This window comes from Paramormyrops kingsleyae, chromosome 14 (genome assembly GCF_048594095.1).
Source record: "Paramormyrops kingsleyae isolate MSU_618 chromosome 14, PKINGS_0.4, whole genome shotgun sequence".
Taxonomy (NCBI): domain Eukaryota; kingdom Metazoa; phylum Chordata; class Actinopteri; order Osteoglossiformes; family Mormyridae; genus Paramormyrops; species Paramormyrops kingsleyae.
Genome location: NC_132810.1, coordinates 14631156 through 14691922, shown reverse-complemented (window position 1 = coordinate 14691922; position 60767 = coordinate 14631156). Strand labels below are relative to the sequence as shown.

At 51.4% G+C, this 60767-nt stretch overlaps 3 protein-coding genes and 1 long non-coding RNA gene across 9 annotated transcripts; 3 read left to right on the top strand and 1 right to left on the bottom strand.

Moving 5' to 3' along the window:
* The first annotated feature begins 8915 nt into the window (after window positions 1–8915).
* On the top strand, window positions 8916–36045 carry luzp1 (leucine zipper protein 1). 2 transcript variants are annotated; one of them, XM_072699377.1, is made up of 5 exons: window positions 8916–9045; window positions 10270–10427; window positions 27147–30393; window positions 35019–35198; window positions 35466–36045. In XM_072699377.1, the coding sequence occupies exons 3-4, from the start codon at window positions 27424–27426 to the stop codon at window positions 35166–35168; spliced, it is 3120 nt and encodes a 1039-aa protein (XP_072555478.1). In that variant the 5' UTR covers window positions 8916–9045; window positions 10270–10427; window positions 27147–27423; the 3' UTR covers window positions 35169–35198; window positions 35466–36045. The 2 variants fall into 2 exon arrangements, with proteins under 2 accessions (XP_072555478.1, XP_072555477.1); XM_072699376.1 differs by lacking the exons at window positions 8916–9045; window positions 10270–10427 and adding an exon at window positions 12746–13228.
* A 1069-nt stretch (window positions 36046–37114) lies between these two features.
* On the top strand, window positions 37115–38360 carry LOC140578419 (uncharacterized). Its single transcript, XR_011982608.1, has 2 exons — window positions 37115–37383; window positions 37429–38360. It is a non-coding gene; the product is annotated as an uncharacterized lncRNA (long non-coding RNA).
* Window positions 38361–42386: 4026 nt separating this feature from the next.
* Window positions 42387–51260, bottom strand: kdm1a (lysine (K)-specific demethylase 1a). 3 transcript variants are annotated; one of them, XM_023832983.2, is made up of 21 exons: window positions 51153–51260; window positions 49616–49927; window positions 48961–49129; window positions 48737–48870; window positions 48441–48519; window positions 48222–48314; window positions 47962–48068; window positions 47678–47759; window positions 47300–47394; window positions 46785–46802; window positions 46134–46276; window positions 45949–46039; window positions 45715–45849; window positions 45547–45620; window positions 45314–45425; window positions 45071–45203; window positions 44773–44960; window positions 43813–43927; window positions 43585–43712; window positions 43343–43489; window positions 42387–43251 (listed from the first exon to the last, which is right to left on the bottom strand). In XM_023832983.2, exons 2-21 carry the CDS (start codon window positions 49901–49903, stop codon window positions 43066–43068), a joined length of 2517 nt encoding a protein of 838 aa, XP_023688751.1. In that variant the 5' UTR covers window positions 49904–49927; window positions 51153–51260; the 3' UTR covers window positions 42387–43065. The 3 variants fall into 3 exon arrangements, with proteins under 3 accessions (XP_023688751.1, XP_023688749.1, XP_023688750.1); XM_023832981.2 differs by lacking the exon at window positions 51153–51260 and adding an exon at window positions 50803–51126; XM_023832982.2 differs by lacking the exon at window positions 51153–51260 and adding an exon at window positions 50803–51126 and having other exon boundaries at window positions 48961–49126.
* A 111-nt stretch (window positions 51261–51371) lies between these two features.
* Window positions 51372–55569, top strand: tmem30b (transmembrane protein 30B). Of its 3 annotated transcripts, none has more exons than XM_023832994.2 (8): window positions 51372–51631; window positions 52391–52626; window positions 52818–52925; window positions 53015–53116; window positions 53192–53279; window positions 53372–53512; window positions 53731–53937; window positions 54589–55569. In XM_023832994.2, exons 2-8 carry the CDS (start codon window positions 52444–52446, stop codon window positions 54765–54767), a joined length of 1008 nt encoding a protein of 335 aa, XP_023688762.2. In that variant the 5' UTR covers window positions 51372–51631; window positions 52391–52443; the 3' UTR covers window positions 54768–55569. The 3 variants fall into 3 exon arrangements, with proteins under 3 accessions (XP_023688762.2, XP_023688761.2, XP_023688763.2); XM_023832993.2 differs by having other exon boundaries at window positions 51372–51636; XM_023832995.2 differs by lacking the exon at window positions 51372–51631 and adding an exon at window positions 51643–51796.
* Window positions 55570–60767: the final 5198 nt, after the last annotated feature.

The window sequence follows — 60767 nt, the reverse complement described above, 5'->3', positions numbered from 1 at the left end:
GTGGATTCAGGTGTGGGGGGTGGGGGTTCTGTATCCGTATGTTCAAAATGAGCCATGGGTGTTGTTCAGTTGACAGTGGTTGAAGTGATTAATGCATCTTATTACTGAAGGCCTAGAGTTTGTCTTCTGCTGAATTCTCATGCAGTTAGCAGTGTAGAACATACATCAATATGCATGTGAGATCCGCTATCCTTTACCAGTGGTGGGGTCCCGTGAGTGAGATCTGCTATCATTTACCAGAGCTGGGGTCCCCTGAGTGAGATCCGCTATCCTTCACCAGAGCTGGGGTCCCCTGAGTGAGATCCGCTATCCTTCACCAGTGGTGGGGTCCCCTGAGTGAGATCCGCTATCCTTCACCAGTGGTGGGGTCCCCTGAGTGAGATCCGCTATCCTTCACCAGTGGTGGGGTCCCCTGAGTGAGATCCGCTATCCTTCACCAGTGGTGGGGTCCCCTGAGTGAGATCCGCTATCCTTCACCAGTGGTGGGGTCCCCTGAGTGAGATCCGCTATCCTTCACCAGAGCTGGGGTCCCCTGAGTGAGATCCGCTATCCTTCACCAGAGCTGGGGTCCCCTGAGTGAGATCCGCTATCCTTCACCAGTGGTGGGGTCCCCTGAGTGAGATCCGCTATCCTTCACCAGTGGTGGGGTCCCCCGAGTGAGATCCGCTATCCTTCACCAGTGGTGGGGTCCCCCGAGTGAGATCCGCTATCCTTCACCAGAGCTGGGGTCCCCCGAGTGAGATCCGCTATCCTTCACCAGTGGTGGGGTCCCCCGAGTGAGATCCGCTATCCTTCACCAGTGGTGGGGTCCCCTGAGTGAGATCCGCTATCCTTCACCAGTGGTGGGGTCCCCTGAGTGAGATCCGCTATCCTTCACCAGTGGTGGGGTCCCCTGAGTGAGATCCGCTATCCTTCACCAGAGCTGGGGTCCCCTGAGTGAGATCCGCTATCCTTCACCAGAGCTGGGGTCCCCCGAGTGAGATCCGCTATCCTTCACCAGAGCTGGGGTCCCCCGAGTGAGATCCGCTATCCTTCACCAGAGCTGGGGTCCCCCGAGTGAGATCCGCTATCCTTCACCAGTGGTGGGGTCCCCCGAGTGAGATCCGCTATCCTTCACCAGTGGTGGGGTCCCCCGAGTGAGATCCGCTATCCTTCACCAGTGGTGGGGTCCCCCGAGTGAGATCCGCTATCCTTCACCAGTGGTGGGGTCCCCCGAGTGAGATCCGCTATCCTTCACCAGTGGTGGGGTCCCCCGAGTGAGATCCGCTATCCTTCACCAGAGCTGGGGTCCCCCGAGTGAGATCCGCTATCCTTCACCAGTGGTGGGGTCCCCCGAGTGAGATCCGCTATCCTTCACCAGAGCTGGGGTCCCCCGAGTGAGATCCGCTATCCTTCACCAGTGGTGGGGTCCCCCGAGTGAGATCCGCTATCCTTCACCAGTGGTGGGGTCCCCTAAGTGAGATCCGCTATCCTTCACCTGTGGTGGGGTCCCACGAGTGAGATCCGCTATCCTTCACCTGTGGTGGGGTCCCCCGAGTGAGATCCGTTGATCTTCACAAGCGCTGGGGTCACCAGCCAGCCCCTTTCCCAATATTGTCTTGGCAAGCTTTAACTGGTGTCTTTAAATTGCCTGTAATTGTCTGTATGTGTCCAGTGATGAACTGGCATCCTGTCCAAGGTGGACTCTAGCCTTGTGTCCTGTGCTGCCTGGGACAGACAATACAGGGGATATTATAGACAGTCCCTGGCATAACAATGTCCGACTTACAGACAATTCATACTTAAGAACGGACTATCATAAAGCCTATTACATTAAACATTTGGGTTAAATACAATGCTTCATAATAATGAACGGACGCACTACTTTCACAGGACGCACCCGTGAAAACACAGCTTCAGCGGATCATGGGCTCGAGGTGCGGTACAGCACTGTTTGTAGCCTGGGAGCTGCCTGTGCAGATATACTTCTGTGTCTGAGTAGCAGATACAGGGGCTATGATACACTGTGCACAGCAAACCACTGTGGTTCCTGGGTCCCAGGGTGGGTCATCATCATAAGCGGAATTTCAGCTCCGTAATCATGTTTCCACGGTAATCTGTCTGTCTCAGTCATCAGAAGTTCCTTAATGAAGCGTGGCAACTGCCATTTCCCCAAGCACTCGTGTGTGTTTGGCCTTCTGATGCCAATCGTCTTGTGTCACCAACGTCCCCCCCTCACCCTAAACAAACAAGCTTGGCTATTGAAGCTGAACACTCGTGCTGTTTTGACCCTTGTCACTGGGCATCACTGTCACATGGGCTGACGGGGGGGGGGGGGAGGGGGGCATCAGAGGATATGCACACTATCCTGCCTGGAAAAAGCAAAGCAGGAGGAGTACTGTGTATTTAACGCCCTACAAATGAAAAACAAAACAATATCTGCTTAGATGGAGGCAGCAGGGGGGCCGTAGTGTGACCCCGCCCCCACCTGCCCCCTTCTGGGCTCATTTTGGGGCCTGGGGTCCTTGAGAGGCTTTTTGAACCTTTATGTGATGCCTGCTGTCTTTTCAAGTAGTATGAGAGTCACTGAGCAACTAATCAAGTCATATTTTGACATAGATCACAGGGCAGCTCACCGATCTGCGGAGCACAGCCATTTGGAGTGAAGCTCAACCAGCATGTGTGTTTCTGCACACAGAGACCCCGAGGAAACCGCTACAGGACTCAATACTGGAGGTGAAGAATAACCTTGGAGCTTTGTGATCCACCTCACCTGCGATGTACGCTGACTGACCTTTGACCCCACACAAGTGCTACATGAAAAGAGTGGCAGAGTAAGGGAATAGAATTCTCTAGAAGCCCCACAGAGAAAAAACACAGGCAGCAGGGAGAGATTTACCATTATATTATCAGTGATCTGGTGTGTGGGCGGAGCTCACATGATATAGGATCCTGCGTGATCCACAGACCGGGGCTATTAGATCCATTCACTCCCTTTTGTTCAGGGTCTTTCAGATTCTTTCGTTTTGTTTGTTTTTTGTGTTATTGCCATTTGGCAGCGTTTCAGTGTGTGCGCGTCCTAAAATTAAGAAGAAAATCGGATTAGCTAACGCGCATCCTCAAAGTAGGCCAAGCGGATCTACGATCTACTTAGGAAGATGCAAGATGAAAGATGCCTGCTGTGATTTCCACTGGACAAACCAGGGTGACAATGGCAGCATAGTCAACCTTCTTCCAGCTTGTGATAAGATCATGCAGGAAGAGCTGAAAGTCACAGACCAACAGCAACATGGCACATAGCAAAGATGTAACCATGTGTGTGAGTGTGTATCTGACTGTGTTGTGTGTGTATGTGTGTGTGTGTATGCATCTGTGTATCTGTCTGTGTGCATTTCTGTGTCTGTATCTCTGTGTGAGTGTTTCTATGTGTTTCTGTTTGTGTATCTGCTTGTATGTCTGTGTTTCTATGTGACTGTGTATCTGTGTCTGCGTTTCGGTGTATATCTGAATGTTTGTGTGTCTGTGTGACTGAAAAGCCCTGCACTCAGTTTCCTGCTTACATATCCACTTCTTGTTTATGGCTTCCATTGCTGACTCACCCATGTGGTAAGGGAAATATGTAAACAGATAGTCAGGTGGCGGAGACTGGTTAAGTGGCTGGCCAGTCAGGTGGCGGAGACTGGTTAAGTGGGTGGCCAGTCAGGTGGCATCAGCTGAACGCCACCGTGACGGCGAGAAACACAGAAACCTGGGGGGGGGGGGGAGTTTGGTTGGAAGCTGGGATCTATGCCTGAGCGGAGTTCCTCACCCACCCCACTGAGCAGATGAAAGCGAATCACGGATGTGTGTGTCAATCACATAAAAAGAACAACTTGTGTATGATTTAATTACCCATGATCCTCCACAGCAGAGGATGTCAAATTACGTAGAGAAAATATAGATTATCTGCTATCTGCTTTACTGCAAAAATCATTGCACTGCAAATCAAATCTGATTCTGAAGGAAATGTCTGTGAAAGTTCTTTCAACCTACTTTCCTGGCTGGGTGCCGTTCCATCCAGCTACTGCCTGTTCTGATTATCCATTCGGGATGATCACTCAGGACCTCCTCTCTCCTCCTTCCTACTGCACGCAGAGGTGAAAACTCCACAGCTCACCTCCTGCTAGGTCAGTCTTACTTATTCATGACACTGGGGTCAGAGATGGAGGAAGCGAAGCCTGATACTTGGACTGGAGAAAATTGCCCTGGGCTGTCAGTCGCTGGTCTAGCTCACTTCTCACTGGTTTAAACCACACAGTGATTGACAGTGCAACACGATCCTGCCCAAGCCTTCCTGAAAAAGCTGGCACCCAAAATTATTTTAACGGTTTATGGTGTTTGGGCAGGAAATGACAACCTGTAAATTGACTGCTGTGCTGCAGAATTTTAAAAATATCCCAGAAGGTCGTTGTGATGATGCCCATCTCTGAAAATGACGCCGGTGTTTAACAGCTTTTAGAGATCTATCTCTTTTTGGATTTCAGGAAATTGCCCCTCAAAATCTCACCCCAGACCCCCTGCTGCCCTGATCCTGCATACCAGCTGTCATGGTTATTACGAGGCACCCCCAAGGCCAAGGGCAAATTGAAACCAAGCCCCCCCCCCCACCAGGCCCCCGGCCTTTCGGCCCCCGGCCCCCGCTGGCCCGGCTGATGGCCACTTCGCACTGGATTATTTATTTCTCTTCTTCATTTCCGCTGCAGGCAGCAGCTGATAAGGATGGACAGTCCTCTACCCTCAGGCGGTTATTACAGAATCAGTATGCCGCCGTCACTGGAGCGGGCCACAGTGGCACGCTGGGCACGATTGTGACGACTGGCCAGTATCACTCCTGAACACAGGCTGGATTTATCAAACAAAGAGAGAAGGCAGACAGGGCAGAAAGAGAGAGAGAGAGAGAGAGAGAGAGAGAGAGAAAGAAGGAGGAGAGACATAGACAGAGGGAGAGAGAGACAGGGGAAAAGAGAGAGACAGAAGTGGATAGGAAGAGACGGGTAGAGGGAGGAAGACAGGGAGATGGGGAGAAAGAGACGGAGCGAGATGGGGCAGAGAGAAATACAGGCAGACAGATACATGGGCAAAGAGAGAAAGACATGGAGAGACAGAGTGTGGAGAAAGAGAGACGGGAGAGAGAGAAAGATGGGGGGAGAGACAGATGGGAAGAGAGAGATGGGGATGAGAGAGAGAATGACAGAGAAAGAAAAAGAATTCACAAATTAGTATATGTCAGGTATGGTAATGGGGTGCTGTAGAAAAAACTATTTACAACTGAATTTACATTATCGATGGCACATTTACTGGTATACAAAAATAAGAGGTTCGCAAGAAGTTCACTCTATACAGTAGTTGTTGCCATACACTGGATTACCACTGCCGACATGTGGGACCACCCACTACCTGTTTATCAGCATTTTACAGTTTTAATTGCAGTAGATAGGACATTTTGCCTAACAGTATTAAATCTGACATTTAAAGGCAGGTATTTTTAGGTTATGAAAGAAAACTTCAAAATGTCTTTAGGGCACCATTGTCAATTAAACCAGTCTTTTTCACTTTTATTCTCTTCCGTCTCAGGTGCTGTCAAAAGTTTGTCCAAATAAGCACGTCAGCAGTCACATGATCAAACATCAGTCACATTATCAAACAGAGCAGTCACTTGAGAACTATCAGGGAGCATCTTGATGCCAGTGCCACATTCCGGACGTGTGAGGTGCATGGTCCCCGTGTCACCAGTGCCGAATAGCGTCACGGTCACACTGTCACAAAGCACAAACGCGGCATTCATCTCGACGCACAAACAGCTGCACAGGAGCAGTGACAGAGGCTGCCCCGTCCACTGCGCAGAATAACGAACATCTGCCACACCTTCATTCCGCTGCTGAATTAAAATCCTTGTCTTAACACTGAGAGCAAGAGAATGAAGGGAGACAAAAGCATTTACTGCAGTCTGCACTCCTTCCATACCCCAGGGTCTGAGGATGAGCTACATGCGGGACGTGGATCGTGGTTCATCAGGCATTCTCACGTGAGCAGTGAACTGGGAATCACTCCTGCGCCACACTGGTCACCAGTGGCCGGCCCACGGCGCAGTGCAAGAGTTTCCCTGAGCGCCACCCAGTGACCGACCAGACCAGAGAGAGGACTGAATCCCATCGGAGACCCGGCATTAACGTCTTACTTGAATGAACAAGGTAAAGGCAGAGCCAGTTTGAGTGGCGTGGCGATAAACGTATTTCTGTTGTGTGACAGCAGCAGGGGCGCCATAAGGGGGGGTGGGGGCTTAATTAGGACTATTCCAATAGCTGTAAAAAAAATGGAAAATAACTGGATTGGTCTGGACTGGGGGGCCCAATATATGATTTCATGGGGCCCAAAATCCTTAGCAGCGCCCCTGGACAGCAGCAGTACCTCACACCCCCATTCCCCAAGTACATCCCGCTAAATCGACCACTCGTAATTTAGTCTAGCATAGTTTCTTTCCATTGAAATACACTACCAGCCAAAAAAGTCACCGTTTGAATTTTTCGTTGGACCCCCTTTAACTCTGATTATGGCGCACATTTGTCATGGCATCGTTCTCACCCGTTATTTTCATCCAGATTTGCATTCATTTCTCACCAAGATCCCGTATTGACAAGTGAGTTGAACCACTCGATCCATAAAGCCTCCTTCAGCACATCCCAAATACCTTCAATGACGTTAAGGTCACAACTCTGTCACGCGTGAAAATGATTCCTCATGCTCACTGAACCACTCTTGGACAATTCGAACCCAATGAATCTTGGCATTCTTGTCCTGGAATATGCCCATGCCAACAGGGAAGAAAAACATGCATTGATGATGGATGGAGGTGTAACCTGGCCATTCAGTAGATTCAGGTACTCAACTGACTTCATTGCTGCATAATGTTGCTGAGCTGTAATAATGATCCAGTCATTGGCTCTTAAGTATTTAGGACTTTAAAGACTTTTTTTGGGCCAGGCAGTGTAGTCTCTATGTATAGTCCTATAACAATATCCAGTGTGCATCAGCAATAACAACTAGTGCAGTGTGCGTTATTGGATTATAATTTTCGGTTTGGGTGCAACGGTAAGTATTTAATTCAGCTGCGGGTAGCGGAGACCATAAGGAGGGGAACAAAAAGCGGATGGACGAGAGAAGCGAGTTAATGAGGCCGCCGCCGCTTCCACAAAAATGCCAGAAAGGCGCCGTCGGCGGGCTTGTGAGGATGGTCGGGGCTCGCCGGGACCGCAAGCCGACGCGACGGGCGCCGGGGAGCCTCCGCTACAAGGGCAGCGAGACCAGAGCGGAGCGGCGCTTTTCCTCCTCTTTAATGCACGCAAAACGGATATGTACTGCTGCTTTGTAATTTTCAGAGCGCAAAATATAAATTATCCGTAGTAGCCAGTTTTATTTTAATGTCCTTCCAGCGGAAAAAATGCGTTCCTTGAATAAATTTACCTGATAAAAGTATATGCCTGTAAAGTTGCTGTAGGATACTCGTATTTCGTTTTTACTTGCATGCCATATTAAAACCAGTACACCGACTGGCACGTAACCGTGTTATTAGAATAAATTAATAACTTTTGTTAATATGAATCCTCGTGGTCAGCTGCCCCAGCGCAGGCGCTTCGTGCCCGGCGGCGCGTTAATGTACATGCACGCCCGAATCGCGACCGCCGCGGACACGCGCGCCAGAGTGGTCGGTCCTCCGTTGTTCACGTGGCTTCTAGTCCGAGTTCTCCGATGATCAAGATCTGGACGCCAAACGGTCTTAATGATGGTTCAAGGAGATACGTCGCTGTTCATTTGGACTGTTCATGTCATAGATAGAAACGCAGGTACCCGCACAGGCGTCCCAGACAGGAGCCCATGCCATGGATCGTCAAACATGGTCAGAAACACATGAATTTTAACGTGTAGAATACGCATAGAGTGCACGTTAACAACACGTTAACAAGCGTGACCCGCTGGCCCATGGGGGGTGAGGTCCAGCATCCCAGCTGCAGCGTGAGGCGCTCTGCCTTACCCAGGTGATCCATGATGTTGACACAACAGAACACTGGCAAAGTGAAGTTTTCCTTGCCTGCTAGCTGCCGGGACGCGGCTCTGCATACACCTGCATACACACCGGCCCTTTGCGGATAAGATTGGGCACCCCTGCTGTAGATTAATGAAAGCCCTGTAAAGTGTGGCTGTGGGGAGGATGTCGACTTTATCACATTAGTACTTTAAGCTTCATTTCCCCCACACTCTCACGCTCACAAAGGCACTGATGTGGGTTATTTTTCATCTTTGCAACAAATCGATTGATTTACTGTCATTAAAGCCTGAAATGGGTGAATCCCAGTAGGATGTGAGAACTCCTGGACATGCATATGTAATCTGTGCCTGGAGCTCTTGTGACCGGCAGGATGTGTGATCCAGCAACCCCCCCCCCCCCCCCCATGTCTTCCGAGTAAGTTGCTTGGCGCTGCTGGAATCTGTACTAATAGGTAAAAGTCATTTGGCATGAAGGCGCACGTTAGTGGCCAGACCCCACTGATGCTCCTGGGCGGGGACGTGGTGGGCTGGGGTGGGGGGGGATGCAGTGCGTGGAGCAGACGCTGAGCAGAAATGTCTGCTGTGACCGTCTGGGAGACGTACCACCTTCATGGTCTGGCGAGGGGGCAGACTGAGGGTGGGTCACGGTCTGGCCCTACTGGACGGACCCCCCCCCCCACACCCCCGGCCATTTCCTTATCCTGCTGCCAGCTTCAGAGAAAATGAACAGGGCACAGGAAATTAATGATTATTATGATAAACACAGGTGTGGGGGGGTATTCATCATGACCGCCCAGTTTCGGACATTGATGTATGTTTCTGTTGGTTTCTAGACCTGAGTGCAGTCGCTTCCCACTCTGTAAGGACACTCTGCTCCAGACCTGGACACCATGTGACTGACTGTGCCTGTCCATGGTCCACAGGCTGTTGTCTCACTCTATTCACCATCTTGTTCCGGCAAAAGTCTGGATTCAGATTAGTCAGGTGAGACATAAGATACATAATCTAAGTACACGAAGACGAGAAATACCAAACAGCAGAAAAAAATATTATTATCATTGTTTTCTGACTGAGGCTACAAAGCAGCAACCCTCTGGTGGTGAGTGTATGGAACTGGCAGTAGTTGCTTTATTATCAAATAATACAATAGATCGATAGATATTTAATCAAATACTATTTGCAGTGTTAAAACAATAATGGCCCAATTATCAAAAAAGAATCATTCAGAATACAAAAACCAAACCCCTATATACTTTATGGTCCTGGCTGCCTCACATGTGCGGTATAACTTGGTGCCCATCTGGCAAAGTCATACCGGTTTTTTTTTTTTTTTTTTTTTTAAAGTTCTGTTCTTCTTTTAGCCACTGGGTGGTGCCAGAGCGTCATAGTTAATTTTTGCACCGAAAATCCCGCCATTATTGTGCTTTACAGCCGGAGATCATGGAGATTGTTCAGCAGATACAAACACAGACTTGTTGGCAAAACACTTACTTTTCAGTTGACAAAATCAAGATATTGGCAGAGGGCAATAAAATGGTTTCCTTTAGTGTGAAGTTGCTGCGACTGGTTTCTAAACAGCGGGAGATTACTGGAAGGTGAGAAAACATGCTGACTAAAGCTGCATTTTGGCAACTAGCGTGTAAAAACAGTGAAAATCTAGTTATTCTGGGATAAGTGTAATGTCAGTTTGGCTCAACTAACAAACATGCAAGATCACAAGAAAACAGACAAGTAGGCTAACTGGCATGCAAGAACTTATCCTAGATAAACACCCATTCACACACACACCCATTCATACACACACACACCCATTCATACACACACACCGACACAGATACAGACCAATTAAAAGTCACAGTGTGCTTGTGGTCTCGTGCTTAGCCAGGCTGTCCTTGCACAGCCCATTAATAGCCTTGGTTTGGTCTCTCATCTAAGGTCTCAGCTGACTTGTGGGAGGTTCTGTTTTCTGACCGGTTCCTGTCCGGTTTATCACGTTTGGGCTCTCCTGAAGGCAGTTGTGACAGTGCGTGTGACACAGGGGTGATTGATAGCGAAAGAATACAAATAAAATTCTGATGCTGAGTTTATCTTATGGTGAAAGAGGTGAAAATGTCAGCAATTACAGACAAGGTGGCTTCAGTTTCCTGATCTAGTGTTTGGAGTTTCCCTGGAGCAGGCGTCACTGAAACACCTGCCCATTCTCCACAGAAAAGCTTTTCATGCGCGACAGGATCTACGTCAGCACTTCATCCCGGAGCTCGTAACCTGAAATCCCAATGGAGGCCAGCTCTCGCACCCTTCTGCAGGATGTGCTGAAGGAAATCATCCCACAAAGAAGTTGGATCAAACACTCATATCATTCTCAGGTGTGTACCAGCCTTGGCGGGAGCCCAAGAGGCTTATGGGATAGCATGGGCGGGGGGGGCTGCATTCCAAAGAACGCCTTCCCGCAGAACACCTTTTTCCTGGAGTGGTTCCCATGGGACCGTTTCCTTGGGAGTGCCGAGCGGCGATACTTTATCTGGCCCAGCCTGGCAGGACGTACCAAGATACACAACAGGTACAGCACAGTAACTCCAAGGACCGGAGAGAAACACAGCATTCCTCGCCTCTGTCAGGCAGGCACACAGCAGCTGAGGTGCTGGTCGCCGTAAACACGGCCAGGAATTTGGAATGTGTCCAGGCAGTGTGTGTGTGTGTGTGTGGGGGGGGGGGGGCTTTTAACCTCACAGGTGCCGTGGTGTTTGTGTTCGCAGAGCGGGCCGATGACGGTTACAGTGGTCCTTGGTATACACAGTCACATGGTCTCTCTGGCCTGGGATTCCCCCAGAGACAGTCACCGTGTCTCTGACTGGGGGTCAGGATTAGAGGGCACCGTTTGTCCGTGTGTGACTGTGGGCTGGAGGTGTAAGGGGTGGCATCTATAGTAATGCGTGAAGTTTACCGAGACCCATCGCCACCCCGGAGACCCTACAGGAGGGAATCCTGAAGTACACATGGACAGCATATACTCACTGGCCAGGCCAGTGCTGGTTTTTTGTCACGTTTTAGCAGCTTACGTTCTAATTTTTTGGGTGGTTAATGTGCTGAAGTTACCATTTCTGCCACCAGAGGGCTGCTCTCCATCGAAGTCAGGGAAAAGCGTGACCCGCATCTGTTGGCCAGGCGGCTGGGCCAAACTTTATTCGTTTGCTCTGCTCTTCCCAGGCATGTTTGAGGATTTCTTCAGTCACTTCACTCGCAGCCACCCATGCAGAGAGAACAGGAAGAATCCTTTCATGTCAGTAGCCAGACGGGTGGGGCCAAGACTGGGTCCGCAGGAATGAGGGAGCTTGTTTGTTTATGTAAGATCCTGCAGGGGTATTGCACCATTTCCTTTTGCTACTCTCTGAGTTTGCCGAGACGTGTTTGTTGGAGCCCCCCCTATGGGATGGGAGTACTTACAGCATGCCGGAGCGAGCTGCTTCCTGCAGACACCTGGGTCAGGACAGAATCATTTAGCTCCACTTCCTGTTGCATGGCGGGTCTTGCAAGGTGCCGCCCGCTGCTTTCTGAGCAGGCCCTCACCACTCAGCACCCAGGCCTGCACTGGGCCACGTTACCTCACCACTCTGCCTGGGCTCACTGCATTGTCCATGAGTAAAACACGGACATCGTCACACATGTACGCCTTTAAAATGGCAGGCACAGGCACAGCTGTCTCGGTCTCTTCTTGTCATGGCAACCGAACAGGTCGCCATAAAGCGTTTCTTAATTGCGGTTGTAAAACCTGGCACTGAGGCCTATCTAAACTTTGCGTGCAGTTCCTGCCTGGTCACGATTCCTGCCTGGTCACACAGGCCTGCAGGTGACTAGCTGTGGGAGGCACCTCCAGGCTGCCGCCCTTTGACCCGGCTGCCCCATACCTGTGCTTTATGTTCCTTTCGCAGCTGTGATGACCTTGCTCCTCGGTCCTCGCTGACGGGAAGCAGTTCCCAGCTATCAGATATCGTTCATAAATTCAGTTACTTCCTGCACAGGGCATCCTAACACACACACCTGCCGAGAAAAAAATCTCGCAATGGACGTCTCTGGGGGAGGAGCTGCACAAAAAAATCAAATCAGTAATTGTTTCCTGGTCCCAAAGGAACTCCTTGCTTTCACACCTGGGACTTTTCTCATGCCTTACAGGACTGACGGGCTCAGCATGCAGGCATAGGCCTATGTTGTTTTCAGCCCGGAATACTGTGACTCAGTTACAGCCCCAAGCAGCCCAAAAATTACTCCTACCTGGATTTTTCCGGAACCCTCATTCAGGAATGTGGGCTGAGATGCTACTCAGTAACTTTTCAGATTGACATTGGATTATGTAATTTACCATTTATGGTATTATAGGGTAAAGTGTTTTCAAGCAGTTCATAAATACCACAGTAATTGGTGCGATGTGCTGTGGCATGCGATTTATACATCGGTGCTGGCTCACAGCTGACTATTTGCAATAAAATAATACTTTAAAACTTAGGTCATTTTAATTTGTATGAATTTAAGATAAAATACAATTCTTTAAAGCCAATTACAGGGCTCTGTGCATATAGTTCCAAAACTCCTTGGTTGTGGAGCATCCCTGTGTTGTTTGTAACTTCTGGGAACAAGAACTAGTTAAAAGTCACTAAACAGTTAAGTTGCGACGTCCCTGATGTTTTCCCACCCTCTTCCCGCGATCAGCCCTCTCTCTTCCTTCATGCCCCCCCCCTTCTTTTTTCACGAAACTCCGGTGAAATGCCGACTCCCTTCTTCGCCTTTTTTGGGCACCGCGCCTGACGGTCGCCGAACGAGCTGCTCGGGCACGGAAGACGCGCAGCCGGACCGGACTGGCGAGGCGAGGCGAGGCGCTGGCGGCAGGGGACGGTTATCTTCCGAGGCCTGTCCCACTTCTCTCCTTTGCTGTTCTCCTTTCTCCGTCTTTCCTGGACTCCGGGGAGGGCGGGGGCGGGTCCTGAGCGGCCGGGGAAAGCCCACCTTCCTCATTGTTAGGAGCCGGAGGAATGCGATGGTTCCGCCGCAGTGCGGGGAGGGAGAGCCGGGGGAAGGAAGAGCCGTGGCTGTTCGGGAAGAGAAGCGAAAGCCGAAGGATCTGCGTCCCTGCGCCGGAGTTGAGCTGAGAAAAGCGCTTTTCCCGTAAAGCGAGGTAAGCGGACGCCGAACGGAGCCGCCGGACGCGGGGGACGGGGGGGCTCATACCTCCGGACTGCGGGCGCCTTCACCCCTCCTCCCCCGGCGGCCGACGGCAGAACTGCGGCTCGGACCGGACGGCGGGCCGCTTTTGTTGTCTTTTGGAGCGTGTAACCTCGCTCCCAGCGACGGGGCTCCGTAAGAAGCCGCGTAACCGGCCGGTGCCGCCCGGGACTCGCCGGGCTTCCTGCGTGACACAGCGCCCCGTGTTTCCGGACCCCGCTGGCGGGGTGTCCTAACTTCCTAGCGGACACGAACCGAGCGTATCTCGGCTCTCTGGTGGGTCTGGTAATCGGACAGGAAAAGTTTTGCGTTTCGCCAGGAGAGGAGCGACTCTGTCCGCGGCACCGCCAGACCTCCGGAGAGCGCACTCTCCTGTTTCATAGCCTTCAGCTCCTTCTTCTTCCATATAAGTGCAAAGATGAACAAATTCTGCTCCTGGGGCATTTCTCCGTAACTCAATACCTTTGGCGGGCCGGGCCAGGCGTCTCTGCCCCGCTGCCCAGAGAGCGTCTCCGGCGGGACACGGTATGATTCGGCCCTTGCTGTGCACGAGTGCCGGTTTTGATCGTGCAGGCGAACACGCCGATAATGCAGATGTATGCGCTGCCTGCGCTGTGCACAGAAAGCGCTGCCTGCAGCTGCCCCATTCTGCTCAACGCGCCTCTGTCATTTTCCTGGCAGTTTTGATTATTCTGGCGCAGACCCTTCGCTTGTTAAACCGAATCCCTGTTCTGTCTGAGGAAGGCTACTGCAGCCCACGCAAAGACATCGATGTCAGCAAATATTTAGGGTCTTTTGTAGCATGCTGAGCCCAGTTTGCATCCCTGGGGGGCTGCACCTAATGTACCCCCCAACCCCCCCATCCCCCTTGGGGCTTATGTCAAGTTGTATATGTCACCCTGTGCTACGAGGGCCAGCTGCCCCCCCCCCCCAAGGTGCCTTTTCTGGCGGAGGCAGGCAGCATCAGTGACTGCTGACGGGAGTTAGACGCCGTATCCGGGAGCGCAGGCCCCAGGTGTGACGAGCGGAGATGTGCTGTGACCTGTCTGAGAGACGCGGGCTGGCGAGCCGCCCCCGCCCAGCCCAGAGGCGGCGCTGCCACGCAGGCACGGCTGGGCCAGGGTGGGGGCGCACAGCCGAGCCTCCTGATGCTGTCCTCCTCTGCCTACCTGGCTTGCCTCCATTTAGCTGCGAGTGGTCGTCGGTTTCTCTGCTATTGACGGCTGTCTGGCTGCTTTGGGCCCAACAGGCTGGGAGTTTCCCTTTTACCGGTGGTATGTGTCGGAGGGCCAGAGGCTGAGCATCATGGGAGTTCGGGGTTGGCGGCAGGGCCACCGGTCCAGAGTGTGAGGCGAGTCACTACCCCCCCCCCGCACCAGAAAGCACAGGTGGTGTCACATAGATCGACATCACCAGGCTGTTTATGGCTTGTTTACATAGTGCTGCCAGTTCAGTGGCCATGACAAGCGGGGGGGGGCAGCCTCGGGGACAGTCTGCAATAGCGGATCGGTTGGTGGTCTCGTAGGTGAGGTGAGGATATGGTGGTGTCCCTCCCTGTCTGCTCGCCGGGGGCCTGGGGGTGTTGCAGGACTCGTCCCGCTGTTTCTGTGAAGCGTTTCTCTCTCCTGGCCTTTTGTTCTGCTCCTGCGTCCGCTGAGTGACGGAGCGGCTGGATAATGGTGGCCCCACCCCGCCACGCCCGGCTGTCCCCCCCCCCCCCCCCTTGTTTTTGTTTTGCCATGTGAATGGCCAGCTTGCCCTCCAGCACCATGGCGCATACCTAGGTGAGGCTTGCGGCATTGAATGCTGGGTAGTCCCGCATTGTTACCCGTCTGCTGGAATTGGGAGGGGCGGGCCCTGTGTTATTCCTGTCACACTTGCTGCTTTCCTGCTTGCATCAGACCGGTCTGCTGCCTACACCGCAACGAGCATGGAAGAGGAGAGACACACACGCATGCAGACACATGCGCACACACGCATACATATATGCACATACACACATAAACACACTGCCATGCATGCACAGACACGTACACACAAACGCACACATTCACATACACACACAGATGCATGCATGCATGCCGTGTCACCTCTTGTGATTGGCTCGCCGTCGTCATGACACACTTGCCGTCTGCGGTGCAGGCAGGTGACGCAGCTGCAGAGCTGCTCGGTGATGGACGCTGTCCTGCTTTCATAGGAGCGGCTGCTGAAGGCCAGCAGCTCGTGTCGCTCGCTGCCGTCTCGTCCATCTGATGAGCGGGTCGGCACCGTTCTCCACTTCCCAAACCCCGCTGGTCGCCGCCATTGAAAGCTGTGTGCTTGTTTGTTCTGCGGTGTGATGTCACTCTGTCTGTAGAAGGTACAGGTACCCCCCTTGTCAGATGTATTGGCCGTATTTTCTGGAGCTATTTGGAGCTGGGGTAGTGGGGGGGGGCTCTGTGTTGTGAGGCGGCCTGGGTTTTGTGGAATCCGGCCCAGAGACATGGGTGAAAGTGGGCCGGTGAGCAGGTCTACTCACGCCGCTTCGTCGTCATGGTGATTAATGGCAGCGTGTCTCACGTCATGTGACACATGCCAAAGGAATATATGGGTCACTGCCGGGGGTGCACTGACCTGAGTGGGGGGCGGCTGCGTGCTCGGCCAGGCTGCGGGTTCGACAGCGACTACCTAATTTGGCCCTGGGTACGAATGCCCAGGATGCACGTTACAGCGGGTCGGTGGGGTTCCTGGGGACGGGTACTTGACAGAATGCACAGGCTTGGGGGGGCTGTAAAATAGACCTCGGAGATGATTTGCCCATATGGTGAGCTTGCCGTGTGCTTCTTGCTACGTTAGCTGCCCACCCCCATCTGTCTCTGATTTGGGCTGTAATGGGGGCTGGGGGGGTTTGGGGGGATGTGAGCGTGTCTGACAGACCCAGGGATGTGAGCGTGTCTGACAGACCCAGGGATGTGAGCGTGTCTGACAGACCCAGGGATGTGAGCGTGTCTGTCAGACCCAGGGATGTGAGCGTGTCTGTGTGATCTGTGTCACGCTGGCGGCACCATAGTGGTCCCCATCACAGCCCGGGCTGGGTGCTTCCTGGCGTGGGGTGGGGGCGTGGGGGGGTGGGGGGTGCTCGTGGTGGGCTTACAGGCTGCTGTCTGTCTGAGGGAGGAGGGGTCCCAGGTCAGGGCCTTTGCATGTCGTCAGTGGAACTTCAGCCCAGAAAGGACCAGAAGCTGGAAGCTGTCAGGACGGCTTTCTGTCTAAAAAGCAGAGTCTGGTGCCCTATTTTCAGTGAACGCTGTCACCCGCAATCCCACCCCCCCCCCCCCCGTACCGGGTGTCCGGTCCCCTGCTGGAGGGGGAGGGGGCTGGGTACCAAACACCTGTATCAACATCCTAAAATGGGCTTTCATAAATCGGCCCCTTTCCAGTCTTGCCGGAGGGGGAGGGGGGATGTGAAAGGACACCCCCCCATCCCAGCTCTGGCTGCATGGGCCCTCAGAATGAAGCTCACTCAGCACCCCAAGCTCACCCTAACTTTGTAAATGTCAAGTACACACAGAGCAGAGCTTCACAGGTAACACTCACCTTCCCCTCTCACCCTACCCTGCTCGCCCGCCCCTCTCTCCTTTCCCACTCGCCCGCCCCTCTCTCCATTCCCACTCGCCCGCCCCTCTCTCCTTTCCCACTCGCCCGCCCCTCTCTCCTTTCTCACTCGCCCGCCCCTCTCGCCTTTCCCACTCGCCCGCCCCTCTCGCCTTTCCCACTCGCCCCTCTCTCCTTTCCCACTCGCCCGCCCCTCTCTCCTTTCCCACTCGCCCGCCCCTCTCTCCTTTCCCACTCGCCCGCCCCTCTCTCCTTTCCCACTCGCCCCTCTCTCCTTTCTCACTCGCCCGCCCCTCTCGCCTTTCCCACTCGCCCGCCCCTCTCTCCTTTCCCACTCGCCCCTCTCTCCTTTCCCACTCGCCCCTCTCTCCTTTCCCACTCGCCCCTCTCTCCTTTCCCACTCGCCCCTCTCTCCTTTCCCACTCGCCCGCCCCTCTCTCCTTTCTCACTCGCCTGCCCCTCTCTCCTTTCCCACTCGCCCGCCCCCTTTCGCCTTCCCCGGTTGCTTGCCCCCCCCCCCCCCCCATCCTTTCCCGCTCGCCCGCCCCGCTCCCCTTTCCCCTGCTTGCTTGCACGCCCTGTTCTCTCTCTTTTCCCTGTTGCTTCTTTTTCCGCTGCTCAGGCATTCCCATTATAAATAGTCCCTGTTCTGTTTGATCCGGCACGGCGCTTGCGGGCCGGAATGTTGCTTTTGGCTTGGCCTGGCCAGTGCTGGAGCTCAGGGGTTCTGCAGACACACCGAAAGTGTGTGGCCCATTCCAGCGGACCCGTCTGTGATGTGGTGCCCCTGTGCCTGGCACAGAGCTGTCTCCAGCGAGCCCTGGCTGCTTTTAGGATCTGTCCTGACACGCCGGTGTGACGGCCGTCCTCGCAGACCCACGTCACACGGCCTGTTGTTCTGGCTGCGCCCCGAATTGTGCCTTTTGTCCATGGTAATGCAGCGAGGGGGGTGGGGCCAGTGCCCCAGACGGCCTTCTCAGGAATGACACACTTTCCCAGGCGTGTTTTGCTGTGACATTTATTTTAGTTAAGCTTTTTGCCCCCCCCTTGCCGACGTGCACAGTCACAGAGACGCAGACAGACACAGGCACGCTGCCTTAGCTGCTTTCTATACCTCAAGGTCTCTCCTGTTGGACTGGTGTACCCTGTGACGCCAAACCCCCCCCAGTCACAGCCCACAGCACGGGGGGTAGTCTTTGTGTCTGTGGGCTGTTCCCCTCCAAGCGTGTGGATGGTGTTTGAGGCCCTGATGTGGGGGGGGGGGGGGGTCCTAAGTGAGTGGTCGGCTCACCTCGTGTACTGCATGTTTCCTGCCCTCCCTCTCTCCCTTTAGTTTGCCCGCCCCTCGGCCCCAAAGACAAAACACCGGAGCCCCCCTCCTCCCCCCCAGCCCGCTAATCACGCACAGGAAGCTGCTTTCATGCGGAACAGTGCTGCCAGCATTTTTGGGTGTAGCTCTGGGGCTCTGAATCACTGTGCTAGGGAGGCCCTCCTCCGCTTCCCTTTACTTCTCCCCTCCTTTGCCTTCCTCTCCTCTTCCCTTTTTTCCTCCTCATCCTTTGCCCTCCTCTTCCCTTTATTCTCCTCCTTTGCCCTCTTCTCCTGGTCCCTTCATTCTTTTCCTCCTTTGCCCTCTTCTTCCCTCTATTCTCCTCCTCCTTTGCTCTCCTCTCCTGGTCCCTTCATTCTTTTCCTCCTTTGCCCTCCTCTTCCCTCTATTCTCCTCCTCCTTTGCTCTCCTATCCTGGTTCCTTTATTCTCCTCCTCCTTTGCTCTCCTATCCTGGTTCCTCTATTCTCCTCCTCCTTTGCTCTCCTTTCCTGGTTCCTCTATTCTCCTCCTCCTTTGCTCTCCTATCCTGGTTCCTCTGTTCTCCTCCTTTGCTCTCCTTCCGTCTCATATCCCATGGGATATGCTCGTGAGGACCTGACTACCCCCCAATTCCTTTACATGCTGCAGAGCCCCTGAATGCGGATGAAACCCGACACCCAGCCTGGTGCTGCTACCAGGATTCTGAGCTTGTCAGGGATCCCGTCCTGGAACCAATTACAGTCCGGGCAGCTATGGTGGGTGGAGCCAGGCTGTGCGGCCTGCATGCTGCTGCCGGGCCGCTGGCTGTATCCGCATGTGTGTGTTTGTGTCTGTGTGCTGTGACAGTCATGTTGCTGTGACGGTGTGGCTGGGGGGGGGGGGGTCCTCCACGTGTACTGAAAACAGAGCTTGGAGCGGGGAGTATGTAAGGGTGGACTCATGGGGGGGCAAGGGGAAGATTTTTATGTTCTTAAAGATGGAGGAGTTGAGCACGAGGGCAGGAGGAGGAGTGAGATCGCAGTATCACAGACGTCACAGGATTAAAGTCTCAGCATGTAACCCTGTGTCTCTAGGCATGTGTCTGCAGTTCTGAGCTTACAGTGCTGTGCCTGTGTCCCTGTGCCTGTGTCCCTGTGCCTGTGTCCCTGTGCCTGTATCCCTGTGCCTGTATCCCTGTGCCTGTATCCCTGTGCCTGTATCCCTGTGCCTGTGTTTGTGGCTCTGTGCCGGCAGCTCGTTGCTCAGCCTGTTATCCTGGCTAAAGCTTTGCTTCATTGTCACTTGTACTGATAAAGTCCTCAGTGTGACATTTGTCATTTTCTCAGCGCTGTTATATTTGCGCTTAGTGGCTGTAGCCCCCACACACCCCCCCCGCCCCACATGCATTGTGTGCCGCCCCCTCTGTTACCGTGACGCCCTTCATGGTCTCCCAGAAGCCCTTCGCTTAGGGCAAGCTGACTCGCGTGTGGAGGCTCTCCGCGGCCTGACCTGGTTCCAGCCCTTTCTGTTTGCTTAACGTTGTGTGCGTGTCATTGGCTCGCCGCAGAGGAGGGTCACATAGCACAGTATGCAAGAAGGAGGCCATCTCTGCACCAGCCACCGTCATGCGCCGGCACGCTGCCTGCGTTACCCCATGTCTATGTACTGCCTGGCTTCGATTGAGGGGATTAAGGGAACCACACATTAATTAGGGTTAAATAATTACTTCTTTAGTCATAATTTAGATTCTGTCCCCATTTGTGGCTGCTCCTCTCACTGCTTGCTTCACTCCTGAATCTTCACAGGTTTAAGCTTTGGGTAGAGGACCTTAGTGTCTGTGTCTCAGCCACCAGCTTTCCAGTAGCAGGCGCGCAGGGGAGCGTTTGGGGTGGAGAAGTAAGTGTGTGTGAGAGACAGGAAAGCTTGTTAGAATGTCCGGAAGGTTCTACATTCCGGGCTCTTGCTTCTAATCCTTTGGGTGTGGGGTCAGCATGTGTGCACACTCGTGTTCAGCCAGCGTGATGCTCAGTGTCGAGTGTGAGTGACCCCTTGTGGTTATGCTGACCTTCACAGTCACTGCATTCATCTTAAAGTGATGGTGGGAGCTGGTGTTCAGCTGAACAGAGTTGTGTTCAGTTGCTCTAGCCAGATCCGTGTCGTGTTCGATTGCTCTGGCCTGGTCCTGCTTCACACACCAATGGCCTTGCTGCTGATGCTGTTGTGTTCGATTGCTCTGGCCTGGTCCTGCCTCCCCTATTCCTTATTGTGCTGTGTTGGCTTTCGGCAGCGAGCTGATTGGTCGTCTTACTGGGTCGCCGGTGTGTAGCGCAGGTCCGCTGTCTCACTTTGCATTGCTGTATTTTTCCGTCCTCTGCCTCCCGGTGCCAGTCCCCCACCCCCCCAGGAAGATGCGTGTGGGTCCTCCCTCTCTCTGCTCGGTCTCAGTCCTGGTACACGGTGACGCGTGCCCCCCTCCCACTGCAGCGCACTGCGGCGAGTCAGCGCCCTGCTTAGTATTCCGGAGCCACTGTTCACGGTGCCGACGCGTCTTTGCCCTCGTCAGTCGTCCCACAATGCAACAGCGGGGGGGGGGGGGGGCTGCGTCATGTTGCTGTATGTTTGGGGTGCTCGCTCCTCCCCCCGCCTCCACACACATGCACACACCCCCAACCCCATCCTTAATTCCCTAGATCTCCCTTCACATTTGCTGCCTCAGTGTCCTTCTCGCTTACGCCACGTCTCTCCTGCTTCTCGGGTTTGTGTTTGCGGGAGTGGGGGCCTGATTTGGTTGTTGGAGGGCTTGTGTGTGTCTCTGTGTTCTGTGTAAGTCTGTATTCTGTCTGTGTGTCTGTATTCTGTCCGTGTGTCCCTCTGTGTCTTGTGTGTATCTGTGTTCAGCATGAAGGCTGTGCGGTGCCACAGACAGGCCTGAATGATAGCCCCCCCCCCCCCGCCCATAATCGCTGCTGCAGTGAGTGTCAAGAGAGGGGGGCAGGGTCTGTGGTCAGGCCCAAACTTGGGTAGGCTGTGTTGTTTGTCCTTGAACACAGGACAGAATCTGCGATTTTCCCAGCTGAACGGCGTAATGTGCTCGACGCCCGCACAGGTACTGCAAGGTGTTTTCAGGAGATTTGTGGGAATCGGCGTGATTAACTGCGGAGGTCTGACATCTGATATCAGTCGCAGCTGGAGGGGTGGTCTTGGGGACTCTGGTTCCTGGGAGGTCTCTCTCTGTCTCTGTCTGTCTGTCTGTCTGTCTGTCTTCCTTCTGGCTTCATCCTCGGGGGGTGAGGGGGTTAGTCCTTGGAACAGCCCCTATGCTTGTAGCAAACAGAGCGAGTCGAGTGCAGGTGATTGGCCAATGTCACAGGCCTGCGAGTCGAGTGCAGCTGATTGGCCATTGGCACAGGCCTGCGAGTCGAGTGCCGCTGATTGGCCAATGGCACAGGCCTGCGAGTCGAGTGCAGCTGATTGGCCATTGGCACAGGCCTGTGAGTCGAGTGCAGCTGATTGGCCAATGGCACAGGCCTGTGAGTCGAGTGCAGCTGATTGGCCATTGGCACAGGCCTGTGAGTCGAGTGCAGCTGATTGGCCAATGGCACAGGCCTGTGAGTCGAGTGCAGCTGATTGGCCATTGGCACAGGCCTGTGAGTCGAGTGCAGCTGATTGGCCAATGGCACAGGCCTGCGTGAAGGTAGGAGATAAGCAGCATGTTCAGGCTGCTGCTGCAGGGGAAGCAAACCGCTGCTCCTTCACCATTCCAGAGTGAAGCAACAAGCAGGTCCCGGCAGCGGGGGGGCGACTCCACATCTTCACCTTCATACCGCCCTGCCCATACTTACTGCCGTGTCCTGGTTTGTCCTCCTCAGCGTCAATGTTTGTTTTCATCTGCTTGCACTGCCAGACAGCCCCCCCATGCTCGTGACTGGCCTGAGGTCCCCCCCCCCCCCGACCCCCGGTGATTCATCCTGGGAGATTTTTGCAGAACTGAGAGTGAAATGTCGAAATGTGACCTTCCTCCTGAGAGTGGGCTAGGGGGTAAGGTGCTTTCTGACACCCGCCATGTCTGTGAGTTTGTCATGTTTGTAAGGGTCTGCAGGAGCAAACAAGCAGGACTCATCATAGACTACGCCTCCTAATGGTCGATGCGGGTCTATGCTGATTTGTTGTGGTTTGTTTAGAGATTGTGACACGACTGATGCATCGCCTTGTGGATGTAAACAGTGTGTGTGTCAGTGAGACTGTGTGTCTTCTGCTGCTGTGGCTTAGTTGCTTAAAGTACCTGCCTAGTAAACAGGAGATCCTGCGTTCAAATCCCAGCACTGCCTTGAATTTCACTGTAGGAAATGAGATGCTGTGAGGTTCTTTTTCTGGTGGGCAGTGGTGGCTTGATGGTTAAGGAAGCGCACTTGTAATTGAAAGATTGCAGGTTCGAATCCCCGACCAGCAAGGCACCGCTGAGGTACCCTGAGCAAGGTACTGCCCCCAAGCACTGCTCCCCGGGCGCTGAATTAGCTGCCCCCTGCTATGTCACGAAAGTCACATATGGGTTAAATGCAGAGGACACATTTCATTGTTGCGCACTGTGTGCTGTGGTGTGTTGACAATGACCACTGATCACCTAATTCTAAGAATGAATGAATGTTACATTTATGCAGCATTTATTTTTCAAGCCCACCTGGATGATGTGATGGCAGCCATTCTGCACCAGTATGCTCAGTACACAGTAGCTCTATAGTAGTGTATCTGTGCGTCTCTGTGTGGGTGAGTTGGGCAGTGCTGAGGCTGTGTGTGTGTGTGTGTGTCTCTGTGTGGGTGAGTTGGGCAGAGCTGAGGCTGTGTGTGTGTGTGTGTGTGTGTGTCTCTGTGTGGGTGAGTTGGGCAGAGCTGAGGCTGTGTGTGTGTGTGTGTGTGTGTGTCTCTGTGTGGGTGAGTTGGGCAGAGCTGAGGCTGTGTGTGTGTGTGTGTGTGTCTCTGTGTGGGTGAGTTGGGCAGTGCTGAGGCTGTGTGTGTCCGTCCCTGTGCACCGTGTTGCCTGCTCATTCCCACCCAGAGGCTGCTCAGTATTCCGGCCTCGCTCTGCCCCCCCAGCTCTCTCTCCGCATCCATCCTGCTCCCACCCGGCCGAGCCAAGCAGACACTGAATTCCAGACCTCCTTTTCAGCGCTTAAACATTTTCCAAAAACGGTCAAGAAGGGGGTAGAGGCAGACTCACACACACACATGCAGTAAATTAGCAGCAGGTTTGGATGCCTGTCTGCCTTCCTGACTGGGTGATTTTGACTGTTAGGCACACCCCCCGCACGCGGCCCGTGGCACGCTGGTGGCTCTGGGAAGCGCAGGGCCGTGGGCCGGCGTCTGATGGAATGTCAAGTGCAGGGAGCCTTGGTGCTGTCCTGGTTCTCAGAGGAACAGAATGTGCTAGGCGATGCTGCAGGAAGCGTGCGGTGCGGTGAGGGCAGTAATAACATGCTGTGTGATTGTAGCCTTGCTTGTGGAAGCTTCCACAGTGGGCTGTTGGCATGGGAATGGGCCCTGAGAGACTCACCCGCCCGCCTGCCCGCTTGCCCCCGCCCTGCCCCCGCTATAATTATGGGTCCTGCTGCTGGTTTTTCAGTCCCCCCCCCCCCCCCCCATCATGTTACTTGGGAGAGGCTCTCCAATTATCCCCCCCCCCAACTTCTTCCCAAGGGATACTTCTGCACTTTGCTTTTCATTGCACCCCCCCCCCCCCATTAAGAAGGTAGACTTCCCTCAGTGATGAGAATTAGCCTGAAAACAAAATGAGTAACTCGAGATTGACACCCCCAAGTAGAGGGTGTGGTGATGAGTAGTAGGTTAGGTAGACTCTCTCCATCGGGGGTGGTGGGTTCTGTCTCACCCACACAGAGACACACACACAGCCTCGGCACTGCCCAACTCACACACACCTGAGTCGGGTTTCGGTCTCCTGGCTCCTCCCCGCTCCGAGCATGAGCTCCAGTCTTTCTTCTGGCTGTTTGTTGTCTTGCCTTACTTTGCATGCCATGTTGAGAGACAAGAATCATCAGATGATGAGTTTAATATCAAGGAGGAGTGCTGAGCTTGAGCAGGCTGGTCTCTGGCCATGTGGCTTTGGCCCGATGGGTGACTGCGCCATGAACTGTGTGACCACACAGACCCCCCTCATCTACAGAAATGTCTGGCGGTACTGTGGGCCACCCCACGTTGACGTGTGTGGTACTGTGGGGCATCCTAAATTTGGGTCCTGCCCACCACATGGCCAGGTGCAGGCCTTTTCCAAAATAAGCAGTGTGTGTGTGTGTGTGTGTGTGTGTGTGTGTGTGTGTGCATATATATATATATATATATATAATTTATTTATTTATTTATTTATTTTTACCCCCCCTTACGCAAACCACCAACTAAGAGCCCTATAAGTGAATGCCCACCCCAACACTGACATCACCACAGCCACTACCTTTTGCTGCATCCTCCGTGTGTTTGAAGCTGGGGGGTGATGGCCAGTGATCATGTGACAGTGTGGTGGTGAGGGGGGGTGGCAGAACAGGGCAGGCAGCCCACAGGACTTCGCCCCAAGCCCTTGTCATTGACCATGAATATTTCATTAATTCAGGAAGCCTTAATGATGATTGCTACTAATCTGCAGTCTGGGTCGCCACGGCGATGTTGAACCACGGCGATCACCACTGAAAGGCCGACAGCCTGCAGAGATGTGCCCCTTGCGGCCAGACCTTCCTCGGGAGTGATTACAGCATTGTCGTTACCATGCCAACATCAGCAGGACTGTCTATCATTGAGCAGTGCTGCGATCGGCACAAAGTTGGCCAAGAGATCGATTATATTGGCTGAGGAAGGTCACCCAGAACGCAGGCCTCCCCGAACGGAACTCTGCTGTTCTCTGAGGCCTGAGGGACAAGCCCCCCCAGCTGGCTCTTATTTATCATTAACAGGAACACAGACGTCCCTTTATTGCTGCTCTGTCGTACTTATAAAATGTTTGCAAGTTATAAAGTGTATGTACTCCATGCTCTTTGATAGATGTGGCGTGTATTTGTGTGGGCGTGGGTGTGTAATGGAGGTTTATAATCACCAGAGGTTGGGGGGGGGGGGGGGGGTTTGCTGTAAAATGCCAGGAGTGCAGATGTGCCCCCCCCCCCCAGCAGCCTGTGTGTTGTGCCAGTGGGTGGTGCAGAAAATCTGCGGCTTGCTTCAAGTGGCTCTGACAGCTTGTCTGTTTATGGAGCCGCGGACTGAAGTGGCGAGCAACCGCCGTGCGAGCCAAGGTGGCGGCTCATTACAGCCTGGGCCAATCGTGCCTCCGCTCACAGGGGGCTTCCGCTTTTTACTTCTGGGGATATATATATATATATTTTTTAAATGCCCTCCATGCCCATAAATCATCAGTATTTTATGGCACTCGGTGCATCTGAAGCAGCCCCCTTTTAATGCAGAAGGGGCTCTCTCTGCCTCTCTCTACATCTGACACCACATTCTGAACTTTCAACACTGCCCCTGATCTTGACCCAATCCCACCCACAGCTATACACTGCACCCCCCCCCCCCCCCCCCCACTTCATAGTTCTTTACATATGCTGTAGATACATTGATACACTACAGAAAGTGTACTTTTTTACTGCAATCATAGATGCTATGTATACTCACACCATGTATACCACTGTGTAGATCTACATTTACTAATTATCACATGTATATATTGTACAGCTGTTAATAGCACTTTTGCACCATTTTGCACTTTCATATTGTGGCGTTTTTCCACTGGCACACAGGGACCGACCCATACCTGAGCCGTACCGTGAACAGACACTGGTTACAGCACTGTTCCAGCACACTTTGGTGTACCACTGCAGCAGGGTCAGCTCGATTAAAGGCATCGCTGGGTTTGGAGAGCAATAGTGATGTAAAACTGAACAGACTTTTATTTACTGTTCACACGGTCTACATCATGATTTACTATGTGCTGTTTTCCGCTAACAAGTCTGTACGAGTCGCCGTGTCATGTTAGCAACAAATTCCAGTGCAATTAGTATTTGCTTGCGTAAATTTGCATTACGAATCCATTCTGTTCAGCTATTACATATTTAAATTTGAAATTTTCAAGTTCCATGTTATCAGGAAGCATCAATACATTGTGATGTGTGATACTACTAATAATGAAAAATACATAGAATGATAAATCCTTCATATAGCCCCTGCATTTCGACGCAGATCACCTGTGTCTCCATGTATTTTGACCAGTCTGATAATGGTGACAGAAGCAGCTCAGTCTAGCCATGCTTTTGGCAGGGCCATATCAGCACAGGTACAGCTCAGTCTAGCCATGCTTTTGGCAGGGCCATATCAGCACAGGTACAGCTCAGTCTAGTCATGCTTTTGGCAGGGCCATATCAGCACAGGTACAGCTCAGTCTAGTCATGTTTTTGGCAGGGCCATATCAGCACAGGTACAGCTCAGTCTAGTCATGCTTTTGGCAGGGCCATATCAGCTCAGGTACAGCTCAGTCTAGTGATGCTTTTGGCAGGGCCATATCAACTCAGGTACAGCTCAGTCTAGCCATGCTTTTGGCAGGGCCATATCAGCACAGGTACAGCTCAGTCTAGCCATGCTTTTGGCAGGGCCATATCAGCACAGGTACAGCTCAGTCTAGCCATGCTTTTGGCAGGGCCATATCAGCACAGGTACAGCTCAGTCTAGCCATGCTTTTGGCAGGGCCATATCAGCACAGGTACAGCTCAGTCTAGCCATGCTTTTGGCAGGGCCATATCAGATCAGGTACAGCTCAGTCTAGCCATGCTTTTGGCAGGGCCATATCAGCACAGGTACAGCTCAGTCTAGTCATGCTTTTGGCAGGGCCATATCAGCTCAGGTACGGCTTGGTGGCGGTGGAAAAGTGCCATTAGATTCCAAACTGCATTTTACACCTGTACTTTGTGCAATTGACTCCAATCTAATCTTTTCCATTACAGGTCATTGCCCTTCATGCTGACTGGCACTCCTTGTGACAAACTGTGCTGCAGAAGTTTCACACAGCGACAGGAAGACTAGGTCGTCTGGGCGTCAGTGGAGAACCCTAAAGGGCCCAGGTGCCCTTGGATGGGGACGGTCCCCAACAGTGGAGCTTGGCGATAAAACGAGAGTGTGCTGACTAGTGAAACGGGGCCCAAGTAGATTGTCACATTGTTGTGCAAATGAAGACCCATCAGACGGCTTTAAAGTGCATCCATCTGAATTAAAGCCAACACGATGGCGGATTTCAAAGACACGACGAATCGGCACCTACGACATAAGCTGCAGAGCCTCAGCCGGCGTCTCGATGAGCTGGAGGAGGCAGCCAGCAAGCTCCAGAAGTCTGAGGATGAGCTGCTGGACCTGCAGGATAAGATCATTCAGTCTGAGGGCAGTAGCTCGGCCCTTCTGAATGACGTTGATGCTCTTCGCAAGCGGGTGCTGAAGATTGAGGGGAAGGATGAGGAGGTGCGCAAGGCCGAGGACCTCTGCCGACTTGTTGGTGAAAAGCTGGAAGCAGAGGAGAACCTCACCAAAAACCTCAAGTCTGAGACTGAGCAACTGCAGAGGCGAATGTCTGAGCTAGAGAAGCTCGAGGAGGCCTTCAGCAAGAGCAAATTGGACTGCACTCAACTCTGCCTCAGCCTCAATGAGGAGAAGAATCTGACTAAGAAGCTCTCCTCTGAGCTGGAGGCCCTCAAGGCACGAATAAAGGAGGTGGATTCTTCTGAGAGTCGCCTGGACAAGGCAGAACAAGCCCTCACTGTGGAGCTGGAGAAGCTCAAGACCCTTACTCAGGCCTTCGTGAGTGAGAGGAAGAGGTTGCTGGAGAAGCAGCGGGAGGATGAGAAATTGATCCTTGAGCTTACGGAGAAACTTGAGAACAACAACAGGGTCAACTCTGCCAACCAGAGCAGGAACACTTCCATTCTTCAGGAGCAGCCCACAGATACTGGTGACCCTCGCATTGAGGATGACCTGTCTCCAGGCTTGACTAGCAAACTTAGCCTTCAGAAGAAGAGCTTTGACTTGCTAAAACTCTCTGATGATGTTAGCCTGAGAAATAAATCAGAGAATGAGAAGAACAGTTCAGAGAACCAGGAAGATAATAAACTTAAAGATTTGTTGCAAGAAAATGAGAAGCTGAAAAACATTGATACTGAGAGGCTCCAGAAGTTAGAGGCACTACAGGAGGATCTTAAGAGGACTGAGTACAAAAATGAAGAACTACTGGAGAAGGTTCAGCAGGAGAAGAATCGTAGCAAGGCCCTGAATGACCAAGTGGAACAGCTGAAAATGCAGCTCAGTACATATGCTGGAGGTGTTGAAGACCGGGTGCTTGAAAATGGAAAGGCAGAGAATGAGGAGATCAACGTGCGGGGAGGGTTTAGGCAAGAAAAACCCAAATACAGGAGTCTAGCTGAGTCTTCAGTCTCTAGGCACAAAATCAGAGAAGTTTCACCACAGCAGAGAAAAGAGAAACCACTGAGGACCCAGGACTTGTTTGAGAGCTCCCCTAAAACCTCAAAGCGGGCCCTTAGTCCTGCACATAAGCTCAAGAAATCACAGAGAACGAATCCCTCCAGTGATTTTGGGATGAGGGGGAGGACTCCTGAGGAGAAAAGTCCAAGTGGGACCTTGACCTCTACTGGTGTGTCATTGAGTGACTGTAGGAAGCCTTCAGTGCTTAGCCGCTACCCTCCAGCAGCTAATGACCAGAAACCCTGGAAGTCTGTGAAACCAAATGAGAATGATAAAAGGGGCCAGGCTGACAAATTATCAAGACATGGCAATAATAATTCCAGCAGTTCAGATGTGTTGCTAGAAGAGTCACGGAAGGTGTCAAGCACACCCCCGCCTGAAAGGGAACTTTTGGAACAATCACAGGACCCTACAGTCACCTCCAGCCCCTCCAAAGCTAATGGACCCTATACTGCTTACACGCCACGTGTATCACAGCTGTTGCCAAGTGACCAGGGGTCTGAGGGCCATTCGTCAGCCTCAGAGACTGAGTCCACAGGGTCTAGGCGCTCAGCAGGAGAGGGAGAGCCCGCTCCTGATGTAACTGTGATGAGTGGCAGGACCACTACTTCTAAGTACTCCAGGCACGCACGCTTGCAGGAGTCTCGGTCTGGGGGCTCATCCACAAGAAGTTCCTTTGAAGACGATCAAAGTAGATCCTTGGTGGCAGAGACTAACTCCCAGGAACTGACGCACACTCCTTCGGGCATTGAAATTCGCCGAGTGTGTAGCCCACGGGAGGCACTGATGTCGAAGGCAGAAATCAAGCCGGCCATTGTAGAGATCGACAAGAAGGAGCTGATGGTGTCTGTTGGCAGGGCAGAGCCTCTGCCGTCCAGTGGAAAGCCTAAAATCTCCTCCAAGCCTTCCATGCCTAGCAAGATGACCAGCAGTATCACAATTTACCCCAGCGATCCCAGCTGCTCTCGGAGCAATAGTAGGAGCAGCAGTGTGTCAAGCGAACCAGCTAGAGAGAGGCACACAAGCAACATCGTTATAACCCCCAGTGAGCATCGTGGCAGCATCTCTATCCCCTATGAGATCTCCATCCCTAAGAGTGAGATCACCCTTCGGCCTCCATTGGACAACGAAGACTGTGAACCAGCTCGTTCAGAAGCCCAGATTGTACCTCAGCGTAGCTTCACTTGGAAGTCATCGGAGAAGGCACCAGATGTCAACAATGACACAGAGTCTGGGTTTGAGAGCAGCAGCAGTACCGGCACCAACACTACAGTGTCAAGCTGGAGGTCCCACCCACCTCATGGGTTGCGGGATGATTCTCTTCCTGAAATGAAGAATGTGACTGTGAGGAGCACGTGGAAGAAGAAGGGAGTGGCTTCGGTGGACAGCAGTGGTTCAGGAACCAGGGTGGATGGGTCTGAGGAAGAAGCGGAGTCTGCAACCACGTGGCGAGCATATCGGGCCACTACGGTACTGGATGTAGAAGATGCAGTGACTGCCAACCCCAGCGCCGCAACCACTGGAGTAGCATCACGGACAGGCAAGCCAAGCCCCGCTGAGGTCTACATGCGCAAGATCAACAGTACAGCAGCCAGCAAGGATGTCCCCGAGCCCATCCGGAGGAGCCGCAGCTCACTCTCCCCCACCGAGGGGCTGAAGAAGGGTGTCCCCCATGAACCGGTTACCGCTCAGGAGTTACAGCCCTGGCACAGAGCACAGTCCCCGGTAAGTATAGCGGCCTGGCCTGCAAGAGCGCCCATGTAACCCCAGGCATGAATAATTCAAAACAATTCCATTTTGAGGTTTCAGCAGGAACACTTGCAGCGCGTCTAACTGCAGTGGTGTTATAGAAGGCTGGTCAGCCTTCTTAGATATCAGGCTTCTGGTAAGGTGAACCCGGTGGGGTGAATCTGATGAGAAAGGGGGGTGAGGGAATCTGTTTTCTGGGTTACAGAGGAGTGGTCTGACAGGAATAGCTGAAACTTAGATCTGCTCTTCATACATCAACAATGACTGCATAAAGTGGTAGTATTTACATACATTTCTGATCTGATATTTTGTGAGAGCCCACATCCCCCCCCCCACCACACACACCCCAATACTCCAGTAGGGATAAAAACACAGCAAAATATAAACTGCAGTCTGAGGGAGGGGCTGTCAGTGGATCTGGAAGCACATTTGATGGATCCTCTTGTAACCCAGGATGGAGAAGTAGCTGGAGAGCATCTGCAGTCTGCAGCCAGGTCCACAAAGAGCTCCTTTGGTTCTGTGGGAAAGTGCGGCCAACTGGGCCAAAGGCGAGAAATGGCAGCCCAAATTTTGGGGCTGTAGGTCTGGCTGCATTAATTAGTGCACCATCCCAAGCCTCCAGAGTGTGTCACTGCACCCGCTGGCTCGCCACGATGACTCTGGAGTCCGTGATTTAGTGGGTTACCTGACCAGGTGCTGTTGCCCCGCCCTCTGAGCGGGAGGAAATGAGTTGAAGATGTGACTTTGGGTCTGTCATGCCATGGCTTGTCTCCCCTAGACTGTGGCATGCTGGTATTTCTTATTCCAAGAGCGCAATTCCAGGGAAGTCAGACCGAGCCTAAAAACAGCAGTGAAAATGAAAAGTCTACAGCAGTGGTTCCCAAACTGGGGGGGCGCGCCCCTCTAGAGGGGCACAGAGTTATTGCGGAGGGGCGCACCAATGGGATAGCCTCAGGGGCATGTGCCACCCTAACATAATCTCTTCACAGACTGGACGATTAACCAAATAAAGCAGGGCAACATTACAGTAACTAACAATAAATAAACCACTAACTTACGTGTACTATTAGAGCATTTATGTCATTTATTTAAACTTTATTTTGCCAGGTAAATTAACTGAAAACCAGTTCTCACTGCTTTACGTGATATTCAGGAGAAATAGCAGATTACGCATCGGAACTGCCTGGGATACAAACGTCATACAAACGTCACGTTCTTCAGCCAATAAGGGCAAAGTTGTGTCGTCACGGAGGCAGTTCCTGTTTGTTCAGCCGGCTGAGAGGTGCTGTATGATCTGTCTTAAGTCGTCTTGCTCTTGCAAGGTTTTTGTACCATGTGACATGGTGACGCGTGATGACGTTTTGCAGCGCCAGACAAAAAAAATCTAACCATATCAGGAAAAACGAAGTTTAAAATTTTCTACATGAAGTGCAGGAAGACTATCAATTAATGGGTATGATTTAGTGTTGTTTTGTGCTATAGTATAGCATTAATTATATAAAACAAAATGCGTTAATCCTATGACAAACTTTTATTTGTGTACGCCAATGAATATTAACAGGAATGTTAAATCTTCATTTGCATAATTTCAAACTTATGCTGGACTTTTATTTTTAATTGATTGCTCTTGTTTCTCCCACAGTGGTGAAATTGCACCATTTGTATTTTGTAATTGCATTTTTTTCGCTCAATTAGAAAAGGTAGTTGTATTTCAAATGAAGTTTTAATGTGAACCTGTGTAGTTTGAATGGGGGGGGGGGGCTCAATAATGTTCCTATCTAGAAAAGGGGGGCCCTGCAGAGAAAGTTTGGGAACCAGTGGTCTACAGGAACCTGAAACAGGGGAGGGCACTTTGCCCCCGGCGTTGTGGAGTTTCAGCCTCTGCTGTGTCTCGATCCAGACCTAAACTGGGCATCTCTGTGCCCATTTCACTCTGTGCCACGCGTCACACCTTCAGAAGTTCAGCTACTAAGGGGCCTGGAGCTCATTCAAAACCAGATTCAGGTAAACCTCCAACTTGAGGTGTGTGAGAAACTCAAGGTATGCTTTCTATGTGGTAGCACTGTGCCGGGTTGGTCATGTGACTCATTTGTGGTACGACTGGGCGACATGATACGGCAGCTCAGGAATCCCATCTGTGACATCAGCAGAGCAGTAATTTAGTTATTAACTCACAGCGATGTCATGAAGGGTGCATTTCCAGCAGGTCACATGGTTTTAGAAAGTGCAGATGCAGATGGAGCCTGGCCCAGGTGATCTCTGCTTGCAGCAGCTCATTGTTTCCACATTACTCATTCATGTCGTTCCAGGATCGGCCAATACCCGGTTTCTTGACTTTCCCTGGCTCAACCTGCTCCACTCACAGCACCGGAACATGACCACGGCCCCAGTCTGATCTCTGCGGCTGCAGAACCTTCTAGCTCGTACACTGCCTGGGTCTCTGAGGCATTTTTCATAGTATTGTTGATTCCCAAGGGATTTGTTTTAACGGGCTGGCAACATGATGTTCTTCGGAATGGGCCGGTGCAGTGTGTTATATGGGTTTGGTAAGGGGACCAGACAGGCTTGGTCTGTTACTCTGTAGTGAGGCCCTGCAGGGAATGCACTCCCATTAGGGTTAAGGGTGTGTCATCGGGGATCGGGTCGTACCAAATGAGCAGGGGGTGGCTTTGCTGGCCGCTCTAGTCAGAAATGTTATGCACCAAGGGATGGACTCTTCCCCGTGACTGGTTACATATTCCCGGTGGCCTGGGAATTCAGCGAAAACACCCCACGTGTTCCTGATGGCTTGGGAATTTGGGAAAATGCCCTGCTTGTCGCACTGAGGTGGGATTGTGGCTTTAAAGCGTTTCAGAGGCTGTTGCTGCTGCCCAGTAGAGGGGAGGCGCCGGCACAGTCTGTCTGAACCCGGGCGTGTTCCGACACGGAGGAAGGAGCAGCCCGGGCCATGAGCAAGCGGGGAAGGCAAAGGTGCCGATGGCAACGAAGGGATGGATGACAGCGAAAGGAAGTGTCAGCGTATAGGCTCCATCTGAAAGAGGATTAGGGTTCCTGTCACTGTGCTTGTGGTGGAGGTCTGGGTGGGGCGCTGTGGGTGGAGTCATGGCCTCTCCGGTTTTTTGCCTCCCATTTCCCATTTTAAATCATTAACTACTAAGAATAAGCTACAGCATAAGTACAGTACCAGTCAAACGGTTGGACACGCCAAGCCGCCAACAAAGGAGAGTGCTAGTGTTTCACCACAGGACCTGGCCACCTGACCTGAACACAGTAGGGATGGTTTTGGTGGAGTTTGACCAGAAAGTGAAGGGAAAGTGGCCAATGAGAGCTCAGCATTTATGTGGGACCTCCTTCAGGACAGCTGGAACAGCATCCCAGGAGGCCGCCTCATGAAACTGGCATAGAGGAGACAGTAGCACCAGCCAGTCCCTGGGGTGATTGGGGTTAAGGGCCTTGCTCAAGGCCCCAATGGTGGGAACAGTCTACTGACCCAGGGATTTGAACTGGCAACCTTCTGAGTCCCAACCCACAGAATTGCCCCCCCAACAAATTAATTATTTTTTTGTTTAATGCTTTTTTTGGTCAGTGTATAATTCATATATGCTATATAATATAGTTTTGATGTCTTCTAAAATGTAGAAAATCATGCAAATCATGCTTTTTTTGGGTAGGTGTGTCAAAACCTTTACTGGAGCTGTACTACAGTCTTCCAACATCCAGTCACCAGCTATTTCCAGAAAAGGGAACAAAGCAGGCTCACAGAAAACACCCCCCCATCACACACACAGGAATATTCTGTGAAATTGACATCTCGGAGAAGGACTCCTGGATGGGATTACTAATTTTTTTTTTTTTTTTGGGGGGGGGGCACTTTCACCCTCTTCTCACCTTGTCTGGGCAAGTCCAGGGACCAAGTAATGCGTGGTGTTTCCTGCCCCCGAGAGAAGGCGTGGCGCTGTGGGTGGTGGATGGGAAGTGTGAGCCCTATGCTCCAGGCTTGGCCAACTCAGGGCCGGTTCCTTGGGGTCGACGCTGAGGAACAGGCTCTTTGAGGGCCAGGGACAGCGGGTCCTTCCTTGGGGTCGACGCTGAGGAACAGGCTCTTTGAGGCCCAGGGACAGCGGGTCCTTCCTTGGGGTCGACGCTGAGGAACAGGCTCTTTGAGGCCCAGGGACAGCGGGTCCTTCCTTGGGGTTGACGCTGAGGAACAGGCTCTATGAGGGCCATGGACAGCAGGCTGGTTCCTTGGGGTCGATGCTGAGGAACAGGCTCCGAGGGCCAGCGACGGGTCACTCTTTGACGTAATATAGCCCATAGCTTTCTGATGATTGCTCTGCATGGATAACGTAACGAACAAGGGATCATGAGGCTGTTTTCCAGGACCCAACGGTGCAAACTCTCATGGCTTTCGCAGGTATAAAGATGATTATGCCCCCCAACATGCTGCTAAACAACTTCAGAAGTGCTTCCATTCACACCTGCCTGAAGACACATACCTTCTGACATAAACACGAGCGTCTTGGAGGTTCTGCACATGCTGGTTGTGGTCCGACAGATTAATGGGCAGATTAATGGATCTATCTTTTTTTCCCTTTGCTCAGGCATCAGAAGAGACTGGCGACTCATGGAGGAAGCAGGCGTCAGGAACCCAGGGGTCCTCCGGGTGGATGCAGGCGGGCAGGGAGCGGGGGGCGGCGTCTGCACGGGGGCAGGGGGGGCGACCCTGGAGCCACCGGCAGACTGATAACTAGCTTGGCCACACACCCCCATCCCCGGTGCAGGTGAGACATCGTCGGGAGGTGAAAATGTAGCGCTTACAGAAATAGATAGTGAGGCATGTCTGCTGTGTTGTGTGGACCGTGCTGCCTCCTTAACGTACAGTGCTGGGAATCCCTGGCCGCTCCCCCGGACCTAATTACAGAGCCACGCGCCTGTTACTTAACGGCGTGTTAATTAGCCAAACCTTCAGGGACGCACCTCTGGGATGTTGCTGTGTCATGTGACCACACTGGAAATTTCCACCACAATTGTGTGTTCTTCTCCTCCAGACCCCCGTCCCTGTCCCTGGGAACCCTCTTTTGTTTTGGATCATCTGTGAAGCAACAACATCTCAAAGTATCCGCACGCGATTCTGCTGCCCGAACGACCAAATGCTGCCCAAGACCTGACCTCCTAGTGACCTGCATCCAGCCAACTGACAAAGGAAGGGCCCGTTTTGGGGGAGGTGGGGGCTTCGAAAAGGGCAGGGGTGGGCATGGCCAATGGCACATAAACGGACGCCGTGCACCGTGCCCATCCTGGCGTGGACCCGGAGGAGACCCGTCCAGGCCAGTAGCAGAGAGCGAGTGGCTGAACATGTTTTATTTCGTCTCACTTGGGACTTCGCTTGTCGGACCTTTTAATGCATTTCTTTTATTTGACATTCTCTCTCCGCTGAACATGATGCTGAACATGATGCTGAACATTGCTGCCATCTCTATTACACTGTATGTGAAACTGGGCTGGGGGGACACTCCCCCTCCCCACGAATGTACAGAGACTGTATCGGCATGTAGCGGATGTGGGGTTTGCCCATGGAGAGAGCTCTGCACACCAATCTTATCATATTAAAACTTAACAGGCAGGAAAGTCATTTTTGTTCATATATATAAAGGCAGGTTCATCTACACCTTTAAATACCAGCATTAAAACCGACTCCCCTAAAAACCAGGTATTCTGGTTTCGATAAATGGTTTAATCGGCACGCGGAAACGATAGGCCTCCGTTGTTCTGTTTGTGTGTAATATTCTGGGTTAAGAGGTCAAAGGTCAGAAGCTGGGGTCACCGGCAGTCCCTGCCACCTTGTTAGTTCATGCCGAGGTCAGGTGTGAAAATCCTGGCTGCGAGTGACAGGAATCCCCATCTGCAGTTGGTGGTGGGAGGGAGTCTCCCTGCACACGTTCACTATGGGATGCTGTGGGACGGCCTTATTTATTTTTCCCTGACACCCCCTCAGGTCTGAATGCCCCACCCCCCATTTTGGCCCACTGACCGTCCTAGAGAGGCATCACCATGGCGATGGGTCTCTGGGTCAGCATGGTGACTGCGGTTATGAGCCCTATGCCTGAGGGAGTCACTGACGGAGTCACTGAGGGAGTCACTGTGACTGTACTGCTGCTTTCTGTCCTGTATATCATGTTTATTTTCTGACTTAGGCGTTTAGGCAGGAAGTGATCTGCCACAGGTGTCGGGTGATTGAGCGGCGATGAGCCCCTCGTTAGGCCCCGGGTCTGTCCATGTCCCCCCCATCTGCATGCCCTTCAGCAGCAGCCCTGTAGCCCCCCCCGCACTACTCTGTAAATTCTGGTTAGAATTGCATCTGCTCTGTGTACAAAGTGTAAAAAACAGTCTTGTCTCCCTGTTTGTAGTGCCCTGTTATTGGCCCAAACCAGCCAAACAGTCTAATGTCTCTACCACCCCAATCCCCCCCCCCCCTCCTCGACTGGGGTTGTAAATGGATTAATGAGTCAGATTTGAAGTAGCCTGTTTTGCATAATGAGCCCCTCCCTGATCAGAGTGCCACCCCAGCCCACACAGGGCATTCCAGCAGGAACCCCCCCCCTTGATTTCCTTCATGAGTGCCCTCATTCCGGCCCTGTTTCTATGGGCGGCACAGGCACCTGGTCCAGCTCCGACCCCCCCAAGACTGACTAAGGGGCACTCACCCCCCCCCCCCCCCCCCAAGCTCTGTCTGCGTCTTCCCAGCTGTCCCTGTCACAGTCTGTCTCGTTACAGTAGGTAATCAGGGAGGTGCCGTGTTTGGGGGGTTGGGTGTGGTGATGAAGCTGTACAGAAATCCCCCCTGAGTATGTGGGGGGGGAGGGTTGTTGGGCACTCTGTTGCATCCTCACTACATGTATGAGAACCCAGTGAAACGACTGCACTGGCAAAAGTGTGTGTGTGTGAGAGAGTGAGTGAGAGAGTGAGGTAAATGCGCCTGTGTGTGTGTGTGTGTGTGTGTGTGAGTGAGAGTGAGAGAGTGAGGTAAATGCGCCTGTGTGTGTGTGTGTGTGAGAGAGAGAGTGAGGTAAATGCGCCTGTGTGTGTGTGTGTGTGTGTGTGTGTGTGTGTGTGTGTGTGTGTGTGTGTGTGTGAGTGAGTGAGAGAGTGAGGTAAATGCGCTTGGGCGTGTGGCAGTCGTGACCCAGCACCACCTCTGTGGCCCATTCCATGTAAAAGACCTTTGCACCATGTGCCAAATCCATTCCATAGTATTAGAGTTTACAGTGAAATGTTTACGCGGGCAGATGGTCAGTCTTATAGACCAGGGAGATGAGATAATGGGTGACCTTTACTTTTTTTTGTATGTTTTTAAATCTAAAGAATCTTATTTTGGAAGCTGTTGCATACATTTTATTTAAGCTCTTGTTAATTTTGTAAAGTGGGCCTTGGTTAAATACGCTGTATGTATCTCTCACTTCTGTTCACTCCTGGGGAGTGACTTTGTTGCTGCGTCTCCCCTGCACACTCTCTCCATCATAATGTAGGACATGCTAAAGTAATGTTGTATTGTTTATTCAAAACAGGATGTAATGCACATGATCAGCAACAATGGGGCTGCAGTGAGGCATGATGGGAGTCTGCCTTCCATGTTTCTGTCCCCCAAACATTCAGGGTTGTTTCATTTGTAACATGTTTGTATATAGAGAGCTGCCAAAGACAGAGGTTTTTAAAGGCCCCTCCCCGACAGACAGACGGACCGCCGTTAGAAGCAACGGGACAGCTGGCCCTTTTGGCCGTGCGGCCATTGAGGACGAGGAGGGTCACGTGACTCTCCGCTTCCCATCTTCTGTGGCTGTTTGTGCATGTTTAACCTCTCCCAGGCCTGCATGTAGGACCCAGAGGCTGCCTGCCACCTGTACAGCAGAGTATGTATTCAAATAAAAGCCTACATTAAGAAGCTGCCCCGTAGTCTGTCGTTCCTGGCTGAACCCTGACAGGAGCCCTGCAAGCCTGGCTTCAGGGTGATGCCGGAGAGGTCCCAGTGCCTTTCCTATGCCGGTTTGGGCTGTCTGCTGTCCCCGACTTACCCAGAATGCATTATGGCTTTGGGCCATGCCTCCTCATGCCCTTGTTGGAAGTAGGGTTGGGTCTCCCTGATTTGCATATTACGTCTACAGTGAAACACATGATGGGTCACCTTATAAAGGTACTATAAATTTTTATGGTTTTTTTTTATATATATATTTTTTTAACGACTTCATAGATTCATGAAGTACTTTACATTTTTTTGCACATTTGAGCCCATTCACAGCTCATCCTGCCCTAGTTACACGCTCTTTCCTTTTCCACCATATCGCCTGTCGTCAGTCTAAAATCGATACTTCAATACTTATGCTCGTTATTCTGAATGCATAAGGTACTGCACTTACGCACTCAAATAGCAAGTTTAAGTACTGAAGTATGTTACAGATCATGATGATGTGCTGATGGTGCAGACGACCTACAGCGTACTGCTGGTTTGCTTTTCCTAAATAAAGGTGATTGGGAATAACTACTTATGTTGATTTGTAATATTTTGTCTTTTATGGCTTCTATTAATCAAAAGTAATTTGAAGTCTGGCCAGGTTGGGTAACTAGGGTTGCTGATATTCCATGTGGAAAATCACGATCACAACAGCCGGGATTTGACAGTACAACTTATCTTTATAATTTATAATTAATTGACTATGTTTACATAAGAACATAAGAAATTTACAAACGAGAGGGGGCCATTCGGCCCATCAAGCTCGTTTGGAGAGAACTTAACCAATAGCTCAGAGTTGTTAAAATCTTATCTAGCTCTGATTTAAAGGAACCCAGGGTTTTAGCTTCCGCTACACTAGCAGGAAGACTATTCCATACTTTAACTACACGCTGTGTAAAGAAGTGCTTCCTCAAATTCGTTTTAAAATGTTCTCCCGCTAATTTCCACTTATGGCCACAAGTTCTAGTATTTAAACTAATATTGAAGTAGCCATTTGGCTGAACAGCATCCAGACCCGTTAGAATCTTATATACCTGGATCATGTCCCCCCTTAGTCTCCTTTGCTCAAGGCTAAATAGATTCAGCTCAGCTAACCTCTCCTCATAAGACATTCCTCTAAGACCAGGAATCATTCTCGTAGCCCTCCGTAGCACCTTTTCTAAGGCAGCAATGTCCTTCTTAAGGTATGGTGACCAAACCTGCACACAATATTCTAGGTGGGGTCTTACCAAGGAATTATATAAATGTAACATCACCTCCCTTGACTTGACTTCCACACACCTAGAGATATGACCCAACATTCTATTGGCCTTTTTTATTGCGAGAGTGAGATCTTTCTCGTAATCAGCTACCTTTATTTCAGTGGAACCCATAAAATATCTGTACTTTATATTTCTGCTCCCTGCATGGATTACCTTACATTTGTCTATGTTAAATTTCATCTGCCAGGTATCGGCCCAGTCACTAATTAAATCAAGATCGTGCTGTAGCTGCTGAGCCGCTAGATCAGTATCTGCTACACCACCCACCTTGGTGTCGTCTGCAAATTTAACCAGTTTACTGTGTGTATTGGTGTCAATATCATTAATGTAAATTAGCAACAATAGTGGTCCTAAAATTGAACCCTGTGGTACCCCACTATGAACGCAGGCCCACTGTGACATTGTGCCTCTAATAACTACTCGCCACTTCCTGTCAGTTAACCAGTTTAATGTGAAGTATTTGCAGGTAAATGTACAGCGTGAGAATTGAAAAGGGGTTACTATAATATAACAACAAATATTCTGTTAAGATGAATTATTCTGTAGGAAAGAAGTCTTAACCCTCTGTTTTGTGAACAGCCACCCGCCCGATTTATAGAAGAGGGTACAAACCAGGTAGATTTAAAGCAATTGTGCATGTGCCTAGTAGAGATGCGGGGGGGATGGGCGGTGGTTGTCATAATGCTGGCTGGTAGTGTTGCGCGGGTCCGCTTTTTTTTAACACGGACCCCAAACAGACCCGTCAGGAGATCCAACCAGCAAAAATACGCGTGGATAATGACCCAAAACCCGACCAGACCCGAGGAAAAAAAAACACCAGTGAGCCTGTATTGCCATGGAACCTACCAATGAAGTGTCATTTGTGACACTGTAACCCATAGATGACACAGATTTGTGCTAGATTCGCATTGTGCCCCTTAGTTCTGGCAGAATAAATATCCATGACTTTTCCAGAACTTTTTCAGTACCACAAGAAAATTTTCAAAAACCCACAAGTTTGCTTTGATTTGATGATCATGCTGTTTCAGATAGTAATTTTCCTGCCCCGATCGTCCGCTCCTTCCGTGTGCCACGCCCCCTCGTTAACCTCGTGCGGAATCCCAGTGTGATCAGCTGTTTCTGGTTGTTGTCATTAGTCCTCTGTATTTAGTCCGCGTCTCCGCTCCGCGTCCCGCATATGGCAGGACAGTAATACTACCATTTTTGGTACGACAATAGCTAGTTTCCAAAACTTTATAACTTTTCCTCTATATCCAGGAATTCCAAAATTTATCCATGGTCTAGAAAAATTATTTCAAAATTGTGCATGTGCCTAGTAGAGACGCGGTGGTTGTAGTAAAGCTGGCTGGTAGTGTTGCGCGGGTCGGCTTTTTTTAACACCGTCCCCAAACAGACCCGTCAGGAGATCCAACCAGCAAAAATACGCGTGGATAATGACCCAAAACCCGACCAGACCCGAGGGAAAAAAAAACACCAGTGAGCCTGTATTGCCATGAAACCTACCAATGAAGTGTCATCTGTGACACTGTAACCCATAGATGACACAGATTAGTGCTAGATTCGCATTGTGCCCCTTAGTTCTGGCAGAATAAATTTCCATGACTTTTCCAGAACGTTTTCAGTACCACAAGAAAATTTTCAAAAACCCACAAGTTTGCTTTGATTTGATGATCATGCTGTTTCAGATAGTAATTGTCCTGCCCCGATCGTCCGCTCCTTCCGTGTGCCACGCCCCCTCGTTAACCTATTGCGGAATCCCAGTGTGATCAGCTGTTTCTGGTTGTCATTAGTCCTCTGTATTTAGTCCGCGTCTCGCATATGGCAGGACAGTAATACTACCATTTTCGGTACGATACTAGCTAGTTTCCAAAACTTTTCTATAACTTTTCCTCTCTATCCAAGAATTCCAAAACTTATCCAGGGTTTGGAAAAATTATTTAAAAATTCCAAAACATTTCCAGGTTTTCCATGACCGCGGGTACCCTGATTGAAGATGACAGTTTTATGCAAGATTAACTGTGTACCAAACAACAACAAAGAAACCGAAAGATCGATTTTTACGTCATTATGTATTGAAGGGTTGCGGGGAAAATGGCAAGAGAGACATCTCTCTCGCATGTATGCAAAACACACTAGTTTTCGGCTCTGAGAACTCTATCAGATTTGAAAGAACTTAGAACTTAGGTCTTTTAACTTAATTTTGTCTAAAATGAAGTAGAGCAGAGCATACTTAACCGTGATATTTTACCAAACTAGTACCTTATCCTATAAATTGATCCAAAATTTAAAAATATACGCCGACTGCATTTATACGTCGACCCCGATAATGAAATGCGTTTCGTAACTTTTTCACCCGCACCCACGATATTTTAAAAATGTCTGCCCTGAAACCGCCCACAGCCGCGGGTCATGGGTCGACCAGCGCATCACTACTGGCTGGTGTCTGTCAGCCAGCCCGGGTTGCCTGCCCATGGCAGCATGTCCCCAGGCCCCCCTCAGGATGCCTTATACTTTTCCAACAGCTGGCTGTAACCAGGGTGATGTGTGGATCGGGGGGTTAGGAGACCATGCCTGTGATGGGAGGGGCGCCAGTGTAATATCACCAGTGGGCCCCTGAGGACGGCCCCCAACCCCCAGCGTTTCCGGGGCGGCTTGCTGGAGGCTCTCAGAAGTCGCTTTGGACAAAAGCAGCCAACAAATGACACAAGACTTTAGTTTGTCTATCTGCCTTTATTTGTACGTTCATAAAATATAAAAAAAATCTGCAGCAAACAACCTGACTACTGCAAACCATCTGCTAATGGGAAGTGAAACATTATATTAAAACAAAAATGCTCTTTTTCCAAGAAGTTCGTCAGCTATTGTCAGCTGCCTACTGCCGCTGGCCGCCCTGTACAGCTACTCACTATCCGAGGACCCCAGGAGGGGGGGGATGCAGCCAGCCCATGTCTGGGGGTGGGGGGTGTTGCACAGCCAGCCCATGTCTGGGGGTGGGGGGTGTTGCGCAGCCAGCCCATGTCTGGGGGTGGGGGGTGTTGCGCAGCCAACCCATGTCTGGGGGTGGGGGGTGTTGTGCAGCCAGCCCATGTCTGGGGGTGGGGTTCCCGGAAGCCTGGCCTTGACTTATCCAAATTCGACTTCTGCCTGCGGTCGGGTCAGGAATGCCAGGAACGTGGGTGGGGCAGGAGGGGGGGCAGTTTCCTGTATGACCCGCCTCTGAAGATGGTGTGAATCACACCCTGGAAACGGACGGCCTGGAGGGGGTCGAGATGGAGGAGGAGCAGCACAGGGCATTGCGGTCCACCCTCGCTGCACACGCCCCACGTGTCCATACCCCTGAGAGTCAGCAGCTGGGGCGGGGCTACAGGCTGGGGGGCGGGGCTACAGGCTGGGGGCCGGCGGCGGGTTGGCCGTGGGGTTGGCCTGGCGGGGCAGCGTGTACATGGCACCCAGAAACTGGTCGGCGATGCGGCCTGCCTCCCTGAGGCCGCTGAGCAGGGCTCCGTGCACCGTGGCTGGATAGTTCCGGATCGTGTGCTCACCAGCAAAGAAGAGGCGGGGGACGGGCTGGGGGCAGAGAAACACAGCAGTGACTGTTAACATGAGGAGCAGGAGGCCCAGCAGAAGGCGGGGTGGGGTGGGGCGGGGCGTGGCTCACCTGAGAGGTACCAGGGATGGCAGGGCCGGGTGTGATGGGCTGGGCCATCAGGTCGTAGTCATTGCCCGAGGAACCAGCAGCCACGTAGGAATAGGAGCCGCGCGCCCAGGGATCTGCACGCCACCGCGTCACCACAGTCTCCTTAGGCTGCCATGACAAGGGAGAGATGGGCAGGCATGAGCTCTTCTGTGGAGAAAGCGGAGGGTCGCAATTCTGGGAGCGGCCTGAAGAGAGAGTCAGACCTGTGGGACCGCGCTGCTGCCGAAGATGCCCTTGAGGATGGCCAGGCAGCGACCCACGATGACATCGTCGCTGATGTTTTCCATGATGCCGGCGGCTTCCCCAGCCATGAGGGCCAGCAAGATGGGGGCTGCGGGAGGTGGAGTCAGAGCGGTGGCCAAAAGCAGAACCCCGCACCCACAGGAGGCCCACCGCCAGCGGGTCGGGACAGAGCAGTCACTGCTACTCACCTTTGTAGAGGTTCCAGAACAGGAAGAGCTCGCCCCGACTTGCAGTCGTGCTTCCCACATGGCCGAACAGATTGACACTGGGGTCCCAGAAGACACGGTCGAAACACAGCACCACCTAGTGGCAGGGAGGACACGCAGGATTTTGTGACAAAGTTGACACAAGTGACAGTTTTCAACAGCCCCTCTAAGGAATAACCCAACAGAAACATGCACTGGGTGGCATTAAAGCACATCTGTGTGGCGGTGGGCAGAAACGGGTGGGGCAAAGAATAGCAGTAAAGCAGCCCGTTAAAAAAGCCTCGTTTGCTGACCAGACACTCAAGCCGCACAATTTGCTGCACTCAGCACTCTGCACACGCAGTTACTGAGGCAGTAAAAGGCAGCTGAACACCTCAGCGACGGCAGCAGGAGGGCCCAGGCATCACCCGCCGGCCCAAACGGCGGACTGCGAGCACAGTGCATGACAGGCTGTCCCGTTTCTAGGAGGTACAGGCACTCGGATAAGTACAGGCATCCTGCCAGGCCCTCACACCAACACTTCGGCTCCGAGGTGCCGACAGCCGGGATCGGGGCAGTCCAGCACGAGTGGGGTGCCCTCTGGTGGTCATGGCGTGATACAGCATGTCCTGTTGTGTAACACTGCAGTACTTTTCTGCTGCAGCAGATTTAGGAAAATGAATCCGCAAAGGATGATGAAAAGAGGGAGGTGGGGTAGGGGGGGCTGGGGGAGGAGGCCTTTCATCAGAGGCTGAGGGGGAGGCGGGCACCTCGGTGCATCATAGCATGACCTTCACTCCGGTCAGGAATATTAATGAAGGAAATACACGTATACAGCAAATGTAGATAGAAGCTACATACAGGGGGGGGGGGGGCAAAATTTAAGCTTTGAGACAATTTCTCCCTTAGCTTCCGAATCAAGAGGTTCTTTCCCTGAAGCACAGTGCTGCAGAAACGCCGCACCTTGTTGAGGTTCCCGAAGCCCATCCGCTGGATGGCCGAGGTCTTCCACTCGGGCAGGGGGGGCACGAACTGCACCGCAGGGGGCTGCTGCTTCATCACGCCCAGGGGCAACGTGCACAGCACCGCGTCACACTTGTAGATGAAAGTCTGCGTAGTGGAGCGGGTGTTGACAGCGATGACCTCGCAGCCTGCTCACAGGGAGAGAGGGGCTCACAGAAACATCCGCAGCAGGGCCGCGAATCACAACACGGGAGCCTCACATTCAGCCGTGGTCGGAGCGCCACCCAGCCGGACTCACCAGAGGCCGTGTAGCGGACCTGCCGCACGGCTGTGTTCAGCTTGATGTCCAGACCCTCTGCCAGGGCAACGGGGACGCAGGAGTACCCATTTCGGACAGTCAGGTGACTCCCCGTGAACTCAAAGTCATCATCCTGTGTGGGGAGAGGAAGGACCTCAAAGTCATCATGTCCCTCTCTGTTTGCCGACGATGCCCAGTGGAGCTGAGCTGGGATCAGTGCAGGGGAGACTGCTGGACTCTCACCTGGTCCCAGTGCTTCAGGGAGAGGGTGGAGAGGGGCGTTGCATTGGCAAACTCAAGATTCGCAAAGTGCCAGTCCAGGATTTGCCGGTCCCGCGAGGACAGGTACACGTCGCTGGGCCAGAAACAGACACACAGTTCATTCCCTCAGCCCAATCCGAAAGGTCAAAGAGTCACCCCAAAGAGAAACCCCCAAGGAGAGCCCCAAAGGGTCAAGCAGGCCACGCTGACCAGACCTGGGGGGGTTGGCCTCCAGCTCCTGTAACTTCTCCTCCAGCTTCACCTGGGCCTCTGCCAGCTCGTCATACTCCTGCAGGTAGAGGCCAGAGGTCAAACCTGCCAGAATCACACGCATTCCACCCCGCCCCTCCCCTGCCGAGCACGGCGCACAGGTCGCGGCCCACCTTGCAGAGTGCGGTCAGGTCGCGGTGTTTGCTCTTGACCAGGAACTCTGCTGTGATGTCCCTTGGCGGCTTCACTTCGCAGGCCTCCTTGTACTGCTGATGGAGCTCCTTCACCCTTTCTTTGGTGGCCACCATCTGGGGCAAGGAACAACATACGTTCATTCCCTGAAGGAGAGGCCCATACGGTGCCCTAAACACAGAGGGGTGCCCTCCCCACTTTTCTGATACACACACCTTGTTCAGCAGATCTTTCAGCTCTTCCTGGGTCTTTACAATCTTCTTCCAGTGTTCAATCTGTTCGTCCTTCACATGCTTCTCCTGCAGTCTGAAGATTCAGGGATGGATGGACTACATTACCCACGGTGCTTCCCTGCACCATGACAGACATATGGTCGGGTGACACGACGGCTATCACTCACTGGATAACCACCTCCAAGGCCTGACCAAGAGACACGGGCTTGTTGTTGAGGAAGTTGAAGTCTAACTGGTGGCTGAGGTAGGATGTGGCCTCCAGCAGCCGGTTGAACTCCTGCTCCACCATCTCGTCCTTCTCCTTGGGCACCTGGAGCGATGGTGACGAGTAGTCAGCACGTCGAGCGCCAGAACTGCTCAACCCACTTTTCCTCAGGGGATTGAAACGATCTGGGGCTGTGAACGTGTGGAACAGCCACCTTCTGATGACCATGTTACCCACACTTGGACGGGGACATCTTCGCAACATCCAGAGCTGGGCCCACTCCCTGGCCACATCGGTGACGATGAAGATGAAAGTCTAAGGTAGTCTCCAGCTTCCCACGCTCACACGCACGCACGCGCATGCACGCTCCCGTACACACATGGACGCGCATTTCCATGCACACACAAACATGCTTGCTCGCTCACTCCTATGCACATCCTGACATCATGCCTGATGTTATGGCCTTGATTTAAATGGAATCTAGTGACTGTCACTTCACTCCAGCTGTGATGAAAATCATGCATCGTCACCTTGTTTAAAGATTAATGAAAACTAGGAGAAAATTAACAAAAAAGAACACAAGGAACAAAAAAAATATGAGGTCGGTACATACGCTGGTGCATCTCTCGCCCTTTATAGATGGTGGGGAGTCCGATAGACAGACAGAGAGAAACAAAAGGGAGGGGAACAAAACAACATGTTAAGTAAACAATAAACAGAAACGAACGTCAAACTCAAACAAAAGTCATCCAGGCTCCGCCCACTCAGATAATCAGCTCAAAATCGGCCTTGAGTATCCCTGCTCACACGCCCCGCTGAATCCACACTGACGGCCTTTTTTACAGCAAAACCCGGGACTGTTTGCTCTTAGCTGCTCACACACAGTACAGCTCCAGCTCAGCCAGTACTGCAAGTTACGGTTTTTCGAATAATAAAAAAGTTAGTCTAAGACTACAGCTATTCGGGGGGGTAATGGGAGGCTCAGAGGCAAGGCGAGGCAGCCGGACGCGAGGCCAGCTGGGGGTTGCTTAAGGGCTGCATTAACCTCAGCACCCGTTTAACGATGGCTCGCCGAGCCAGGCCCACAGCGCCCCCTGCAGGAGCAGACGCCGCCCTGCAGACACTCACCGCCTGGCCGTTGGCTTCGTACAGTGGGCACTTCTGCTTGATCTTGGCCAGCTCCATGTTCACCTGCTTGCTCACCACAGCCATGGGGTTCCCGCCTATCAGCAAACAAGCACCTCAGTTCTGGCTTCCCTTCCTCTCACAACATTTGCTACCATCTCCTCCTCACAGACAAATCATGCTAAATACACATTTACCTACAGTTCACAGAAAATGCAGATTGGACTCAGCTGTGGTTGTACCCATACAGCTTAGAAAATAAACTGACAGTTACACAAATATGCAAAGTGAGCAACAAAGAATTTCCTAGAGTGTCAGCTTCACTAGTTTGAGTGTACTGCCATCTGCTGTGCAACAGAGGTGTCACATGCAGTGTATTACCCAGGCCGGTCACCACCATGGCCCCCAGGTCAGCAACATAGTTGCCCTTCCGGAAGGTGGCCACTCTCCCGCCCACACGATCCTGATGGGATGGGAACGAGACACACACACATACACACACAGATCAGCACAGAGGCTTCAAGCAACGGGGCTGCCCGCGTCTGGCAAGATACCAGGGGAAGCCACAGAGAGATTAAGGCATTATCTGTGAGAGTGGTCACACGACAGATATATCAGTGAGTACTGTGAGAGTGTGTGTGTGTGTGTGGGGGTGTCACACTCACGCGGGCCTCCAGCACGGTCACGTCCATCCCGAAACTCTGCAGCTGCCGGGCGGCGGCCAGCCCAGAAACCCCACCCCCGATGACGATCACCTTGCCCGTCTTCTTGGCTGCACCACACAGAGACATATTCAAGATGGCGGCTGCGTCTGTGACTTTTCCACCAGCCACTTTTCCCCGAAACACTGCAGTCTTACAACTAAAGCATGTTAGCAGTGTTTTCCCGACGCCCGGCCAGGGTGCTGAGGCGGCACTGCACTTACCGGGTAGCGGCTTCACACGCTTGTACACGCCGAAGTTAATGAGTCCGTGTCTCTCCAGGTAACTGTGGATCCTGTGGACCAGCATCTTGTCACCTGAGAGAGTGAGACGGACAGTTAACAGGAAATGACAACATAACCCTGCAGCCTGAGGGATCCAGGCCGCCCAATCAAATCATCCCCAGGGACACACGCTACCCAATCAAATCAGGACCAACTCACTGTTATAGGGGGCCTCCAGCTGCTGCACCGTGAACTCATAAGTCAGCTGGGCCTTTGGGTTATCCAGCCAAAGCTGGAGCTGTGGGCAGGGTACAGAGTTAGCAGAGCACCCCCATCCTCAAAGTGCACTGAGTGTACATTTATAAACAGAACCGGTGGTTTGTTCCCACACATAGCCATACACACAGATACACTGCCCCCTACTGTTCATGAACACCACCACCACACAAAAGATTCATCCATTAACCAAACGGCTGCACGGGCTCTGTTTGACAGCTGGGCCAGGCCGGGCTCACCGTGCGGTTCCGGATGTACAGGAACACCTTCTGTGTCTGCTGGGGGCCGCTGATGATGTCGGGGAAGCAGGCGGCCTCCTGGGAGGTCATGCGGTCGTGGGGAAGGCGGCTCTGGAAGGCGGCGCCTTCCACCCCTGAGGACAGGCAGGTGCCGCTGGTTGTGACCATGTGACGAGCCGCCAGGAGCAAGTACTGTGTGGCAACACAGTGGGAGGCACACTCACCAGACGGCTCCTCCGGCTCGCTGTCGTTCTCCTCCTCAACAGGGGGGGGCGGGGGCGGAGCCACCTGCTTGCGCTCTTTCTCCGCCTTGGCGTTCCTCTCCTCCTCGGAGTAGTACTCATCCTCGGAGAGATTGGCCAGGCTCTCATCCATCTCGCGGTACTCCACCTGCAGCAGGAGGCACAGCGCAAGCACCATTAAAACCGGGCCCTGCGTGGACATCTCCACCGCTCTGCCCTAACCTGCCTGCTGACTGTTTACTAAAAACCATCTGATTCTGAGCGTGTATCTCCAGCCAAAGCTGCCTGGTTCTGAGCGTGTATCTCCAGCCAAAGCTGCCTGATTCTGAGCGTGTATCTCCAGCCAAAGCTCCCTGATTCTGAGCGTGTATCTCCAGCCAAAGCTCCCTGATTCTGAGCGTGTATCTCCAGCCAAAGCTGCCTGATTCTGAGCGTGTATCTCCAGCCAAAGCTCCCTGATTCTGAGCGTGTATCTCCAGCCAAAGCTCCCTGATTCTGAGCGTGTATCTCCAGCCAAAGCTCCCTGGTTCTGAGCGTGTATCTCCAGCCAAAGCTCCCTGGTTCTGAGCTTGTATCTCCAGCCAAAGCTCCCTGGTTCTGAGCTTGTATCTCCACAGGACCCCGCCAAGGTGTTTACTTTCGGCCTTTTCCGCCGACTGGTCCTGCGGCCCTCGGCCGAGTCCTGGTCAATGGCCCCTGGGCCTGTGGGGTGGGACAGCAGGGGGCCGCCCTGCTCCCCGCTGGGCGATGCACGCTCCTTCTTCTTCAAGGAGCGGTCGCTGGGTGCCCCACCCTCAGAAGAGCTTGAGGAAGAGTTGGGGGGGCCCAGCTGGCCTGATGCTGGCAGCTCTGGGGCTCTGTCCCCTCCAGATCCTGAGGTCGACGACGATGACGACCCAGCATCTGACTTCTTACTGGACAACATTATGGAGGAGTGCCGAGATCTCTCCTGTGGAAGAAAAAACATCTTTTCTTATAACCGTATCGCCGTATCACACTCTTCTGCGCAGCAATACAATTAATGTGTGGAATTTGGTAAAAATATAGGGATGTCCTTTTTAGATTTTTTGTCACCGAATACCCGATCAGATGGCACTGATGTCCCTCACCGTGCAAAGATAACGCCTCGGGAAGCGAGTCGGATTAGTTTTCGCCCTCGTGAGTTTCCAGAATATGTATCCAGGCATATTTTTCGTTTACCCTCTAGCTTCTATGCGTTTACCACACTGCAAACTTAACATTTTTTTATTAACCGTTTAACTGATTATCGGTTACAATTCTTCTTACGGGTGATCAGGTAGATATTGAATTATGAAACTGCTGACTACAGTCTGTGGATTATCTTAAGTAACCAGGTCATAATCTCAGGTAGGAGACTTTGCTGTATCTTTCGGCACTTTAATCACGACAGAAAAAATGTCATTCAGTCCCATGATGTTCGAGGGACAGGCTAGATGTTTCTGCGCTTTAGCCGAGTGTATTCAATATTGACCTCTTCCTTGAATTAAACACCATGTCTTTGTGACTAACTCACCCAGCAGGAAAACAAACATGATGGTAAATGAATGAAAATGTTAACATTTACTGGTCCCTCCAAAAAAGGAAGTTAATATTTTTAAACTACATTCAAGACAGATCGCGCTGAAAGTTATTCTCCATTTAACCCGATTAACCACAAAGGCTCCCTGCTAATTATTTTAAGTTTTATACCATGAAAATGCTCAAGTTAATTTCAGTCAAATTTAACTGCTTCACTATGAAGATGAGGACCGAACCAGCGACCCCCACCCCCCGCGTCGCAAAGAGTGGGAGCTGCTCGCTTACCATTTAGCTATATACTACCTGACAACTTTGTCTTGCGAGTCTTATGGAATATGCATTTAAAAAAGAAACGAAAGCGGTCAACTTTAAATCTATAGGTAGAAACTGCACACGTCTTAGCATTGTACCAAGACATTAGTATCACGCTAAGGCTAATGCTAAAGCTATTCAGAGGAGCAGCCTAGTGAGGTAGCTTCACCACCAACTCACTAGCACGACGCTAAAAATAACGCTAGCCTAAACTCGAACATTCCCCAAAACAAAGCTGCATAACTGGGCACAATCAGACGCACTGCGATGGCCCTGACATAAAACTAGTGCAGTGATCATGAACCAAAAAACAAACACCTTACCTCTAGAAGCCCGCAGTTATCAGCACAAAGAAAGCGCTGTATGCGAGCCTTCCGTCTCACAGTCCCGCCTACTCTTTAATCCCATTGGCTCATAGAAAAGCGATACAGGGTTTCACATACGATGATTGGGTGCGAAACCTATCAATCGCGAACAGGGAGGCATCTCTGCAAGTGACCGTTTGTTAAAGAGAGCAGACGCGGGTGCGCGCATGAGCGAGATAAAGACACGTTGCGCGTTCACGATTAAAACCGGTTTTCAAGATGTCACCAGTGCCAAATTGTATTAATCAACATACGAAGTGCGCAGAATCCCCCGTTAATTTGAAAATGACATACATCGGGGTTATCTAATTGCTTTAATGATAATCCATGTTGTATATTAAAACGGATAGCAGTAGGCTTTCGCTGAAGACGTCAGTGAGGAGGGTGATCCGGAAGTAGGTGCACACCTGCCCCGGCTCTGGGCTGTACCTGGACAGGTAAGGTGAGAGTACACTCTACCAAGCCAATATACGCCTCTTAGTTTAGTAACTAAAGAAACAGCTTTTTATTGCAAGAAGATGTTTCCTTCGATGAGTACTATTTAACCGTTTGTTTATTTTTGGAGATAAGGGTCAATTTGTTCGTTACTTTCAGGGAAAGGGGTGAGTCCTTTGGCAACGGGCTGTACCGAGTGCTCGGGCAGTTACGGAAACCGGCGATATTTATACATCAGATAGGCGAATAAGTGCTACATATGACGTTTACTTGTATGCTTTTCTGGTTAATGTCGTGCGTATGTATAATGCGGTAATGTCGATGATACCTTCGCAGGACGCTCTGATTGTACATTTGGTTGTTACTGATACAGTATTCGAGCTTCATTTGCTTCAACTGGAAAAACTGCTTTGCTCTTTAGCGTGTGTTTATAGTTACTGTCGGAGTCAAATTTAATGTAGTTATAGTGCAATTCTGGACTACTGCTTATCAGCCATATTCTTCGTTTACCCTAATTAATGGTTTAGGTTAGGGGTGGGCAATCTTTTCCAGAAAGGGCCGTTGTTTGTGCGGGTTTTCACTGCAACTCCCTAATTTGATTAATTAGGGGACTGGTTGTCCTCACACCTATATTTGAACAGCTGACCTAAAGGATATCCCAAAAGCCTGCATACACACTGCCCCTTTGTGGATAAAACTGGCTTTGATATATATTTTTCAGAGTTGGTGATTACTTTTGCGGTCTTTTTGGCTTCCTGTAGCTGCGGTGCCTCTTCCCGCCGTTCTTCTGGAGCAGCATCTTTCACACCGCATCATGAAGAGCCAGCAGGCAGCCAATCGGCCAGACAACACGGCCTTCACGCAGCAGCGCCTGCCTGCCTGGCAGCCTATGCTGTCTGCCCACTTTGTCATCCCAGGCTTCCTCCTCATCGGTATGGCCTTCATCGGCATTGGGGTGGCCCTCTACATCACCTCCCAGAACATCCAAGTGCTGGAGGTAGGTGGAGGGGGGCAGTCTTCTTGGGTCCTCTGCAGCTCAACCAGATGATCGTTAACTCGTGTCCAGTCCAGACTGCTCATCCATTCTGTATCCAGCGGTTGGGGCTTTTGGGCAGGTTGAGGTCGCTGAATGTAGCTCAGTTGTGGTGCTCATTAAGCCGGGTGTCTGTTCTGTGTCTGGATTTGCAGAAGGACTATACAGGTACAGGGCAGTACACCGCCTGCTCTGAATGTGCCGACATGCAGACAATTCCCTGCATCTGCAACGTGACCTTCTCTCTGACCACACTGTTCACGGTAACATGCAGCACCGTTTCGCCAGGCAGACTCCTGCTGTGCAGGCAGCTTCCTGAGCCGTGGACCTGCGGGCCCTCTCTCCTCTACAGGGGCCTGTGTTTCTGTACTACGGTCTATCCAACTACTACCAGAACTATCGCAAGTACCAGGTGTCACGAGATGACGTCCAGCTCTGGGGAGATGTGACTAAGGTAGAGACCTTATGATGGTGATGATATGATGTGAAGGTTTCCACTGTCCTGCCAAATGTGTTCGCTGTCCCACAGAGCCCTGGTGATGCGTGTGCTCCGTACCAGTATATCGACAACAAGCCTATCGCACCATGTGGGTCCATAGCCAACAGCATGTTTAATGGTAAACCGTTTAAGCCCCTCTGCCCCTATCTTGTGCTTCTGGTGGCTTATTGTGCAGATGTCAGACTCCACCTTTGATTTACTCCCCTAAAGACACCTTCAGCCTGTATCAGATCATCAATGGCACCATGAAACTGGTTCCCTTGGATGGGAAGGGCATTGCCTGGTGGACAGATTATAATATTAAATTTCGGAATCCTTCTGCACAGGGCTCCCTGCAAGATGCCTTTAACGGTAAGTGTCCTTTTCATGCTGCTCACTGCTGTCCTGGGTAACCGCAGCTTCTGCACGAGGCTCTGATGTTCCTCGATGGTCTGTAGCTTGCACTAGGCTTCAGAACCACTCAAACCTGGCACTACTTGTTTCCCTTTCCATCCACATCCTTTCCTTTTTTTTTGTATATCGGTTGTCACTTAAAGCCCCAATTTACTGATCAGGATCCAATGTTCTAGGCACCATGAAACCTGTAAACTGGTCCAAGCCTGCCTACGAGCTCAACCCCTCAGACATGAACGACAACGGCTTCTTGAACCAAGACTTCTTGGTGTGGATGAGGACGGCGGCTTTGCCAGATTTCCAGAAGCTGTACCGGCGGATCACCAGTGGCGACTATGCACTGGGGCTCCCTCCTGGGGACTATGTCCTCCAAATTGAGTACAGTATCCTTTGGGTGCAAGTGTGTGTTTCACTTGCGGGTGGGTCTGACCAACACCTTACTCGGTTCCGGCTCAGTATATTATGAACTTCTGTCTGGAATTTCCTGCTAAATTCAGTCTGTCAGCATTCCAGTTGACCAGTTATCCATTCACAGAATCTGCTTCAGTCCAGATGTTGTTCTGGTAGGGCAGGGGTCTCCAACTCCGGTCCTGGAGAGCTACTAGTTAGTTAGTAGCTCTCCAGGACCGGAGTTGGAGATCCCTGTGGTAGGGTCTACTCAATCCTATTAAAAGCAGGTAAAATGTAATGGTGCCTGATTCTTTGGCTTATTTACCTGCCTGGATCCAGCCTCAGGCAGTGTTCTGTAAGCCTGTCTTACTGGTTTAACCACTTGGGTGTAACTTCACAAACAGGGCACAGAGAATGGAGTCAGGTAGTTTTTATTGAGCAGAGTGAATGGGGGGGGAGGGACACCCAGGTTTAGAGAAGATTCTTTCGCTTTCAACAGGCAGGACTCCTTTTGAGGGGGTTAACAGACCACCTTCAGTTCTTACAGGTACTGATTGTTTGTCTCCCGTCCCCAGTCTGACTAATGTGCTTTGTGCCATAATGGCTGTGTTCTCAGTTTTATCCCTAACTTGTCCATTCTCAAGACTACGCCGTAAAAGACTTCGGCCGTAAGAAGGTGGTGTTCAGCAATGTCACTTGGATGGGAGGGAAGAATGAGTTCCTCGGGGTCGCCTACATAGTGGTTGGCTCCCTCTGCCTTGTCATGTCTGTCGTCATGCTCGTTGTCTACGCCAAGTACAAGTTTGCAGACGAGAACGCGTGAGCGAGCGGCGGGAACTGCTGATTTGGCCTTTCCTTGGTTAGTCTAAGCCAGGGGTGGGGAACCTGTTCCATGGAGGATGGTGTGGGTGGAGGTATTTTGGGGGGGGCTCTCAGTCAACCAATAAGAGGGTCACCTGGACTGGAGTTAAAAACTGTTTGATTGGCTGGCTGATCATCCCAAAAATCCACACACTGGCCCTCCATGGATCAGGTTACCTACCCCTACTTTGAGTAAGACGGCACAACTGAATTCAGACCCAGCAAATAAAGAATAAGTGCCTTTTTCTCCTTTTGTATAACATTTGAGTCTCCATCAGCTTCCAAAGGTGCTTGATGGTAATTTTATGAAAGCAGGTATGAGAATTATATTACTGACTACTCTGCCTGAATCCTTGTTGATTCTGGCTTCAGTAGCCCTGGAGGATAACACTTCCAGTCTTTGCTGTTTAATTGCTCTTCTGGGTGCTGGGGCTTTACACATTGTTAGACAACAGACTTGCTGTATTTTTAGCAATTTTAACTTTCCTCGAAGAGGAAAGTATCAAACATCTGTCCTTTTTAATTTTTGGTTCTTGGTTGTTGCACAGTAAATCTGTAACGTTTATATTGTTCACTGTTCTCAGGTACTTTTTTTTCCTCAAATTTCTGATTTTTGTCTTGTTTGGAAATACTTGAATTTTTGTAATTTTAAATGAAATTCTCTGTATACCATTTTACATATTGTAAAGCTGCCCTTTGGACTATTTCTTTGTTTTTTAAATTGATGTCTTTTTTCCAGAAAATAAACATTAAGTGTTTACCTATCTGTTCCTTTTCCTGACTGTAATTTGATACTGCTTGCTTGGTGGTTCTGCGCATTTTCTTGCTTTAAGCAGGATTGCCAACTCTCTCGGTCAGGCACGAAATCTATTATTCCATTATGAACCTAATACTAGCTGCATCAAAGGCGTCGGGGTAGTTTGCAAACCCTACCGACTATTTACGAAGTAATAAAACTTGAAAATCTCACTCCAGCCAGCGGAGCAGTGTTTGCAACCCTGCTTAGGTAAAGTAGACATACATAATGTTTTAAAGAGCGACTACCCAAGCACTTGTGCCACAGCTCATGCTTTTTAACGCTATAATTCACATGTTCATTGTTAATGATGGGCGGATTAATTGCGTGGAATGAGCCGAAAACGCTCCGGCCAATCAGATCACGCTAACATTGGACCTTTTAAAGGTGCGCTGCCTGACGTCATCATCGTATGCCCGAGCCGACATGGCCGCAAAAGAAGGCGAGATGGCTATATCGACTGATGATGATGCTGCTTTTCAGACATTTTACACCGAGGTGGGGTGAAATAATGATTGCAAATGTCTTATGTTCTCATTTCTGAAATATTTCTAAATAGTACGATTCTTCCGTGTGAAGTGCTTACTTGCCATCGAGTGAGTTATCCCCCTGCTAAGTAAACCCGCCTCCATACACTGTTATTGAAGGTGCTGTAACGGTCCTGCATTTTCTTATTAGGTGAAGCAGATTGAAAAGAGGGACTCTGTCCTCACACCAGCACAGCAGATAGAAAGGCTAACCAGGCCTGGATCTTCCTATTTCAATTTGAACCCCTTTGAGGTAAGTTTGCGTTCCCTGTACCCTGACAACATGAGAGGAGCAGTGAAATGCCAGCAGGTATTGGAAGGCTGTCGTCCCATTTACGGTCTCAGTCGTGGTCGTTTGAACTTTAAGGTCCTTCAAATTGACCCTGAAGCAACAGACGAAGAGATAAAGAAGAGGTTTCGGCAGGTGACTGCTTTACCCATCTTTTTTGTGTGCTGAATTAAAATTTCATATTTACTGATAGGGGTCTTTTAGCACTTTAATTTAAAGAAATGTAGCGATTATGGCTAATGTTGGATTTCTTCAGATAATACATACCACTGAATATCTTTGGATAATAATTGGAGACACTCTTCCCCAGCTCTCAATTCTAGTCCATCCAGACAAGAACCAGGATGATGCAGACAGAGCCCAGAAAGCTTTTGAAGGTATTGTGCTTCTGGAGAAGTTTCATGAACTGGCCAGTTCATTTTAAGCTCCCTGCTAAATCTGTCCTGTGGTTGCATCAGATGCCCAGAATTTGAACACAGAACCTTCAGGTCTGTCATGATGTTAGATAGTCAAATAATATTATAATTATTATTATGTATTAAGTCAGAGTTGACTCCTGGCAGCCATATAAATGGTTTTTCTCAAGAATGTTCCGTCTTCTGTCTGGATGGTGACAGAGTCTGTTCCCAAAACACTAAACATTGTGAGATGCACTTATACCTTGGATAAGTCAGTGAGCAGTGAGAGTCTTATTTCCATGATGCCTCTCTTCATCTTCTATAGCGGTGGACAAGGCATACAAACTGCTCTTGGACCAGGAACAGAAGAAGCGAATCATAGACGTGATCCACGCCGGGAAGGAGAACGTGGAGCACATGGTGAGCAGATGCCTGGACAGTATCGGGTCCGAGGTGACGAGGTGTGTAAGACAAGCAGCCACTTAAATGTCAGGTGGGCTGCAATTGATCGTGAGTGGGGGTGCTGGCCTCCCCCTGCTAACGAGATGAAGGCTGCTGTCCTTTTCCTCGCACTGACTGCATGCAGGTCCCGGTAGCTGTGGTGCGTGTCCTGAGAGCGTCGTGAGCCGGTCCCGGTAGCTGTCGTGCGTGTCCTGAGAGCGTCGTGAGCCGGTCCCGGTAGCTGTCGTGCGTGTCCTGGGAGCGTCGTGAGCCGGTCCCGGTAGCTGTCGTGCGTGTCCTGGGAGCGTCGTGAGCCGGTCCCGGTAGCTGTCGTGCGTGTCCTGAGAGCGTCGTGAGCCGGTCCCGGTAGCTGTCGTGCGTGTCCTGAGAGCGTCGTGAGCCGGTCCCGGTAGCTGTCGTGCGTGTCCTGAGAGCGTCGTGTGCAGGCCCCGGTAGCTGTCGTGTGCAGGCCCCGGTAGCTGTTGTGCGTGTCCTGAGAGCGTCGTGTGCAGGCCCCGGTAGCTGTCGTGCGTGTCCTGAGAGCGTCGTGTGCAGGCCCCGGTAGCTGTCGTGCGTGTCCTGAGAGCGTCGTGTGCAGGCCCCGGTAGCTGTCGTGTGCAGGCCCCGGTAGCTGTCGTGTGCAGGCCCCGGTAGCTGTCGTGTGCAGGCCCCGGTAGCTGTCGTGTGCAGGCCCCGGTAGCTGTCGTGCGTGTCCTGAGAGCGTCGTGTGCAGGCCCCGGTAGCTGTCGTGCGTGTCCTGAGAGCGTTGTGTGCAGGCCCCGGTAGCTGTCGTGTGCAGGCCCCGGTAGCTGTCGTGTGCAGGCCCCGGTAGCTGTCGTGTGCAGGCCCCGGTAGCTGTCGTGTGCAGGCCCCGGTAGCTGTCGTGTGCAGGCCCCGGTAGCTGTCGTGCGTGTCCTGGGAGCGCCGTGTCCAGGCCCCGGTAGCTGTCGTGTGCAGGTACCACAGGAGCCTGAGTGAAACCTGTTCGCAGAGAGTATTCGGGTGGCAGCGACTGATGGACAGAAACCAGCTTCGGGCCCTGAATGTTTCATGCTGCTGCCTGTCATCTTGGGTCAGATGGAGAAGAAGAAGAAGCAGTTGAAGAAGGATGGCAAGGTCATGGTGGTAGAGGAGGACGACCCAGAGATGGTATGACGACCGAAGCCCTGAAAGAGAGTGCCCCCTTGAGGTTCCCTGCGCCACTGACCTGTAGCGCTCTGTGTGCCGCTTCTCGCCTGCTCAGTTCAGACAGGCAGTCTACAAGCAGACCATGAAGCTTTTTGCAGAGCTGGAAATCAAGAGGAAGGAGCGGGAGGCCAAGGAGATGCACGAGAGGTGGGTTGGGGCACTGCAGGGTCTGGGGACGGGGGGTTGTGGTCTGAGACCCCTAGTGATAGCAACAGTTCTTTTATTTGGCTTTTCCCCCCCCATGCAGGAAAAGGCAAAGGGAAGAAGAGATTGAGGCTCAGGAGAAAGCCAAGCGTGAGAGGGAATGGCAGAAGAACTTTGAGGTAACAGAGCATCCCCCAGTGTATGGGTTAGATGTGCTAATGCACTCACTGGCCACTAGGTCGTGCTGCAGTGCTGGTTGGATTAACAGTGAGGGCGGCTCAGAGCAAAGTGCTGGGAACTTGAAGTACTGTAGCTATAAATGGTCTCGCCCCACAATGTGGCAATTTTTCTCACCACCAAACAGCTTCCTGCCTGCCTAAAGGAAGTTGCATTGTCTCCTGAGTGGAGAAGTTCCCTTTAACCCTCTGGAGCCTAGTATGTCGTCGACGACATAGAGTACTTTTCGCGTCTATTTCAGTTTATATCTCGCTGAAATCTTAATGTAGAATCATGAAAAAAAAACGCTGGCTAAATCCGTAATCGGCCTTCTTTTCAAAACGTCCATTGTCGGAAGTATTAAAGTTTAAAAAATTAGGTAAAATGGAAATTCATTCTAATCACCCTCATTGTATTTAGTATGACGCGATCCAGATACAGCTCCATAAAAGCTGATGCAGCTTGAAACTAAATTCACTGAGAGCACATTTCACTGCGAAGATGGCATATCACATGAGTGGACAGGAGGCACTGCAGGCTGTTTGGCAATTGATGGAAGAAAGTGAACATGAAGATTCTTCTGCGCCCGAAGACTGCGACACTGATGAAGAACAGTGTCATTTTCAAGATCGGCTTGATCCAGCGGTGGATGACCTGTCCGAGTAAGTGTATAATTTTATCACCGTGCTTGTTGATACGTGCGTAAAGTTATAAAACCTAATTTAGTATACACGTGCTCATCGTAAGTTATATTTGATCGTTCTCAAGTTGGTCAGTATGATTGCCGTTTTACAGTTTCACTAATGTAGTCATAATTCCAAAATTAATATTGAAATCGTGGAAGCACATAGTATTTGTTAGTGTTAAGTTAGCTTTGTCTGGTGCAACTGCATGATTTCTATACACTAATGCAGTGGTAATTCAAAATCATGTGAGCTCATAAAGTTTTCAGTTAGTATTATATTATGTCAACTGCTTTGTATATGTGTCTATACTATATTTCTTGCGCGTCCGCTAATGTTTGAAATGCGGTTTCAGTTTGTCGTTGTCATATTTTAATCACAATATCTGGAACATTTACAGAGATGAAGATGGATCTGTGCCTGGAGCATCGGTCAAAGTAGATCACGTGACTTCAAGGTATGTAACAGCTGCTAGTTCCGAGTGCAGTTTCGGTTGCATCCGTACTTTCTTTTGTTGCGCGTCTGATAATGTCTGGAATGCAGTTTCGGTTTATTGTTGTCCTGATTGTCCTAATCCAGTTCACCTCTTCCAAAACGACGGCGCTCAACCCCTGCACTCACAATCAACTCACAATCAAGCTCATCATGGAACTCCGAAGAAGATGCTGATGTGGGTCCACCTGCCTTGATGTTCAAGCCTGCCCGACAACCTGGAGTGCAGCTAAGTTCAGCGGATCGTCACACACCGCTGGATTTATTCAAGATGTTTTTCAGTACCAACGCTGTGAAGACACTCTGCAGGAATACCAACCGACGTGCCGCCATGCATGTTGCTGAAAGAAAGAAGTATAAATGGACTGATATCTGTGTTGAGGAATTTTATAGGTACATTGGACTTGTGTTTTACATGGCCATGGTGAAGTTAGACCACATAAGGGACTACTGGCGACAGAATAGCATTTTTTCACAGATTTTCCCGGCGACAGTCATGAGCAGAGACAGGTACAGGACAATTTCATGGAACATTCACATGAGTGATCCTGACGAAGACCCTGCAAATGACCAGAAGCGTGGAACATCACAGCACGACAGATTGTTCCGGTTGAAGCCTCTCATGACCACGATCCAGGATGCTTGCAAAGCCTTCTATCAGCCACGCAGGAACCTAGCTGTGGATGAAAGAATGGTAGCAAGCAAGGCAAAGACTGGGATGACACAGTATATGAAGGCAAAACCTACCAAGTGGGGATTCAAGTTGTTTGTTCTTGCGGACTCTAGCA

Coding starts and splice junctions, on each gene's coding strand:
- kdm1a (XM_023832981.2), bottom strand. Junction 47,760..47,961: donor TGACCGTGCTGGAGGCCCGC/GTGAGTGTGACA, acceptor CCATCCCATCAG/GATCGTGTGGGCGGGAGAGT. Junction 46,040..46,133: donor GCCTTGGAGGTGGTTATCCA/GTGAGTGATAGC, acceptor CTGAATCTTCAG/ACTGCAGGAGAAGCATGTGA.
- luzp1 (XM_072699377.1), top strand. CDS start 27,424: ATGGCGGATTTCAAAGACACGACGAATCGGCACCTACGACATAAGCTG. Junction 30,394..35,018: donor GGCACAGAGCACAGTCCCCG/GTAAGTATAGCG, acceptor CCCTTTGCTCAG/GCATCAGAAGAGACTGGCGA.
- tmem30b (XM_023832994.2), top strand. CDS start 52,444: ATGAAGAGCCAGCAGGCAGCCAATCGGCCAGACAACACGGCCTTCACG. Junction 53,513..53,730: donor CCTGCAAGATGCCTTTAACG/GTAAGTGTCCTT, acceptor CCAATGTTCTAG/GCACCATGAAACCTGTAAAC. Junction 53,938..54,588: donor TGTCCTCCAAATTGAGTACA/GTATCCTTTGGG, acceptor TCCATTCTCAAG/ACTACGCCGTAAAAGACTTC.